Here is a 72089-nt window from a genome sequence, read left to right on the forward strand (position 1 = left end):
GTATGTGTGATATGAGTACAACATCTAAATCAAGATTCTAGAAAAATGGTGAAGAAATTAGGGAAGAAATTCAGGTCACAGATTAAGGTCTAGAACCTAAGTTCATGGATACAGTTGGGGGAGGATAGGAATGCATAAAAATGAAAAATATTTATCATAAATTTAGTAACTTTATGTTTGGAATACTTTTACTCAAATAAAATCAAAATTTGGAAATTAAAAAAAATATATTATTAGCTCTTATTCTTTTGCCACCATGAAATGTGAAAGTCTATTGACTCATTTATTTTTCATGCAAAAGTCACTTGTGCTATTCTGTACTGGGTCAGTCTCAAAGTTGCTTACAAGACAGCTCAGGACATGGCTGTGATGGGAGTAGACTTTAATCAGGTTTCAAGCAAGTGCCCAGCAGGTTTGCCATGACACATCCAGCAGAAAAGCAATGGAGCATGTCGGTGATTGACATGAGAAAATTCTGACATTAAAAGCTTTCTATAGTAATAACATTTTCTACATGCCATCACTTGAATTTATAAAATATAACACTTTATTAAGCTTTGTAAGATTTACATCACAACTAAAATAGTTATAAATAAATAACATGTCATGAGGTTATTTTATACTGAAGAGTATTTTCAGGTGGCATCAGAAGAAGGAAACACAATATAGTTGATGGTGGATATTTTGTAACAGTATCCCTTTATATTGTGGTTATTTCTGGGCTGGGGTCTAGGTTTGATTGCTGGCACAAATTCAAGTTATATTCACACATTCAGTACTTTCATCTGGTTAAAATATTTTAAAAATAAATCTCAAGATCAACTGTGAAGAAGAAAATAAGTAGAAAAGGGTATAACAATGTGTGGAGAATGGAAAGGATAGTCTCTAATTTTCCTTTAATGATAGTAGAGTAGTTTATAAGCTGGGCAAATGTCCTAGAACCTCTTGTGACTTTGCTAGAGCTTTTATAGTTCTTACAAATAAATTTAACATACAAAATCTCACTGAAAATTTGAACCAAACATGAGCAATAGGCACTAATATCCTTCCCACAGTGTTCATGCTTCACACTTCTTTTCTTTTTTTTGAACCAAAGGATGAGCTCTGTAGATTCTCTCCCCTGAGCCCATTTAAACCCTGGCTTCTAGTTGAGTTGAGCCAAGGATATGGATGATCAGGAAATCAGACGGCAGAGGAGGGGGAAGATCTTCCCCAGTTCCCTCACTGTCTTGCAACACAGTTCTTGCAACAGATGTGTCCTTGTGTGACTTCAGCTCCTGTTGGGGTCCCTCTCCTCCATGGCTTCCATTCTCACCAAGCTCCAGGCACAATTTTCCACCCTGCATCTTCAGGTCTTCTCCTGTAACAGCTTCCATGGCATTTAGGTCCTGAATGTGTCCGTGTCTGTTGTTGATTCCCTGAGCCTTAACCACAGTTCTGTACCTAATCCAGGCGTGGCTTCTGTTTCCACTGAGACCCAAAATGATAAATTCCCCCATTTTATTTATGAGGTTTAACATTGTTAAAGAATTTATCAAACAAACAGTGAAAGTTACTAACCCAGTTTAGCTTAGTCTGTAGCTCTTTCCCCTCCATCACGTCGTCTTCATATGTAGGTATACACGTTTCAAACACCTGCTTCTCTCTTCTACATTTGCAATCACCACAGAAACTCAAATTATCAATATTCAAGGTCTAAGAGACTACCAAATTTGTCATATTTTAAAAGGTTTTGATCAGTGTTCATTTTAGAAAAATATCTGAAATGTAAGCTCATTGAAGATTTCTTTCCAATCATTTTCATAAAAAATTTTCTGAGTAACTATGTGACCCACACATGGTTGAAAAGATTAGGGAAGAAAATCATTAATAAGAAGTAAGCAGCTCAGCACAGTATGCATTTTTTTTCTAAGCTGTCGTTCAGAAAACTATGATTAAAAAAATAAGACAGAGCTCCCAAAATAGTCATTGAATTCCTCATTTAGCTCAGTATAGCCCTACAGGTATGTAATACTTAGAAGTATATTTAATTGATTTGTACCATGAAAATAACTCAAGGGAAGTCATCAAGAAGCAGAGATATGTTCCCTATTTCTGTTTTGTTTCTTGCTACTTTGCATTGTCAGTTTAGATTGCACAAATTCATTTATAGAAATAACTGTGAAAATAACTGCAACAACAAACTTTTTTATTTTTATCTTGCTCTTTCTGAAATTGTGCTGAGTTTGGACTATGTAGAATGATACTATTGAAAAATTCTACAATGGTGTAAAATTAAAACTTAGCTTTTGCCTTAGTTATATGAAATTTTTCCTTAGATGATTTTTATGTTTTTATCTGGAGGATAAATTAAGTTTTTAAAGTTCAGCATAAATCAAATTATTTTCATTACAACTCTGTGATTTTTTTTGACTATGGGTTTCTGAGAAGGTAACAGATATTAACCAGTTCTCTAATTGCAGGAACTATCTGGAAATGTAATGAACACTCATTGAGTGTATATTGACTTAATTGTATTATTATTAACACAAACCTACCCTGATAATCCTTTGCCATATTTACACTAAATTCAAAGTGTTTCCCAATGAGTGTAGTGCTTTTTTTTTTTTTTAAATGGAGGTACATGTTCTTTCTTCTAACATTTCTCAAAGATTACATGTCAACCATATCTGTATAGTCACATGTCTATCTTGGAAATCCTTCAACTTTATTCCCAAAATTTACAAAACCAGTGTAAGCAGTAACCAAAGTTCCTCTTAGAGAATGTGTATTCACAAGCAAGTTGTACATGAAATGTTTTGTGCATATATAATGGATGGCACACAAAGAAAAGAAAAGGTATTTATTTGAAACTCTTTTAAAGTAAATACTATCCAACATGGGCACCAGAATCTTGATTTCAATTGTTTAATTGTTGGTGAGGTCTCAAGTTCAAACTTTCCTCCTCAAACACTCCCTCCCCACCCCTTGGGCACATACTCACTTGCTTTCATCCTCTCTCTCTCTCTCTCTCCCTCTTTCTTTGAAACATAATGATTGTCAGCAAGAAAGAAGAGGAAACATAATATTTGACAAAATATTTAAAAAATGTGAACACATCTCTCTTCTTCCTATTTTATACTTTTTCTATTTTTTCTTATTTTTTTTCTCTGAGAATTTGGAAAATATCTTTAGTGTTCATCCAAAAATGTTAAGAGGATATTTAATTCTGCAATGTAAAATTATGCTTCACCCTCCTAAATGTTGAGAGCCACAGCCGAAGGGGCCCCAGCAAACTTCCAGCTGCCAGCTGATGATTGGCTCACAGCGGGCCTCAGCAACTTCTAGCTGCCAACTGATTGGCTCCTGTGTGGTGATGCTCATTGGGCTGTTTCCCTGCCCTTTCAGGCCACAGAGCTGCTCATTGGGGGACTTTTTTGGCTCCGCCCATGTGACCCAGCCAATCGGCCTCAAGAGCAGGAGGAGGGGGGAGGTGGAGAGGCTTGGGAGAGGCTTGGGAGAAGCTGGTGATGGCAGTTGGGCTCTGAAGGTTTTTCCTGAGGAGCTGTTTTGTTTGGCGTGTGTGGTTCTAGAAATAAAGTTTGTTTCTTTTGACAAGTGGCTCCTGAATTGTGCCCAGCCAGACTGCGGCAGCCAAACAATATAATTTAACATTCTAATATTGACTCACCATATTTTAGGTATTCAGAACCTCTGGAAAGAGTATTTATTCCTTATTGACTCTTAAACAAAGGTGTAATCAATCCTGTCTGATTTTACATAGAAAGTATCCTGCTAAACTTCTGATGTGGAGCAGGGCCAATCATTTACTAAATACATGCAGTAAGACACAATATGAAGCACATTTTTTTGCTTTTGAAGTTCAGTTGTTATTTGCTAAAAGTGTTTTCTCTAAGCTTAATGTTTTGAAATAATACCATGGCAAATGCACTATAAATATTAACAAATTTTTGACAAAGAAACTAAGAATTCCCCACAACTTCAAGTAATTCTCAGTCTCTGAACTTTTATTATCTATTTAGGAAAAAACACATAAGTTCAAATAAAGTTTCAAGTAAACTTTCATTATCTAAATTCTCACTGACCCTCATCTAAAACTAGGAATGCAGATAGTTTCAGGTGTCAGAGCATCTGTACATATGTGAACAAACTATCCAACCTTGAGTTATCAGAATCTAGGAACTGCATAAATTTAGAGAGCAAAGGTCTATACAATAACAAGCTCTAATATTAGAAAATTACTTGTTTAGCATAGGAGAGTTAAAGAATATAGACTTGGTGGACATAAAGTTCAGTGGGTGATAGAAAATCAGATAACAAATGAAAAGGCATCACATTTACTTGAACAATAGACAAGAGGAAAGATGCAATTTCCTCAAAAATTAAAATGTAATTTCAAAGAACAACTCCTCATTCATTAAAAACAGTTCTATGATTTCTTCTTATACTGTCCAATATCTCTTCTGTATAGATTAAATATGTTTAAAAGTATCTACTAGTTTGAAAGTTGCTTTAAGTCTAACAGCTTTGGTCTTACATATGTGTATGCTAACCATAGTTTGAAAATGTCACTGATCAAGGAAAATGAGTAGAACTGCACAAAACAATTTGCAAAGCCGTAATTCTCTGAAAACTCTTTCTTCTCCTCTAACCTCCTCAATAACCCTGTGTCAATTGCAAGCAAATTTCTAACTCTCCTTGTTAAGCTGGGAAAGACTCAAATACATTTACACTTTGAAAAAAAAACTCATTTATTTCCATGTTAACTCTCATTTTTCTATTTCTGTGGTAAATTTTTGTCTCTAATTGTAAAATGCAAAGTTCTCTTCTGTTTAAAGAATATCTAGCTTCCACCTGAGCAGCAATAGTCTCCAGATGACTGAGAAAACTTCTAGGAAAGATGATAGTTTGATATTTTCTGTTCCCACTTCCAACTCCAAACACTGGTATTTGCTTCCTTAGAGAATATTAGTTCTTGAAGCCAACCTTTCATTGATAGTTTAAATGTGCTGGACAAGGAAAAGCGTATATCATAAACATGCCTGCCCTGCTATTTTATCCACTCTACCAGTCTGAAAATAAGAGACTCAAAATTATCACTGTATCAATGATACAATTTTCCATTTGTCTATTTGACTTCTTCCAAATTTTTTCTGGCACTCACTCAACTGTTTCTGTTCCTATAGCCCTAATGTGTTCCACTGCCCCTACTCAGCCAAATTCAAGTATTGAACTGAATTATCCCCACTCTTGCTCAAACTCCATTCCTTGGCTCTACAAAACCCCTAAACTGACACACTTCACATAGTTCCCTTGCTGTACCTTTATCTCCAATCATCTTACTAGAGTATAAAGATTTTTCATAATGTTTTGGGGCTATGTACACAATCAATTTAGTCTTTCTCCCTCGCTCTCTTTCTCCCTCTCTGTGGTGCTGGGGAATCAAACCCAGGACCTTGGGCATGCTAGGCAAATTACCACTGAGCTATATTCTTACATCTCACCCTCTATTTAAAGATTTATAGACACTTTCTTTTCCAAACTCCCAAAGTTATCAAATAGGGAAGAATAAAAAGATGAACTATATTTAAAAATAAATATTTAATAGTTGCACATTTCTGGTAAAATGGATTAGTCACACCCAACTACAGAATAAATTTTTAAGTCCTAAAAGTTACTGACATACCCAGGATAGAAGCAATATTCTTTTCTTTTCTTTTTTTTATCTTGTTCTTTATCTTATTAATTTTAAATTTTAGTAGGCAGTAAATAATAACTGCATACATTTATGGGTAGAACATGATATTTCAACATATGTACACCTTGTGGAATAATTAAATCAAGCTAATAAACATATGCTATCAAAAATGGATAAACAAAGGGAAACAATGAAAATTTCAGGATGTTTATTCAAGTGAGTTTAATTTTCCCAAGGTCAGTCAGTCTCAGAAATAGGTAGCTTCCACTGGTGCTAAATATGCAAGCAAGGAGAGTCCTACTGCAGGTTACAGTCTTAAATTCCAAATGAAAGCTCCATCTTGAGACAACTTAGATACATTTGACCCTTTATTAATATAAAATCTTCCTATTTCTATGTATGCCATTATTATTTATTCTCATAAAGGTTCTGTGTAATTACTTTAAAATTAATTTTAAATTATGACATCTGAAATATCAGAAGAGCATTTGGAGGGGGACTTTCAGGGTTATCTTAAGACTGGGCTTGTAATGTGAATGACTTATTAATTTTGAAACATTATTATTTCTGTTTTACTATTAGGAAGAAAATAATATCTTACTCAAACCTTCTAAATAAATTTTTCAAAATATATTCATTTACCTATATAATTATCAAGCTGTTGCAACCATCTCTCTACAAAGAAAAATTTGTAACCTTATTTCTTCAGTTCACTTGGGAAAGTAATGCTGAAAGAAAAGTCATTAAAACAACAGAGCCATTCATTTTATGTTTATACTTCTGCATTCCTGCTAGTCCCTCTAAAGTTTTATCTGCAGCCTTGAGAAGACAGTCAGGCATAATAGAACCATAATAATAAAAACTCTTAGTTCAATACTAAATGTTTAATTACCAGAAAGTCAAAACTGAGTTAGGTTTGACCAAATAATTTAATGTTTTTTCTCATGAATAGAAAACAAAATGTGAAAAATGAGAAAGTACCATCTAGTACATTCATGATTTTTATTTTCACCCTCAGGAAATAAAACAGAATGCTCAATAGTAAAGCAGTGAGACAGATTGCTAATTTCATAATGATGGGCTCCAGGATTAAGCAGCAATCATTCTCTTTGGTTGTATAATTGCTAATTCAAAACCAACCAAAAAGAAAAATCTCTTAACATCAAGTTAATGGGCCTGGGATGCCTGATTGTAACATCTTGCCTAGATTTGTGAGTTCTAATGTATATCACATTGAAAAATAAAGCTATGAATTGGGAATTAATTGCAGGAAAAAAGTTTAGTTCACATTTTTTAATTATAGTTTTTTTCACCATAATATTTAACATCACATTTAAAGAAATATTTTAGTTGTTTCAATCTCTGATCCAGAAGCAGTTTTTAAAATATTATATAATTCATTAGAGTGGTGTGTATATTAATGGCTCCTTGACAATTCTCCAATGGACACCAAGGTCAACCTTTTCTAACTCTTTTCCAAATGCAAAAGGGGTTAGATTCCATTCTACCTGTGGGTTGGTTTATTCTCTTTATAGATTCGACAGTGAAGAAACATAAACTTCACTAGCTGACATATAAAAAATAGTAATTTTAACAAACCATTGGTAAAATCAAAATTTTGTACTTACGAAGCAAATATAACATCATAGTAACGAGCTACCTAGTTTTAAAAGCTGCCTTTGCTATCCTTCTTCATCTTGGTGGTCCAAAGTCATGATGACTTCCATAATATGATCAAGGATAGCAATCAAGTTTCAGTGCTCTACATAGACCAATACCCTTCTAAACAATTTGTGTGTTTCTTTCTTTCTGGCAAGAAGTTTCAGAAGAATAAGTCCTAATTTAATAATTTCTGCAGAATTGGGAATCACCAAAATTATATATGTATAATATATGCATACACATTTAAAAATAATATATATCAAAAATACATTTATATAAAAAGTTAAGACAAATATTTTTGTATGTATCATGAGAAAATAAAATTTACAATTTAAGAGAAATAAATAAAATTATTTAATTCGAGTAAAAATGATAATCAAAATTCCAATTGGAAATGTCATTATGAAATTAACATGTGCTGCACTTTTAATTTTTTTCAAAAAGTTCATTTTCCTTATGCTATCCACTTTAAAAAACCTAGAAAAAAATAATTATTCCAGGAATAATAAGAAGCCCTACTGCCTAAATTATAATAGCAAATAGCTAATGTCTTTCCCCATATACATGAGTGTGTGTGTGTGTGTGTGTGTGTGTGTGTGTGTGTGTGTGAAGGATCTCTTTTTGGTGGGGAAGTACCGAGGATTGAACTCAGGAGCATTAGACCACTAAGCCATATCTCCTGCCTTATTTTGTATTTTATTTAGAGACACAGTCTCAGGCGGTTGCTTAGTGCCTTGCTGTTGCTGAGGCTGGCTTTGAACTCATGATCCTCCTGCTTCAGCCACCTGAGCTTCTGGAATTACTAGCATGAGCCACCACGCCTGGCCTCTGGGATTTCTTATAATAAAAAACAATAAATATGCAAAAACTTCTGTTGCTCCATCAGAGGGACTCAGGAGTCAAATTGAGGAATATTGATTAAAGGTGGAGTTATTTGAACCTCAATAAGAATAAGAACTTCAGTGGATTGAAATAAACTAAATATGAGTTTAGGAGTCTATTGAAACAATACATTTAATGATCTCCTTAGAAGGATGCTAGGAAAGCAACCAATTTCGTTGAAAATGAGTCTACTCAGGGAAATAATTGAGCACTTATCCTATTCTCTACTGATAAAACTTTGGAGTAAACAAATCAAATAGTTGAAGATGAAGTTTCTATTTTCATAGAATTATTTCAGAAAGGAAAAAGAAGACATAAATCTAGAATATCCTTATTTTGCCAACCTGAAGTAATTAATATAAAGAATGATTATCAATGTTTCTAACGTCATGAAATGAAGGACAAGAAGACATTAGGTTCCTTCTAATGAAAGTACATGCCATTGATAGGGCAATTATTTTTTAACTTTATTTTATTTATTTATTTTTATGTGGTGCTGAGGATCAATCCCAGTGCCTCACCCAATAGGCAAGCACTCTACCATTGAGCTACAGCCCCAGGCCCTGATAAGGCAATTTTTGCCAAATAAAATTTTAAAACTCTCACTGTACAGGTCATGCAAAATGCAGAAGAAGAACATGACAAATGGTGCCACAAGGGTGGAAAGTAAATTGAAAAAAAAGAAATGTAGACAATATATGAACATTGACAGGTTTTAAATTATTCTAAGAAATTACTATTTATTTCTAGATGGTTAATGTTATCATAATTGTGCTTATAGAAGAGTTTATCTTTTAAAAGCTTCTTGTGAAATATTTAAACATGAAAAAATGTTATGTCTGAAATAAGCTGCAAAACAATTCCGTGGGCCTGGGTATGTGGACACATAATTGAAACAAGTTTGCACATGGATTGATAATTACTGAAGAGGATGATATGTTCATGAAGGATTTATTGCATTTTTCTTGTGTATGCTTGTGTTCATTTGAAATTTTTCATAATAAAAAATGGTTTTAATAGCAGCATTACAACAGAGTTAAAAGAATGCTTGATATCCTGCCACACATTTCATTTCCCCAACATTCAATATGAAAGTAGCAAATACTCAATAGATTATCCAAATTATATTTAACTGATTAAACCTTAATTTAGAAAAAATTAAGATTTAATTTAACAAATGTATATTTATCCTAATTTTAACTACTTTGACAGTTTGAATAATAGATGGGAAAAATTTATGTGAAAAATATCTGCAATCAATATTTATTTTAAGACAATCTTAGATTAGTTTCTTTGTAGGAACTCTGGAAGAAGAAAATTTTTGAAATACCTTTAAACACCAAGAATCCTGGAGATCTAAGAAATATTTCAGATTTATATAGAGAAACAAATGTCAGAATAGAAACTATCCATTTTTAAAATGGCGCTACTAAACATAAACTTTATCAGATAATTAAAAATAAGTGCTTAGTAAAGCATAAAATAGTGTAACGAGAACAAATAAAGTAAGGTATGAGATGATATGGGTGGTTCTATCTTTAGAAGAGTAATGAAAAGCTGTACAGGGATATGAAGGTTTGGGTTACTTTCTTGTTTGCAGGCATAATAACCATGGAAGCATTAATTGAGCTTACAAAGAGGTAAAGCATAGGAGTTTAAAGAATGAGGGATATTATATAATATTCTACTATGAAAGTAGTTCTTCTGACAGGAATACTTGTATGTCGAAAGGTTCCTAGACATAAATTAGCAGAATGAGAATTCAGATAAATACAAATGCTGTGCATTCCTGAGAGAGAGAACTTTAGCCTACTCATTTGAAATTTTAAGGATCAATAATCCATGAAGATGTTCAGAAGACAAATTTTAGAAATTAAGAGAGTAAGGAAATGTGATATGAATCAACTAAATAGTTTTACTCCCAAAGAAATTCATATTTTCAAGACTGGTTTTCATTAGAAATGTCAAATGTTGATGACTACCCCATAAATGAAAATCAGCATCATGAATTATCGTACATGTTGAATATAGAAGACATATTCATATAACTGAGCAGCAAGGGATATTCTAGGATCCTCAAGATAAAGTGCACATTTATTTTGGAAATCATAGATACAAACAGAGAATCCTGAATAGATGTACATGAAATCATATAGATTTATAAAAGAATAATCTCTACTGATGATAGAGAAATATTCCATGATATTTGATAGCTTATAGGCCTACATTTTTTCATATGAAATTTTAACTATAGGATGACTCATAGATAGCAATAATCCAAAAATTAACCATATAGTAAAACTGGATTACTTTTACTAGAATTCTTTTGTAGTACAGTGCCTGAGGTAGATTTATGTTCTAATAAACTAGTTATTTGATCATGGTATTAACAAGTATGTTGCAGATTCAAAAAAATTATTTGCTAAAAATGTTATGTAAAATTTAAAGACATGAAATTTCAGTATTGAATTTAGTGAATTAAGCACAGAAAAAAGTTAAACAAAGCTAAAATGTATCATTTTAGATTAAAATTTTCATATGACATTAACAACTTTTGAAAATTTATGGATATAAAATAAATTGTAGTATCAGTACACAGACTGATAACACTTAAAATCAAATTTTAACTTAAATATATTTTTTGGGGGGCTGGGGATGTGGCTCAAGCAGTGGCACGCTCACCTGGTATGCGAGCGGCCCGGGTTTGATCCTCAGTGCCACATGCAAGGGGAGATGTTGTGTCTGCCGAGAACTAAAAAATAAATATTAAAAAATTCTCTCTCTCTCTCTCTCTCTCTCTCTCTCTCTTTCTCTCTCTCTCTCTCTCTCTCTCTCTCTCTCTCCTTAAAAAGTATGTTTTTCTGTATATGAAATGTTTACATGTTACAAAAATTAATATTCTTTACATATTCCTTTGATTTTTGTGCCTTATGTATGAAGGAACAATTTTATATATCTTATAAACTATATTAAGAGATAATTCTCCATGGTATCTCATATTTCTATATAACTACAGTCTAATGAGAGTATACAGAGGGAAGGAAAATACATATCATGAGCAGAGAGTCTAGAAGAGGCAGATTCCATCTGAAGGGTCTCTTATTATATCAGGCATCAAGATTAGCATTCCTTTTAAAAATTCACTTGCTCCAAATAACCTCAAGAGCAGTTACTGCATGTCAATTTCTCTATGCCTCAATTTCTTTGTAACAAAAAAAGCAATAACAATAATTCAAAAGATAAATTGCAATTATATTTTGAAAACTAATGATGAAATGTGGTTATGATTTTTTTATATTTTAAAATTACTATTTGATTTCAACACAGTTTCTCCTAATGGTGCTTTTATGTTTTGCTCTAAAGAAAATGCAATTTGTTCCCAATAGGGAAGCATCTTTCCTGTTCGGTATTTGATGGTGTGAGTGCCTCATCTCTAAATTGTATTTTCTCTCACTTCTAACAACTGAAGAATTTTATAAGTAAATGTCTTGACTATTTTTTCAGTAGGCATGGAGTTAACCATCACTAAATTTCAATTTAGATCCCCCTCCAACTTCTTAATAAATCTTACATTAATTATATTAATTTAAGTTCAGCAAGTAAGTGAAAATTACTTAATATTTACAGACATAAGAACCTTACATAATACTTATGCAAAAATAAGTCTTCTTATAATTTTTCTTTTTCTTTTTTGCTTTGGTATAAGTACCATGCAGATAGAAGAATAGTAAAATTAAGAAAAGCTGGGGTTAATGTGATAAATCATAGGTGAATCCCAATCTTATTTTCAGCTAGACTTAAAAATGAAGCCAATCAAGAATCTTTAATGCATAAAAATATGAAAAGTCACCTTCAAGATTTTCTCATTAGCCTTGTTTAGAGTCATTCCTTTTCTACTGAAAACGCTTCCGTGCCCAAATTTCCATTTGAGGGATTTCATTCATATTAGGACTAGATTCATTATACCTTAAACTAGAGATTTATAGGATATATACTTCAGGAAACTGGCCTAAAGAAAAAAAAAAGTCTGGATTAATTTGTTTGCCTCATTTTATCAAACAATTAACTTTTTACTACTCATGGGTTTTTCCCCTGCTATTGTTTTGAAAGTATAATAATAAATTTTCTGCAACTGTCAAAAAACATACTAAATTTAATGTACCATTCAAAAAAAATAACTTCCTCAAGGGCCTGCTCTATTTCTTTTATCTTTCTAAAATAGTTTTTGTTTTTTTCTTGTTTTTTTTCCTTTCTTATCTATTTCTCTATTATAGTACTTCATTAAGTCTGAAAAGCACATTTAACATTTTTCACATTTTAATATGTCTGAAACTAAAATTGGTCTTATCCTCAATGAAATCTTAGATTTTATGAACTGTGGTGTTGAGGTATGTGTAGACCAGGGTGTCTTGCCCTCCGTGCCAGTGACATTTGGGACTGGAGATGTGTTTGTGGTAGGGAGCCATCCTGTGCATTGGAGGGTGTTCAGCCTCACCCCTGGTCTCCCCAGCTTCGGGTGGATAACACCTCATTCCCCAGCTGTGATGAATGAAAACATCTGCAGATAGTTCCATTTCTGGGACCAGAATCACCGTGGTTGGTGCCTTGTTTATTCTTGGGATGCCCCCTCACCACCCATTTCTGACACAGTGAAGTCAAATAATGTGTTCCCTATGCCCCCTGTGAACAGGTATTACAATACCAGAGTTTCTTTACCTAAGACCATATGTTTCCTCTGAATACTGTTCTGTGAAGACAACTTGCTTGCCACACTTGCTCTTCAAATTAAAGGTTGCTAATGTATTTCAGCTATTGTTAGATTCTGTTTTCTTGTAAGTCCCTTATTTCCTTAACTTTCTTATTCCTTTATAATTTGTCCCTGTGTTTTGTTTGCAGGTAAATGGACAGAGTTAGAGAAGATAATGCTAAGGAAAGTTAGCCAATCCCCCAAAACCAAATGTTTTCTTTGATATCAGGAGATTGATTCATTGTGGGATAGGGAGCAGGAGCATGGGATGAATAGACGAACTCTAGATAGGGCAGAGGGGTTGGAGGGGAAAGGAGGGGGCATGGGGTTATTAATGATGGTGGAATGTGATGATCATTATTATCCAAAGTACAGGTATGCAGACACTAATTGGTGTGAATATACTGTGTATATATCCAGAGATATGAAAAATTGAGCTATAATAAGAATTTTAATGCATTCTGCTGTCATATATAAATAAAAAATAAATTAATTTTAAAAATAAAAATAAATATAATACATCTCTAAATAAAATAAAATATTTAATTGATAAAAAATATTGTATACATCTATGGTATACAATGATTTGATATGTGCACACACTGTGTAATGATTATCACAATCAAATTGATTAACACCCCTGTCACCCACCCATGCCACACATTAGATCCCCAGAACTTATTCATCTTATGAAAATTTGCATCATTTGATCAAATTGTTCCTGTATTTAATCCTAGCTACCTCTTTGAGAGTGTCATTTCTTTCCTGATATGCTCCAAACTAATAACGTGTAATTGTTGCCAGAAGTAGCCTGAGAATACAACCATCAAAATGGAATTCTGGGACCAGCAATCTGTGGCACACTTTGGCATCATGATTTCTGACTTTATTGGCTGTAGCATATGGCCACTCTGGTGATAATGAGTTGGCTGTTCTGATTGCTCTTTAGAAAGTACACAAAGAAAAGTTTATATTCAAAATCATGAATTCAAAATTCAAGGCACAAGTATAAAATTTTAAAAACTACATTAGCTTAAAAGGAATATACTAATACCAGTAACAACAAATCATTAATGAATTAGAATCAAATTCAGGTATTAATGAGAAAAGTTACAGAGGTGAGACATTAATTTAAATTGCAATGCTTCTTATGCTAAAGAAATAAATGTGCTTGCTAGTAAAAGCAGCTCTCCTTCCTCATTTGAAGGAAAATCATACACTAGTTTCCCTTAGGGAATTTGTTTCTAAAAGTCTTACAAATTCAGGAGCCTCCTTTACCACTTCAAGCTCCAGGCCCATAAATAGAATTAGAGCCCACCACTGCCTAAAAGTATACTCTTTGAAGACAAAATAAGTAGACCAGATTGGCAAGGTCTCATCAATTTGGAAGTGTATGATTTTGGAGAAATGTAAAGCATTGTATTCTTAAGGTATTAAAATAAGGAGGATAAAATATTAAACTAGACCAAATTTATGAGTACATTCTCCTAGGATTCAGGATTCAATGTGTTGATACAAGTCCCTGAACTAAAGTCAATGATTTACTGAATTGGTTAATTAAAAATTGGACTCAATGGTACCCATAGTCATTTGAGATGCCAGAACTGCCCTGGCCTGAGGGCAAAGTGATTCAGAGAAATACATTATCTATACCTTATGGGTTATTTCCTAAACACAATCCTTGGAGGACACATAGGCTACTAACCACACTAAAACATTTAGAAACGTATTCTAGAGGAACAGAGTAGAGATAATGTTGTTAATGGTAGGGTACACAGAATAATTTTTCTGATTTCAATTAAAATAATAGGATTCCAGCCAGGCACAGTGGCTCATGCCTGTAAACCCAGCAGCTCCAGAGGCTGAGGCGCAAGGATCACAACTTCAAAGTCAACCTCAGCAATGGCGAGGCACTCAGCAACTCAGTGAGACCTTGTCTATAAATAAAAATACAAAGTAGGGCTGGCAATGTGGCTCAGTGGCCAAGTGACCCCGAGTTCAATCCATAGTACCCCACAACAACAACAAAAAAATAGAATTCCATACTTGTAGATACCAGAAAACAGTATTAGCTACCATAAAAACCAGAAGGATTTTGTGCAAGGCCACAGGGGGAATGGTAATCAAAAATAAACAGTAGAATTCTGGTTATTAATCATGGTGTCCTAATAATAGAAGAATAAAGTAAATGGCTAGATGACCTATGCTATTACAGTGTTACCTGACAAAACTTAGTTCAAAAAATTCTAGATTCAGTGGCAGAAATCTAAATTCAGATGCAGTAGTGGGGACACATAGTTTTCACGAGTTCACAAACCTAAAGACCCTCTAATGAAAAAGACATCATGTTTATTTGATGAACAACCCTTCAGTATATATTCTTTGACTCTTCTTATAAGTTTTCTCCAGAGAAAACTATATCTACTTGTCAAGGTGACTAAGAATTATGGAAAGATAAAAATATATATGGAAGGTAAAAATATATATGGGAAGGTAAAAGTTATTTCTAATATCCAGAGAAAACAAAAAGCCATCATGGACCACAGGTTAGAGTTGGGGCTTATACATATTAGGTGTGTTAGGACTAAAGAATTTTCCTGCAGTTACTACACCAAAAATTCACAGTGTGAACACTGTGAGAATACTGTTATTAAATGTGTGTACATTAATGTGTCTACATTGCAATAGTCTGAACCAATTGAGTGATGGCTGTTTTTGTGTAAAGCACCAGAGGGATGTTCAAAATGCTAACCTTAAGCTGCATTATTGGCAATGTAAATGGAAAAAAAATACTACATCCCCACAGATATTGTATAGATTATTTAATTACCAAGGACTCAAAGGAGGTAGAGGTGGCAATTAACATATCTTTTCACCACTAAAATATTGAAATGAAAAATCAATATCATAATTAGGTAATGATGCCAATTGGAGCTATAATTTTTGCTGAGAAAATAAAAAAAGAAGAGTAATAGTCCAAAGCCTCTGTCCCCTTAGGGGCAGTTATTAACCTAGGAAATTCTTTTCTATTCTACTTGGTCAGGGTTCTCAAAAGCATCTCATCTTCTTATGTCTGTGACAGCAATAAACTCAATGTCATATCTCACCTCGATTTTGATTTTCCTGACTCCTATAATTACACAGTCTAATAAATACAAACTTCTTCTTACCCCCATTGAACATCACATTGATATTATCAACCAGAAGTTAGAAAATCCCACAATTCACAATAGCCCTTTCTGAAATAAAGTGTTACTCATATCTCAAAACAATTGGAAGTAAATGTCTTTGATCATTTTACTAGGTAATCTGTAGACTTCTACCTTTAAAGAAAAACAAGGAAAAGAATATTCTGATGCTTATGATACTATTTGGTCTAGCTTCCCTAGCTTCTGGGCTTAGTGATCCAACAGATCTAATGACATGGACAGTGTGGATGGAATCTCTGAAAAGGCCTAATTATAGGTTTAGAATGAGGTTATTCTGTATTTGGGCCACAATTTTTCTGCATTTGTAAATCACCTTGTGATGGCAACTTAATATTTAATCATGACTCAAATAGCTGTGTTATTCAACACTCCATCTGGACCAGGTGTTACTAATGTATCAAATCATGGCATTTAATGTGCAGCATAGCATCCTGTCATATGATATCTGACTCTCACTGCTCTAGAAAGCAATAGTGAACTTTATTAGTCCTTATGACTACATGGGGAGTTTTCTCAGAAACAGAAATAAAAATACAGGGAAAACACGGGGAGTTCCCTAGAACACAGTAAATAACCAGAAATACAGATGGCATGTGGTGATGTGGAGCCAGCAATAAATTAATAGTTGGGATATTAGCTTCATAGAGTAGTCATGAAATACAACAGTAAAAGAATATGTTCCCAATTGAAAGGTTTTTATGGAGGATACTTTGTTATTTTTTTACAGGAAAGATGAACTGAAGTATTAATTTATCCTTATTCAAAGGCAGTGTCTAAACAATTGGTCAATGATTTATATTGAAGAATATTTGAAGATGAGTGTGATGGCATGTTTTAGTCAGCTTTTTTGATTCTGTGACAAAAGACGCAACAAAAACAATTAGAGGAAGAAAAGTTTATTTGGTGGCTTCTGGTTTCAGAGGTCTCAATCCATAAATGGACAACTCCATTCCTTGGGGCTTGATGTGAGGCAGAATATCATGGCAAAAGACTGTGGTGGAGAAAAGTGGCTCAGGACGTGGACACCAGGAAGGTGGGGTAGGGGGACACTCCCCTCACCACAGACACAATATAAAACACAAAAGCATGCCCCCAATGACTCACCTCCTCCAGCAACACCCTAGTGTGCTTGTTTTTAAGGATGTAAGACCATTCACAGAGATCTAACTCTTGATCTCTTTTATTCTTTTCTCCTTGTTTTTTTCTTTCTTATGTTATTTCCTTTTGCTCTAGCTCTTGTTCTGGCCCTTATTACCCTTCCACTATCTCCAGATAACACAACTGAAATAATAGGCCACAGTTCTTTTTTATTTTGCATAAAATATATAAAAGGAAAGTGAGGACACTATTCACATGTAACGTGTGTAATACAATGAATAAGGTAAGGGTTACAGGACAATCTCCACAGTGTCTCAATCCTTATTTTACCATCATGAAGCAAGGTCACTTGAATTCCAGTGCTTGTCCAGAAAATCACCAAATAAGTGCTGACATTTCCAAACTCATCAGATGAGATCTGTATTACCCGGACAACAAAATGAGACAAGGATATTATAAGACATGGATACTATAGACAAATTTCCCTTAAGAATATAGACTCAAAAAGATTAGCATGTAAAATCCAACAATATATAAAAATATATATAAAAATAATAATATGTCACAACCCAAGAGGGATATATCCCAAGGATATACTGGTATAATATTTAAAAACTAACAATCTAAACTTCTGTATTAATAATCTAAAAAGGCAATTAGGTCAATTGAGGCAGCAAAGGTTTTTGGAAAAATTTAATGTCCAATCATGATGAAAATTTTCAGCAGAAAAAAATGTTATTGGTATCCACCTATAATAGTGAACGAATAATTTGTTCCCCTTAAGTTTGGAGCAAGGCAAGAATGTCCTCCTGTATATCCCTACTCAATATTATACTGGAATTCCTAGATAATATAATAAGGCAAGAAGAGAAAATACAGTAACAAAGTTAGAAAATTAGTGTTCTTTATTCTCACTCCTATAACTAATGAGTGATTTATTGAAGTTGCAGGGAATAAGACCAATATACAAAATTCAATTAGCTTTATGTACACTGCCAATGAAATCTGATACATTTTTAAATTTCCATTTAAAATAAAATACTCAGATAAAAATTCAACAAAATATGTAAATAAATTATATGCTGAATCTATAAAATACTATTAGAAGAAATCAACAGAAATACAAATAATTAATAAATCTATCTTATATATGAAGATTTATAATTTTAAATTGTCAGTTATCCCCGTTGACCTATAAATTCAATCCAATCTCATTCCAAACTCTTAAAGGATATTTTTGTAAATATTTTCAAACTGGTTATAGCAATTATATGGAAACTCCAATTATCTAGAATAAAATCAATTTTGAAAAAATGAGAGGACTCCATTATCTGATTTCAAGACATAGTTTAAAGCTGAAGAAAACAAAATAATTTAATAATGATATCAAGATAGAGAAATTGATCAATATGACAGAATAAAATGCCAATATGGTCATTATTTTTACATAACATTTTATTGAGATGTAATTCACACACCATGAAATTCAATTATTTTGAATATATAAATCAATGGCTTTTAGTAAATATACAGAAAATGGAACCATAATTACAATTAATTTTAGATTTTATTTTTTTTGTTTTGGTGCCAAGGATTGAACCCAAGGGCACTTAACCACTGAGTAATAATCCCAGCCCTTTTTGAAAATTATTTGAGACAGGTTCTCAATAAATTGTTTAGGGCCTCACTAAATTGCTAAGGCTGTGTTTGAACCTGCAATCCTCCTGCCTCAGTCTCCCTGACACTGGAAATATAGGCATATGCCACCACAGGCATCTGGCATTTTATTGTCCTTTTAAAAAAGTATGTACTCTTTAATAAAAAATCTCCACTTCTCCCCAACCCTCTGAACATTAAGAAACCACTAATTTGTTCTGTCTCTATAGATTTTCTTATTTTGTGCCTTTCACATAAATGAGAAGTTGCAGTATGTTGTCTTTTGTGACTGACTTCTTTCACTTAACAAAATGTTTTCAAGGCTCATCCATTATGTGACATATATCAGAACTTTATAGTACCAAATTAATATTCTACCTTTGGATATATCACATTATATTTGTCCTTTGAGCACCTGATGGACCTATGGTTTACACTTTTTGGCCATTTATAAATAATGCTGCTACGAACATACATTTACAAATCTGTGATGCTAACATCAAATTTGTTTTCATTTCTCCTGGGTATATATTTAATCATGAAATTGCTGCATCATATGGTAAATCTGCATTTAATTTTGGAGGAATTGTCAAACTGTTTTCCAAAGAAATGAGACTATTTTACATTCCTAAACAGAAAAATTTCTCCACATCTTCACCAAAACTTATTGGTCTTTTTATAGCTAACCCAGTAGGATGAAAGTGCAACTTATTATTGGGGGCAATTGATTTTTGACAAAGATGTTGAAGGTAATTCAATGAAAAATAATGCTACACATTTATATACATCATCGCATTAACATGAGGATTAAATTCACCAATGTACATAAAACATTTATCACAGCCTGTGCTGGTACATATGGAACAAATGGTAGGTTTAATTATTGTACACATTTTGCCTGAAAATAGCTATAGTTAAACAGAAAAGAACCAAAGAATGACATAACTGAAACTCAGAACTCATCATCAGGATAAATGAAGCAGAGAAAATAGAACTGAAAACAGATATGTACAAGTCACCTGAACATTTTGACCACTTGGGGTGAAGGTGTAATGTCCTCTCTGTCAGGACTGTGCTGAAACAGAAGCAAAGCAGAAAGGAAGCTTCCCTACTTTCTTAACAATAAGGAAAAATAAAATACACTTAAGACTGTGTGAAGTTACGGGATCGTTATTATCAGTCAGGTCATCTCAAAATGCCACTACAATCTATAGGTATATAATCATATAATTTCTGTCATTCTTTTCAATCAACTCTGACTAAAATTGGGAAGATAAATTTTAATTTTAAAGAATCCTGTAATAATCCAGGACAAGATAGCCTTAAACAATTCATTCTCACTGTCAGGAAAAAGAATAAAAACAAAATAAACCTTTTCAAGCAGCTGATCGGATCATAGTTTCCACTCATTTTTTTTTCTGTATGTATATTAGTCCCCGTCTCCATCATTATTTTCACAAACCCTAGCACTTGTATTTTTATATTTATTATATATCATTTTTAGTTATTTGTTAACCTAATTTATCTCCCCAAATTTGACTTAAGGGTGGCAACTTTATCTTTTATATCTGCAGTTTAATCATATAGCATAATGCCTGTCATATAACAGTGAATATTCATACTTTAATGAGTTACAGTGTCTGCATTAATATTTCCCATCTCTGATAATAATAATTATAGTGATAGTTCTTCAATATAAATACTGAGTGCTGACCAAAAATCAGACACTCTTCTTTTAACTCATTAAATCCTCACAATTGCTAGATTGATACAATTGTCTTTTTTCCAACCAAAGAGTACCTGCAAATGTCTAAACTAATGGCCATTTATATTTACCTGCTCACTGACAGGGCAGGAAAAGTTTGCTTTTTTTTTCTTTTCTTTTCCTTGATAAGTGTTTTATTATGTTCTGGCTGTGTAATAGTCAGCATTCTCTAAAAGATGAAAACTAACAAATATACATATGCTTGATGCTACAAGGGGATTTATTAGATTGACTTACATGATCAGGAGTTGGATTGTCCCACATGGCTGTCTACACAATGAAGAGCCAGAGGAACGAGTATCTGCTGGGCCCAAGAAGCCAGAGACTCAGAACAAGTGGAACTAATTATGTAACCCCAGTCTGAGACTGAAGGCCTCGAAACTTCCTGGAGAAACACTGGTGAGAGTTTATGTTGGAAGACTGAAGAAACTGGAGTCCAATGACCATAGGTGATGACAACAGCATTAGACACACACACATTCAGGAAGAGTGGAGCTTGCATCTACCTTGGCTTCCTCTTTTTTTTTTTTGCTTTTGTTCCATCTGGGCCTCAACCTATTGGTTTGTGCTGCTCACATTCACACAGGTCTCCCCTTTTTCAGAGTTATGTGTCCCATATGCCTATGGTCTCTGGAAACACCCTCATAGACACATGTATAAGTCTCCCTGGGCATTTCCTAGGCATCTCTTGATTCAATCAAACCAACAACCTATATTAACATTACATATTTCTATGACAAAATATCATAGACTTGGTGGTTTAAATTTAAAAAAAAAATACTTTTTACAGATCTGGAGTTTGAGAAGTCCAAAATCAAGGCAACGGCAGATTTGTGTCTGGGGAATGCTTGTTTTCTGGTTCACAGACAGCTGTCTCCAACCTGTGTCCTCATATGTTAGAATAGAAAAAAAAAGAGTTCTCTATCATCTCTTTCATAAGGGAATGGGAAGAAAGGGGTTCTCTGGCATTTCTTATAAGGGCAGTAGTTCCATTTTCAAGGGCTCCATCCTTAAGACCTAATCATCTCCCAAAGACTGTACCTGCAAATAAATCCCACAGGGGATTAGAATCTCAATAGATGAAATTTGAGGTGGGAAAAAAAAACACTACAGAACAGAATTCCTGAAGGGGAAAAAGTTTGGACTTGATCCTCCTGTGGTACCACTTAACTTCCCCCTTTGTCTCTGCTCTGAAGCAAGAGGTACTAGCAGACCCACAGTCCTAAGCCAAGCATCATCTCATCAGTAATCATTTATGTAAGAGCTTTCTCCAGGACACCAATTGTAGTATTGTGGCACAATAAGTGGATTGGTTTTTGAATTTATCTAGAGTTCAGATACATCCATAGGAGTGCCAGAGTGAGGTTTAAAAAAATTTAATTGCCTGAATAGGTCCAAATCATCTATCACAATACTAAAAGATATAGTTTACATTCAATTAGCTGCCCTCTTTTCTCTCACCACAGGGATTTATGTCAGAGTTGTGGTTTTGCTTTTGGTCCATTTCTCATGATAGCATGCTCCTTTTCTTACAACACCTTTGGTTCTTGTTGCAACTGCTTTGGTGCTTTCTGCATCCAGATGCCATCTCAATATTAAAATTTGGTGTGAGGCTGTTCTACATTTAACTATTATAACCTCTGCTGCATTCATCTCTCACACTTATGTGTTTTTTACACTTTCTCTTAGTAATTGCACAGTCTGTCTGATGCCAACACCTCATTAACTACTAAAAAGAAAAAAATATTCTGGTCTGCAGAGATTTGGGGGCTGTTTGTTTTCATCTTGACTAATATAGACTTTATCTAGAGAAGATGATTGTAAATGGATCAGAAAAATATCACTTAGAATCATTCTAAACTGATTTTCTTATCCATTGTAAAATCTGCTCTGATCACTTCTCCAAACAACATATCTTCAGGATTTCTCTTGAATCTAACAAAGCATTTGATAAAATGACATGAAAATTTGCTTTAACCTATTTTGTTAAAATACTGAAATAGATGAAACAGGATCCAAAATCTTAAATTGTTAAATTTGAGTATGGTTATTAGGTTAACTTCTAAATATACTTGAGTTTTTATAAAAGAAAATTGGAGGTGAACTCTCAAAAATACATTTCTAAATATAACCAATATGAAGGAAACCAACAATATACATATTTTGATTGGCATGATATAATAATAGTCATGGTGATAAATTTTTAGAGTATTAAAATAGGATTTTCCAGGGTTATTTTACTGCTGTTGGACACATATACTATACAACAAACATAATTCTTTTTTCTTTTATTGACCTAGATAAAATATACCTCAACATCATTTCTGAACTGATTTTATAATTATTAATTTGGCATTTTGATATTGTGATTAGGTAGCTATTCTGGTGACATGAAAAATTTACTTCCTTTTTTATTTTTTTGTTTTTCTTTCTTTTAAAATATGCTCTAATTAGTTATACATGACAATAGAATGCATTTTGACACATTGCACACAATTATTTTCTTTTTAAAATCAATATATTGATACAGTATCATTGTCAAAACCCAACCGTGAATAAAGATTGGCATATCAGCAAATATTAAGACTTTAAATGTAAAACATTAGAGGTATAGCTTACAAAACTCTAAGCAACTAGAGAGACCCTGTAGTAAAAGTAAAAAAATAAAAAGGGCTGGGAATGTAGTTCAGTGCTTAAGGGCACTGAATTCAATTCCTGTTACAAAAAAAAAAAAAGACAAAAGTATACATATGTTGAATTATAAAAAGTGCTCTATAAATAAGTACAAGTATTTTATATCAATAAAAATCATTTTTAAAAAATATTTTAAAGTGTTGATGGACCTTTATTTTATTTATTTGTATGTAGTGCTGACAATTGAACCCAGTGCCTCATGCATTCTAGGCAAGTGCGCTACCACTGAACCACAACCCTAGCCCCTCAAATTTATTTTTTAAAAAGGAGAATTAATATCCCAATGGTTTGCTTCCAGTATGTTGCCACTAACAAATTCTATATCTTTTGGGAAATAAACTAATTTCTTTGAGGTTCTCTTTCTTATCTAAAAATGGAGGTTAGTACTGTCTACTTTATACAAATCTAGAAATTAAATATGATATAGTAGGAAGTATCTAACAGAGAGTCTAGAACATACCAAAACAATTTTTCCTTTCTGATTTATAGATAATTCTCTTGTAATGATTTTGAATCTTACTACTTGATGTTGAATTGATGAAGAAAAATCTCTAGTCCAATAAAGTTTGGAAATGTTTGATTTTTTTTTAATTTACATTCTTGTTATTTCATCCAGTTAAATGAGTGAAACTATAAACTTTCTGATAACTCAAGTACCATATTATATAGATATATTTTACATTCAATTAGCTGCCCTCTTTTCTCTCACCACAGGGATTTATGTCAGAGTTGTGGTTTTGCTTTTGGTCCATTTCTCATGATAGCATGCTACATTTCCTGAAAGTTCTCTTTTGGAAAATTATAAGAATGTTTTCCTTTCTTTTGTTTGAAATTGTTAAATAATTTACTTGGTATTTGGATACACCTAATTGCCTTTCTTTAAACATTTGTTTTTGTTATAATATTCTGAATAAACTTACCACAAAAATTTTTCATATAAGCAGTATCAAAAATATGGCTAAAACTAAAATAATAACTAAGAAAAAATTCCCTTAAATGTTGTCAAATATGTGAATATTTGCATGTTTGCAATTTTTTTGTTTTCAGACCTAGTCTTGTTAATTAACCTCAAATAAATCTCATTTTAAGTAAATTAATTCTAAGATATTTCTAGATTTCCATGAAAATGATATTATATTTTCTTTATCAAAACAAGGCAATCATCTCTATTTTACAAAATAACCTTCTAATATTGCTAAATATATTAACCTGAGTTGTATCTCTATTGTCTTCTGTAAATATAGCATATTTAAATTTGTTATTCACTAAATATAAAATAAAAGAATAAATGTACCCTTCAACCACAGCCCCAATCTTTAGAATTAGAGTTTCAGCAATACTGTTATGTTAGCACAAACATTTAAGATATTCATTGTAGCGTAAATAATTATTCTGAAAAAATAGAAACAACCTAATATCCACCAATAGTTTAGGTGTTAAACTATGATATATTCATGCTATGAAATTCTGAACCCTTTTTTTCACCAAAGTCTATATGTATGTGTTTGCTTTGCTTCTTTAAGTTTTGTTGAAGTATAATTGATGTACAAAAATTATACCTATTCAATATGTGCATTTTTTTAAAAAGGAAGGATTTTTTAATACCTTTATTCTATTTATTCATTTGTATGTGGTGCTGAGGATCTAACCCAGGGCCTCATATGTGCTAGGTAAGCACTCTACCACAGAGCTATCATCACCCCAGCCCTTCATTGTGTGCATTTTGATGAGTTTGGACATGCACACATCTGTAATACCATCACCACTATTTAGGTACTAAACATAAGCCTCAATTCCAAAAATCAGACTTTCTGTGGTTTTATTTGTTTGTGGTAAAAACACGTAAGATCTCTTGTCCTATATTTTAAAATAAATTATATTACACTGTTTAAATATGTTTAAAATAAGCCATACTACATTGTTATCTATGTTGTACAGAAAATGTCTACAACTTTTTCATCTTGAAAAATGAAACTTTACATCCATTGAACAAAAGTTCCCAACTTATCCCTCTTCCCAGTCCCTGGTAGCCACCATTCTATTCTCTGCTTCTGAGTTTGATATTTTAGATAACTTGTGCAATGTTTGCCCTTCTGTGATTGATTTTCTTCACTTAGCGCACTGCCCTCTTGGTTCATCTCCATTGTCACAAGTGGTGTAGTTTTCTCTCTTTGTAAGGTTGAATAATATTCCATTTATGTGTACTACTTTTACTTTTTTCTATTTTTCATTTCCATATCTCAACTATTGTGAATAATGTTACAAAGAATATGGAGAAGGGTGTAACTATCACTTTGAGATCCTGACATCAATTCTTTTGGATGTATATTGCTATGCTTTGGATGTTAAATGTCACTTAAAGGCCCATGTATTAAAGGCTTAGTCCCCATGGTGGTGCTATTAGGAGATGGTAGAATTTCTGAGAGTTGAGCCTTATGGGAGTTCCCTGGGTCATTGATTTTGTCTCCTTGGAGAATCATCACTATTACAGTAGTTTACTAAAACTACTATACATGAAAACAAGATCAATTCATTAAAAATGAAAGTTAATTTTTCAAAAGGATAAATTGTTTTTGGAAAATAATATTTTTTTGTAGAAGAGAGATAATGTAAAGGATTAAAATTACATATAATAAACATGCCTCGAAACATTTTCAGTTTTACCATTATTAAATAAAGTGAAACTCTAAGTAATAAAGTCTTCTCATCAAATATTCAAGTTTTTAAAAAATAAAAGATGATTTAAATGGCAGTTTGTTGTGAATCATTTTGTCTAGCAATACTGAGTGTTCACTGATCAAGGCCCTGTTTTTTCTGCTACACTGGATTATATCATTTAATATCAGAGCACTCACAATAAATCAATTCTACTTCTAAATTTTACTTTGTAACCTTTTAAAAACCCTCTTTAAAGAAGGCAATCGGCAATATCCATTGAAATATTTAAAATGGCATTCATCTATTGGCCGTAAATCCTGCTCCTGGAGTTTTATCCTATAAATATATACACCCATATATTATATAAAGTATGCTTGGATTAAAGTTATATAAAGTATGCCATATTGTTTGTAATAGCAAATTCTTAGAAATAACTTCTGTCTCTATCAATAGAAAAATGGCAAAATAAACCATAAATCTACTGCAACTTAATAGCATTTTAACAACTTATATCAAAACTGAATAACTTGAAACAATGTTGTTGTTTTTTTTAATAAATCTGCAGTTTGGGCATGTCTCTGCAAAGACAGGTCACATAACAGTTGAAGTCACTCAACTAGGTGCTAAAGTAGCACTTTCAATTTAACTTATTCAAACCTCTGACAAGTGGGTGCTCCCTGTCAGCTGGACACTAGATAGAAATGTGGTTCATAGACTATGACTCCTCTATCTCAATTGTGTGGACTTCCTCACCATGGTAATTGAGTTAAAGAGCAGCATCTCACAAGAACCAGAGGAAAATCACAACTCTTTTTATGGACTAACCTCTAAAGTCTGTAATATAACTTCTACCTTAGTCACAAACCTGTCCATATTGAAAAGAAGATACAATCTGTCACATTTCCTAAGACCAAGTAAATAAAATTTGAAATTTTGACATCTACACAATTGACTTGTTAACTTTAGTATAAGATAGAAAAAATAATAATAATAATAAGCATTTGCACTTTAATTGACTCTAGGAAGTCCAAAATATTACAGAAATGGGCATGATTTATGAAATGAAAAGACACAATTGAGGGTATTGGTAAAGGCAATTTTTTATATTTTATACCTTTTTTATATCGTTTTGAGTTTTAAATTGTGTGACTATATGGTCCATTCAAAATGTTATGTGTGTGTGTATGTGTGTATGTACCTGTGTGTGCAGCCACAGACACTTACAGAAGTTAAAAAATCCACATATGCTCACCCAGATTGTAAATTGCTTATTTTGGAAATTAAAACTGGCATATCTAACTTTGAAACCTAAGCTTTTCATCACATTGTTTTATTGCCCCCTGTCTGAGATCAAACCCATTCCCTGCATCAAAATAGTGTGACTCTCTGACCTTCTGGACTCAGCTCTCTTTTCCCACAGCGAATGACGATAAGCTCTCGGCTTATTCCCGATTGCCATGTATCTGCCTGATGCATGGTCTTCTTCAAACTGAATATAATAGATTGCTTTTTGATAATGTGACATTTTTATTATTAAAAGAAGAGAGATAAAAATGATACCTAAGAAACATTCTTAGGTATCCAGAGTTTTCAATAGCTAAATAAGATCTTCTCCTAAGATCATATATAAAGGAAACAACAATGTCTACATTCATATCTCATCTGAATTGTCTGGAAAATTCCATAATGCACAGTAAGCTTATTGACAGCAATCTTTATTTTTCAGAGATAGAAAAAAAAATCATCTCAGTATATTTAAAAACATCAAAAATATAAACCAGTCTCATAATTGATTAATACAAATGCTTAGAATGCTAGGTATTTTCTCCCAAACTGCCATCTTGACCAAGTACTAACTGGTGTTCTTATAGCACAGAAAAAACCTGGAGAGAATAGCTCACATTCAGTGTTGTACAAGTCACAGAACCATCATGGACCTGCAATCTTAGAAGATGACATAGACCATAGTAACAAATAAAGTAAGATAAGAGGCAAAATGACTGCTATCTTTCTTCTAACAGGATTTCCACCCTTCTAGAGATTGTTTAAACCATAAAGAGCTCTCTGAACAGGTTTGTGTAGTGGAAAGTCTTGGAATTTTATTTGTACTTTGATGGATGGTGTCAAGCCACATATTACTGTGTGTGTGTGTGTGTGTGTGTGTGTGTGTGTGTGTGTGTGTGTGTGTGTGTTGGGGAATAGGCAAGAGGAATTCATTGAATTTAGTCTGAAATTATTGGTTAAGTCTTTATTTGAACACTGAAAATAATAATACCTACTTGGTTAATTACACTAGGTAGATGTGAAATAAGAAAATACTTTGTAAACTGAATGACAATAGGGCTTTGTTATTAAACTAAGGAAGACAAGTTGAGTGGTAGCTGACTTTCAAGAGTTTTTCAGAATGAATAAAGAAAACCAATGTTTTTTTTGTTTGACAAAGGGAAAAAGAAAAATCAATTTTCATGGTGCTTGCAGCTTAGGTAACAAATTTTGCAGTAAAGACTACTCTAAAATGGAATCAAACCAGAGGAAGATGTTTATTGTGGCCATAAAGTCTATATAGGCAAGCCTTGCTGTTGTTGTTGTTGGCATGTTTTCTTCAAAAGGCCAGTTGTTGAAACAATGAAAACAAAACAAAACAAAAAAATAGACAGGCAACCATATTGTGTTTTGTTTTGTTAAGTTACTTTGTTTCCTCCTATACATAGGGACAGCACTTTTCTGAAAGTCTGCCCTGTTAAGATTAGAAAGAGCCATGGTTGTGAGTAAATAATAGCTTTTTAAGTGGGTTAGGTGAAGAACCCTTACTACATAAGCAAAACTGTTCCACCCTAAGTTCCCAGTTTTTCCTAAAAAATTACCCAGAGACAGCAAAAATATCATAATTAATTCCTAATATTCGAACCACCCTAACATGGAAAAAGGATGGCTTTGAACAGTCATTTTTTATGGAAAGGCTAAGCTAGCATTCATGCTTTCTGTTGGAGATGCAGGTCTTTTGGATAATATTAGAATCTAAGTTGAGTTAATTATTTCTTCTTACAAAGAAAAAAACACAAAACTGTTTATGACAGAGTTTTACTGAATTGATAAGATTAATTCAGGGTACCTTAGGTACCACATACATGAAGAGGCACCCCCTCTCTCCACAGAAAAAGTCTTAACTGGGCTTCTCCAGGAATTCTCACCATGGCTGATTTTGGGTCTGTCAGCCAAAGAGTCTCTGAGAAAAAGTTCAATATGGATAAATTTCCTATTTTCCTGTTGCCCTGTTTAGCTTGGCCACTGGCCAGGAAGATACCAGCACTCCAGGTGCGGGGCACCCCCTTAATAATTTTTCACAAATGTATACAGTATAGTAGTTTGTAAAAATGTGCTAACAAGGCTTCTGGCCTTGAGCTGGGCTTCACAGAGATGTCTATATTTTTTTTTATTTATTTTTTCATTTTATTTATTTATTTATTTTATATAATTTTATTTTTTTATTGGTTGTTCACAACATTACAAAGCTCTTGACATATCATATTTCATACATTAGATTGAAGTGGGTTATGAACTCCCAATTTTACCCCAAATGCAGATTTCAGAATCACATTGGTTACACATCCACAATTTTACATAATGCCCTATTAGTAACTGTTGTATTCTGCTACCTTTCCTATCCCCTACTATCCCCCCTCCCCTCCCTTCCCATCTTCTCTCTCTACCCCATATATTGTAATTCATTTCTCTCCTTGTTTATTTTCCCATTCCCCTCACAACCTCTTATATGTAATTTTGTATAGCAATGAGTGTTTCCCTTCATTTCCATGCAATTTCCCTTTTCTCTCCCTTTCCCTCCCATCTCATGTCTCTGTTTAATGTTAATCTTTTCTTCCTGCTCTTCCTCCCTGCTCTGTTCATAGTTGCTCTCATTATATCAAAGAAGACATTTGGTATTTGTTTTTTAGGAATTGTCTAGCTTCACTAAGCATAATCTGCTCTAATGCCGTACATTTCCCTGCAAATTCTATGATTTTGTCATTTTTTATTGCTACATAGTACTCCATTGTGTATAGATGCCTCATTTTTTTTATCCATTCATCTATTGAAGGGCATCTGGGTTGGTTCCACATTCTAGCTATTGTGAATTGTGTTGCTATGAACATCAATGTGGCAGTATCACTGTAGCATGCTCTTTTAAGGTCTTCAGGGAATAGTCTGAGAAGGGCAATAGCAGGGTCAAATGGTGGTTCCATTCCCAGATTTCCCAGGAATCTCCAAACTGCTTTCCAAATTGGCCGCACCAATTTGCGGTCCCACCAGCAATGTACAAATGTACCCTTTTCTCCACATCCTTGCTAGCACTTGTTGTTGTTTGACTTCATAGTGGCTGCCAATCTTACTGGAGTGAGATGGTATCTAAGGATGGTTTTGATTTGCATTTCTCTGACTGCTAGAGATGGTGAGCATTTTTTCATGTACTTGTTGATTGATTGTATATTCTCCTCTGAGAAGTGTCTGTTCAGGTCCTTGGTGAAAGATTTATACAATGAAAACTACAGAACCTTAAAGAGACAAGTAGAAGAACATCTTAGAAGATGGAAAAATATACCCTGTTCATGGATAGGCAGAACTAACATTATCAAAATGGCGATATTACCAAAAGTTCTCTATAGGTTTAATGCAATGCCAATCAAAATCCCAACGGCATTTCTTGTAGAAATAGATAAAGCAATCATGAAATTCATATGGAAAAATAAAAGACCCAGAATAGCAAAAGCAATTCTAAGCAGGAAGTGTGAATCAGGCAGTATAGCGATACCAGATTTCAAACTATATTACAGAGCAATAGTGACAAAAACAGCATGGTACTGGTACCAAAACAGGTGGGTGGACCAATGGTATAGAATAGAGGACACAGAGACTAATCCACAAAGTTACAATTATCTTATATTTGATAAAGGGGCTAAAAGCATGCAATGGAGGAAGGATAGCATCTTCAACAAATGGTGTTGGGAAAACTGGAAATCCATATGCAACAAAATGAAACTGAATCCCTTTCTCTCGCCATGCACAAAAGTTAACTCAAAATGGATCAAGGAGCTTGATATCAAATCAGAGACTCTGCTTCCGATAGAAGAAAAAGTTGGCTTTGATCTACATATTGTGGGGTCGGGCTCCAAATTCCTTAATAGGACATCCATAGCACAAGAGTTAATAACAAGAATCAACAAATGAGACTTACTTAAACTAAAAAGTTTTTTTCTCAGCAAGAGAAACAATAAGAGAGGTAAATAGGGAGCCTACATCCTGGGAACAAATTTTTACTCCTCACACTTCAGATAGAGCCCTAATATCCAGAGTATACAAAGAACTCAAAAAATTAGACAATAAGATGTCTACATTTTTTAAGATAAGAAGAAGATACCAATTGGGCTCCATGGTAACAACTGGCAGGGGAAAAATGAAAGGGGAAAAGAAGCTCTCCCTTTCTCAGGTGTTGTCTTTGAAATATTAACTTGCCTAAAAGTGTGAAGGAAAAAGCTGCTTTTGTGTGAACTTCTGCAGACTGTGAACTTCTGAGCCCCTCCCCTTACATGCTGGGTATAAAAACTCTGAAATTACCTGTATTTGCGGTTCAGGGGATTGATTGATTACAGCAAAGGCTGTACCCTCTGAACTTGGCTGCAGCCAAATAAACTGTTTCCTGCTATCTTCGGTGCCTTGCCTCATTTGTCCCTACAACATACTCACAATTAATAGGCCAACATTTTAACTTGAAACTATACTAGTAAATGCATGTCAACAGGAAGAAACTCTTCTCACTTTGAAAGAAATAAAGTAAAAATTAAGATTATGTGATTTAACACATAGATACTCAAATTATCAGAAAATTGTTGGTTTTCCAGCTTATTCTGTTTAACACAAATTTCCCTCATCTTCATTACTATTTTCAATATAGTCTTTTTGACCAAATTCATGAATGACTTGCCATTGCTTACATGCTAATCATAACTTTTCAACTATTTTTTAATAGAATACCTCAAAAAACACAGCAGCATGAGTGCATGAACTTCTTCTTTTAGAAGCAAACAGGATTTATGATTTCACTTCCTTGGATTACTTCAGTTGAAAGGATCAGGGGAGAAAACTGCAGATTAGCAGTAAGAGGTTTAGGAAAAAATAAAACATGAAAGTAACGTTAAGTGTGAGCAGAAACCTTGAGAGTCACATTTTCTTGAAAATGCCTTTGTAGTATTTTGTATTTCTAACTTTTCTTTAGTAATCTTTCACATAATTTGTGGGGTGTTTGCTAGAATAACAGGTCCCAATAAAACACTGACAGCTCTGCTGGTGAGATTGCCCCGTGTTACCTGTTGAATTTCATAGGTAGGACCAAACCCATAGAGATGGCATAGGACTCTACAAAATGAGCCTTTTAGAAAGTATTTATAGAAAAATTAAGTGGGGGAAAGAAGAAAATTGTGAGACTCAAACTCCTTTTGCATATCCATCTTTACTAGTTCTAGTTTTGATTTTATACTGCTACCCTTTAGAATTAACCCATTTTCCTCTTTTAAAGGCATAGATTCTATTTTCAGAAAAAGAAAAGTGCTTACTAAATTTAGTATAAAAATCCCTGAAAGCAAATAAAAAAGAATACAAAGAGAAAAAGAAATGGAGACATACCTCAACATATCAGTAATGCTTTATTAAGCAGCAGAGAAGCACATTTTCAAAAGGAAACTGGCCACCAACTGCAACAAGTGTTCGAGTTTTATAGGATCATATCATGGGAGGAGTTTGTCAGATACTTTAGGTAGGCAGTAGAACTTTGGCAGATAAGAGAAATTGAGAAAGGCCAGAGTCCTCATTTTCCCCCTAAGGAGTTGTAAGTTTCCACCTCCTTCAATCCCTACATATATAATATGCACTTGGAAAAATATTAGACCACATGCATTCCCCTTTAATATGTATTATATGTTTAATGATATAATTTCATGCTTAAAGGAATTTCTTAAAGCATGTTGATTTTATATCCTGCTACTTTGCTGAATTCATTTACTAGTTTTAGAAGTTTCCTGGTGGAATTTTTGGGGTCTTCTAGGTATAGAATCATATCATAGGCAAATCGTGCTAATTTGAGTTTTTCTTTTCCTATCCATATCCCTTTAATTTCTTTCTTCTAATTGCTCTGGACAGTGTTTTAAGAACTATGTTAAATAGAAGTGGTGAAAGAGAGCATCCCTGTCTTGTTCCAGTTTTTAGAGAAAAGAATTTCAATTTTTCTCTATGTAGAACGACATTGGCCTGGGGCTTAGCATAGATAGCTTTTACAATGATGAGCTATGTTCCTGTTATTCCTAGTTTTTATAGTGTTTTGAACATGAAGGGGTGCTGTATTTTGTCAAATGCTTTCTCTGCATCTGTTGAGAGGATCATATGATTCTTACATTTAAGTCTATTGATGTGATGAATTACATTTATTGATTTCCAAATGTTGCACCAACTTTGCATCCCTGGGATGAACTGCACTTGATCATGGTGCACTATGAATTTTATTGAGAATTTTTGCATCTATGTTCATTAAACAAACTCTAGATAGGGCAAAGGGATAGGAGGGGGGAATGGGGGTAAAAAAGATGTTGGAATGAGATGAATATCATTACCTAAGTGCATGTATGAAGATACAAATAGTGTGAATATAATTTGTATACAACCAGAGATATGAAAAATTGTTCTCTATATGTGTAATATGAATTGTAATGCATTCTGCTGTCATATATAACAAATTAGAATAAAAAATTAAGAAAAACAGTAAATACTAAAATTTTTTAAAGAGAAATATTGTTCAGTATTTAAAAGATACACTTGCTCTTAAAATTATTTCAAAGTGTCTTATAAACATGCCCTCTTTCATAAAAATAACATATTTGTAATTGAGATATGAATGGCAATTTTATTTGGCTATTATACAGACAGCAGTGATCAGCCCCTTGATGGAGGGGTATTTTTTCACCTACACAACTTATTTCCTTAAAACATTTTGTGCTATGTTGTACTATGCTCCAAATGTCTTCAAACTGTGATTTTTAAAAGACAAAGACTGAAAATGAGGTTTTTTGTGTGTGTATGAAGTCCTTTTTACAGACATGTTGAATGCCATTATAAAGTTCCTAAGAACTCAAAAGCTTTCAGAAAGTATATTACTGATATTTTTCAACTGAAGTACTTAAAGAATCCTTCCTAAGTAGATGGACTATGACAAGCAGAAAAATAACTTACATTTGAAACAGCAGGCCATATTGTGTATGTCAGGAGGGTTCAATAGACTGAATTAATGTATGATGTTTTTCTCTCTTCTCTCTTTAACACCTGCTGTGATGAGTTTGAAACCTGAGTATTTCTAGCTTTCAATATTAGAAGATGGTAAGTTTAAATAATAAATACTTGCCTCTCAGAGCATGTCTGCACATTTTGTTGATGCTCTATCCATGGTCTCTGTCAGTAGGAAGCAGAGAAACCCAACCAGCCATAGCAAGTGGGAAATTTAAACTACTGTCTTGATAGAAAGAAAAAATTATGTTTATGAAGGGCAAAATTATTTACTGAGATTTGCCATCTGCCTAGTATTGAAGTAGTAAATTATATGTATTCCCTCCAGATATTATGAATTCAAAGCATCTTTGAAAATAACCATTTGACATTTTCCTGTACATATAAATATATAAACTAGTGAAACCATGAGAAGAAACTCCTCCCAAATCTGATTTGTTTTCAAACACAATCGGCTTCACAATTTTGAATTTTTCAACTAATTGGTTAAATGTTTATAGTAAATGTGAATGAGATTTTATTTTTTAAAATTCAGTCTTTTAAACCATCCACTGGATACCCAGCCTTGTGTGACCCAAAGTACATGTTGAATTCTCTCTTTTTCCTTTATATACCAGTACTTGGCAATGGCATTCCAGCATTAATATTCTGGGAGTCTTAGAAACTTGACTCTTGAATGGCAAGACAATGTCAGTTGCAGAAGGTTTGATTCATTTATGATATAAATGGTGCAAGCATTCAACATTTTAATTAAAAATACTTTATTATAGACTACCTCTCCATTACACCCGCTCCCTCTTTTAACAAAGTTTTAACATTAGAACTTTTCTCTTGGGGAAAATACTTCAGGGCTTGAATTTTGTACAAATTTTAACTGTAAAACACAGATTTATCTTGTATCTGTTCATGAAAACATAAATCAAGGCTGCTAATTCTTTTTATTTTAATGAGATATGTCAATCATGTTTTCAACTCAATTTCTGTCATTTAAATTATTGGCAAAATAAATTATTACTAGACATATTGTAAAACCAATAAATTGGTTATATAATAAAATATCAATTCACTGGTAGGTAGTCTGAATCAATTATTTCAAGTGTAATTTATTAACACAAGTATCAGTGGGTCCAATGTAAAATTTTGTATTACTAAATGTCAAACATAACTAAATTTTGTTGTATATCTTAATTGTTGTATATCTTTATGATAATCAGTGTTCTCAAGCTGTAAACAAAATATATGTACTTAAAAACTATAAATTTTCTAATAAAATTTTACATGATATAACATGATTTTTACATGAATGATATTTGTTTAAACTATTGAATGTCTGTATTTTACTACAATTTTATTATAAAAAGGACATTATCACTAAATGAACTTTGATTTAAAAAATCAAATGAGCTTCAGTTGTATTTTTTTTTACAAATATAGACTTGCATAAAAATGTCAGTTTTTTATAACCAAAGTATCCATAATTAGATAGAATTATGAGTAAAGATATTGAATAGCATCATGGTGAAAAAAATTCAGTGGAAATGAACAAGATTCTAAATACAGGAATTTATTAATTGATGCCAATTTCAATAGCTGGGTTTTTTTCCAGTGATATTACCAAGTCAGTGAGTCTCTATCCATAAGACTTCTGTGCTCACCACATCAGTGTCACTACTCTTTTCATTGTCACCAATTACTTGCATGTTGCTCACATGGTGACCACTGCTCTATCTACATCTCAGTGCACCACTCCACCACATATAGCATAGATAATCATTCCTTCTCATCTTCTCCAACTTCATATCTGCAGGTTTTCTTACTACCTCATCAGTTATTCCTTTCCAGGAGTCCCATGTGGTTTCTCCTCTATTCAATCACCATCTATTAGCCTAACCTGTTAACTATACATTTTTTCTAAGCAGGCCCTTGCAATGGGTTTAATGCCTGTTTATAGGATTACTACTCCCTAAGTTGCATCATTATCAGTTTAGTCATAAATTCACCTGCCAATCTGACTTCTCTACTCAACTTCTTACACACGTCTAAAAAAGAACTTTTTTTTTCCTACCTAAATATCTTCTGCAACCAATCCACCTTGGCAACACCATTCATAAGTACCTCATTCCAAACTCCAAAGATCTTACTTTGAGTTTTTCCTTAGCCTTTACTTTCATTCATTAGCAATTTCTAGTGAATCAAACTTCAAATTTTCACTTAAATCCACCCATTTGTGTCCATTTTCACTGTTTCAACCCTTCTTCAGGACATCATCACATCTCCAACCTCTGCAACACTTTTCTTATCATATCCTTTAAAAACCATGCCAGGCAAATCACTAGGATGACCTGTGCCCAGTAAGTCAGATCATGTTATTCGCTTGCTTAAAAAAGAAAAGAAAAATAAATCAATGCTTTTTTACTTTGGCTTAAGAAGCCATATATGAATTAGGTCCTGCTTATCTCTCCAAAATCATGCCATGCAATGCTATCACTTTATATTTTGTCCTAACCCACCTGCCCTTTATTTCTCAAGTGTTCTACGCTTTTTTCCAAAAGAAAAACTTTATACCAGCTATGTTCTTGGTTTGAAAAGGTTTATGCTCAGATCTTTGCAGATTGTTTTATTATTCTCATGCACACCTAGGATTAAATTCGTTCTGATTAAAAAAAATCTATTTATAATGGACCCCTCTCTTCACACCACTCAGTATGATACCATCATGTTTTACAACATTTCTCACCAACTAATACATTTATTTACTTTAGTATTTCTCAACTAGGAGACAAATTTCAAACAGACAGGATTCTAGATCATTGAGTTAGTTGTCAAGAGCCAGTATTTGAAAAAGGGCTTGAAACATAATATGCACTCAACAAATGTTGTTAAATAACATGGAAGTTAGAATGCCGGGAGTATCCAAAAGACATTCAATCAAGGAAAGCTGTGGTCATCTTGGGAAGTTGTTTCTATATATGAAATGACCTTTCTCTTTGTTAATCTCCTCTCTTTTCATCACTTAGTTGCTATGCCTACAGCCTTGGGCAAATGTTTATTCTCTCTAAATGAGTTTCTTTAAATAAAAAGTATAGATTTATATTAGTTCCTTTCATAAGTAAAGGATTATACACCTACTACATGCCAGATATGGTCCTTAGCACTCCGGATACAATAGTAAACTATGTAGATGAGAATCCCTTCCTTCATGGATTTATATTCTATTGGAAGACAGACCACAATTCAGAAAAATAAGCCTTGTATACAGTATGAAGTTGGTGGTAGATGTTAAACATAAAATTAAAGCAAAAAAAAAAGGAGTATAGGGATTCCCAACTTTGTGTTTAAAAGAAGTGATTTTAGTGGAATTGCCAATAAAGGTGGCATTTGAGTGAAGCTATAAATGAGTGAATGGAACAATGTCACCTGAGGAAGAGCAGGAGGCCAGTGTGACTGGAATGGAGTGAGCGCTAGAAACAAAGCTGCAGGAAAGAGGCTTGAAAGGGAGTGGGAGGAGCAGATCACAGGAAGTCTTGCTAGGTGTTTCCCCACTGAGATGGGGCAGGAATGGGGGACATATGAATGGAGGATGGCCATGATCTGACTTCCCCTTTAACAAACATCTCTGTGGCTGCTGTCTTGAGAACAGCTGGTAGAAAAAAGAGCCAGGGTGAAAGCATGGAGAACAGTTAGGGGTTACAACACCTCTACCTTATAGGTTTTAGTGACAGTATGTGAAAGGTAATATGTGCCACTAGATTTTGACAGGTTCCTTGTCCCTTGTGAATGTTTAGGTTAGACAGCATTAGAGTGATGGCATGTGCATCTAATGCTAGAACTCCCCAATCAATAGGCAGCCAGAGAACTCATTCTTCCATAAGGAGAGAAAAAAGGAAAAAAAAAAAGGAAAAGAGAGAAGGGGAGGAAGACAGAGAGAAAGAAAATTCAATATATTAATAGTATAGGCCCAAATGCAATACTCAAATGACCATATCTGAAAATGAAAAAGAAATGTAACTCCCAATTTTTGGTAGAAAAAGAACTTATATAACTTTTATAACTATATAGAAACACATAAAACATTTTCACATATACTGAATACATATAACTTAAAAGAGTACTGCAAAATAGATTCTAGCAACACAAACACTGCTCCATTGTATTTTCTTTATCTGAATGATATCATAACTCTGACATATATATTTATATGCAATAAATATATATGACATATAGAAAGTTACAATAAATTTTCATTAAGTAAACCTAGACTTTTGCAACTTCCCACAAAGAAGAAAAGCAAAATCTTTTAATCAAAATAAGCTCTCTTTCTTAGAAAAGGTATTGAAATGAGATTGCACACAGGTCACTGAGCTTTTGTTTTTATTTATCAAGTGGGCACTGGTGTGTTCCATTGCAGATAATAAGTAAAGGCAACGTTGATGAAGGGAGAAAAGGGTCATTCTTTGTAATCCAATTATCTCAACAGCTTTCAAGGTAGAGGAAACTGAAACAAATATGCAAAAACAATGCAATGAGAAAATGTTTATCCATATATTAATTTTTTATAAAATATTTTGACATTTGCCATAAAAGCAAGCAACTATTATTGAATATTCACATAATAAGCATACTTTAGATTTTTAGAGTCACATTTTTCAGAATACATTTTATACAGAAACCTCTTAGCCAAAGAAGGTCATTATATATTCACTGTCTTAAAAGCTTAGTGGAACTATTCTAAACACATTTTTGGAACCAAAACCAATTTAATAACTATGTGTAGTAAGAATTATCAAGACTCTCATTTGAGGACTGATTATTGTTGTTCTGAGGAATGGGTGGGTGTGATGTAATGTAGCTGCTAGACTAGCTGGAGGATTAGAGACCTTCCTCTGTGCAGACTGTTAGTAGTTTGCCTGTGCTGTGCATTGAATTCTGTTTTAAAGCTTATTCACCAAAGGGTTGGTGTTTTGTTTTTGTTTTTTTTTTCCTACCCACCTTCAAGGAGAGTATTTCTGGGTTTGGAGGATATTCTGTTTTTAATTGTATTTTCTTAACAACATCAATAATACAAACTGATTTTCAGAGCATGTTTTACTTTGCCTGGGTATAATACACTTTTATACAAAGGTGGAGGCTGGCAATGTGATTTAAATGCCATTGTGCTTACTCACCATTTGGTATCCATTGAAGGGAGATGTGACTTGTTATCTAATCAGGAAGGTGGTAAACTATCATCTTTCTGTCTCCAAAATAAGGCATAATCATTAAAGATGTAATTTGAGAATAAAATGTTCATTTAAGAATTAGATGAATTAAACAATTTCCTTTGATCCAACAATCAAATAGTCCTCCTTATATCTGGAAGGCTACACTTGTTATATATTTTTAACAATCAAAATGCAGAATTACAAATTCCTATGTGAAGCAGAGTGTGAAGTATAGACCTTTCCTCTATCTACGTATCTGACCTACCTGCTGTGCCACTTTATCCTTAATCACTCAATGGTTTGGTACTGACTTTGCACTGGGCCATTCCATTTTCATCTTTCCTTGTTCCTTTTCCATCTGAAGATGTTCATTCACCTAAAATAAATTTTATTCTTCACTTTTCAAATTCCCATATTTCTAGCTCAAGTAGGACACTACTTCTTTTCCCTATAAAGTTTACCTAACTAATGTTATCCTTCTATTTTTAACTTCAGAATTCTTTGTATATGTTATTTGGAAACAATGTCCCTGATGTTTTATCTATTTGTCCTAATTCTGAGTTAGAGTTATTTCCTTTATCACAATAGCTTCATATCTACTAATTTATTAGAGCCATTTTAGTTATTCAAATTCTTAGATTATTCTAAAACATACACATTTTATTTCTTTCCTACTATCTTATAATCCATCAGCATGACTCAAGTACTTAAACTGAGGCTCTTTGTCTTCTAAACTGCCGCTTAAACCAGGAAAATCATAAAAATCTTTTATCAGGCCGGAGATATTTATTTGTAGTTTAGAAAATTCAACTGCTACTCATGATGGGCTAAAGATCCACCTTTCAGCACTGGTAGTGATGTCTAAGGTAGGCTAAGCTAAACTTTTCTTTTTTTTACTTATAATATTTTCAATTTATGATGGTTTATCAGGATATAAAACCATTCACTGTAAGTTGAAGAGCATCTATATTTTACACACAGAATTGAAACTAAGTTGTATAGTGACAGGGAGCGATATGAATGTTATAAACCTTGTCAAATTGAAAACAAACACAAAAGCTATAGTTAAAAATTGGAAGATATAAGTATGAGGTAACAATGTTATTTGTATCCACCATTATATCAGAATCAATGGTTCTGTATGGTTAAAATGAGTCAAATCCCTTTTTTTTTCTTAACTTTGGGAATAAGTTTAAGAAATAATATCATTTGGGGGCTGGGGTTGTGGCTCAGCAGTAGAGCACTCACCTAGCATGTGTGAGGCACTAGGTTCTATTATCAGCACCACATAAAGATAAATAAATAAAGGTATTGTGTCCATCTACAACTAAAAAAATTTTTAAAAATGTATCACTTTATTTTTTATCATCTTGTTAATTTACTGTTTGTTTTAAATGTGCTTGCAAAATCCTTGAATGCTTCTTTGAAGCTGCAATATAGTTCTACAGTTTTTTTTTACAAAAATAACAAAAAATAAATTGTGTCAAAGAGATTTTAGTTGCATTCATCACTAAGAAATTTGAACATTCTCTGAAAGAGCCACAGATAATTACCTAGGCTTATTTATTAAAAAATCTTCTATGACAAACTTATTTTTCCTAACCATAGTTTTATCTCTGCTCCATGGATTATTATTGCTCAGATTCAGATTTTTTAAGTGACCTGATGAAAATATCTCTACTCTTTCTCCAACTTTGTCATCTACTGAGCAAGGCAAGATTTAAAAAAAAAAATCCATATAGAAAGTAAGCATTCTGAAAGTTTTCAAAACAAAAAATAATTCTGCTCAATTCAACACAGCTTATGTGATTATATACTATATATGTACATATATATCACATGTATTATTCATAAAAGAGCAATAATTCTTAATTTATTAAATGTTATTTTCTTAGTCAAATCAATTATTGTCTTAATTAGGGTTTTTTTCATAAGCAAAACATAACATGTAGTACTTTCTTGTTGGCCATGTTTGAAATCTGCATAAATGTTCACTATAGTATCAAATTTGCTACAATTCCTACCAAATTGTGACATTCCCATAATTATGCTCATAAAGTTGCTCAACTGAACCAATAATGTTAGATGTTGCATCACTGAAAACTGAACCAGGCATTCAACTGCCACATGGCATGATATTTTCTCATTTGCATATAATCTCTGTTCTGCAACACTGGTACTTATATATTTTTAATTCAACTTATAAATATGTAATTTTATTATTTAATAGGCATTTTGCTCTTCCAGTATGCCTGAAATACACAAGCAAAATCTAACATCCTTGTATATATTTCTCCTCTATCTCCAAATAGTTTGAAAGATAGACAATACAGAATATTTTGAAATAGAACAAAGTAACCTGATTTTAGTAATTTCTTTTGTCATTTGAAATATTCAAATAATATTCATTTCCAAAATTCATATAGTTGGGAAAATTAGAATTTCTTATTTGATATTGATAAATTTCAAAAAGTAATTTAATAGTCAAATTGCATAAACATATACTTAGATTTTCAAAAATTATTTTCAGTTTAATGGATTATTTAAGCTTTTTTTGTTTTTAACTTTTTGGAGAAATCTATTATCTATGGTTGATATTTCTGTGATATGTATTATTAAAAGTAAAACATTTCATTTTTGCCTGGTATTCTATGTTTTTCTTCCAAATGTTTTGGTATGATACAAAAATTTCCCTTTATTTTTTTCTAATGTCTTTTCATATTATATTGTTGGTATTTTGATAAAGTACTGACTGTAGTACTTTATTTTTAAAAAATTCTTAAAGTTTCTATTATTTAAAGTAATATGCAAGAAAATTTCATTAAATTTAACAGCAGTCAGTATATGTACCAGTAAAAGCATTATTAAATACAAAAAATGCAATGATACAATTAATAGATACTAACATATTACTTATTAATTTATTTCATGTAATATCTACCTGTGGATTAGTGTACAAAAATTATTAGTTATTAATGGTATTTTATGAGTACCATTTATGATAATAAATACCAATTAGGAACTAATTTCAGTAGTCTTTTTTTTTTTTTTTTGTACCAGGGATTGAACTCAGGTGCACTGGACCACTGAGGCACATCCCCAGCCCTATTTTGTATTTTATTTAGAGACAGTGTCTCACTGAGTTGCTTAGCAATTTACCCTTGTTGAGGCTGACTTTGAACTTGAGGGTCCTCCTTTCTCTGGAGTTGTTGGGATTACAGGCAAGCGCCACCCTGCTGAGCTTCAGTAGTCTTAACAATCATTCGTAATATAATCTTCACTGATAGGATTTGAGTAAACTTTTCACTTTACAGTGTTCCCTACATTATAAACCATTTTCATATATTAACTTTCAGTATTCTAGACATATTAATATTTGCACAAATTTAAAAATTATTGAACATTCATCTAACCAACGTTTATTGAGCACCTAAGTGGGTCAGGACATATTACCACATGACACATTCTAGATGTTCTAGGGGATTAAATTAGAGTCATAAATATAAAGATTATTCTTTTAATTTAAAATAATATTAATTAAGAAAATCATATAGAACATAAAAATTAAGTAATTTAAATTTTGTTACTTTGGATTTTTTTCTATTTATATTTCTATAAAAGTTATAAACCCTAGATATCAAGACTATTGCTGTCAACTTTTCAATATTGTACATCCAGTCTGACATAATCTTATAAAATTATACAAATACCTCACCCATCTTCCTCTCCACTAGACATATGAATGATTTCCAGATTCTTGCTACTGTAAAAGATGTTGACTATGAAAATATTTGTATAGGTTTCCTTTTGTATATTGGCAAGATTTTTTTTCTCAAATATATGCCTATAGATTCTTTTGTGTCATAGTGTGAGTATTCAACTTTACAAGATAAAGCAGTCCCATTTTTAGTGTTTAACTTCTCATAGTTTCAATTATCCATGGTAAACCACAGTCTGAAAATATTAAATGGAAAATTCCAGAAATAAATAATTTGTGTAGTCATCCTAATTATTGTACCTATCATGGTAGCATGATACTAATGTTCAAGTAACCCTTACTTCACTTGCTGGCCCCAATATACATTTTAAGTATAGTTAGGCTGGAAATGTGGCTATGACAAGGAGAAAATATGAAGTAATTCTTTAAGATGAAAAGATGAAAGTTCCTCATTTAATAAAAAAAGGAAAAAAAATTCATGGAGCTTACTAAGATCTACAGTAAGAACCATCTGTGAAATTGTGAAGGAAAGAAAGGATCAATGGCAATATGTTACACCAGAAAGCATTGAGACTAAAAGAATCTTTGGTAGGGAAAACCCTGAAATGAAGGGCGCTGAACCATTTACTGCAAGTATGTACTGGGAAAAATTTAATATAACTATTTTACAGTGGTGTTCACATTTGGGGGGACCTTTGGAGGGGGGTTGGGATGAATCCCTTGAAGAGATATATAGGGCAACTACTATAACACCAAACTGTTTGCAAAATTTCTCATGCCATTTAAGCTTCCCACCAATAAAGTTTAAGAAAGCTGATATGTGCAAATCTTTTGATCAAGAATACTCCTTTTTGTGGTTGTTGTTGATGTTGTTGTTTGCAGAGATGATGGGGACTGATCTTAGGACCTCAGGCATGCCTTGCAAGTGCTCTACTATTCAGCTTCATCTTTAGTCCATTGATTTTTTTTTTTTTTTGCCTATCAACAGAGTGTAAAAATTAACCTCAATGTAATCTTGTTTTGCATTTCTCTCATCACTAAAGATATTGAGAAACTCTTCTTTCATTTATTGGTTATTTGTATTTCCTCTTCTATGAAATGTTTTTGCATGTCTTTTATCCATTCTTCTATGAAGTTTTTTTTTAATTGACAAGAGTTTAATTATTTTTGACAATTATATATTGTTGCTTGTGTGTAGAAAGAATATTTTTCTCTAGTTTATATGACATTTTCACTTTTACAAGTTATCTCCTAGTCAAAATTCTTCCTTTTAACATTGAAAGATTTATCAATACTTCATTTTAGAAGAATATTTTGTATTTTGTTTATAAAATTTTCCTACTAAAATCTAAGAGACATTTTACCTTTAATTTTAAGCTTTGTTTTTGACATTTAATGGTTTAATTACCTAAAATTGAGTTTTGTATTTAGTTGAAGGTAGGAATCCAATTTAATACCTAGCTATTTTTCTATTCTATTCTTATTTTGCCTATGACTTAAAATATTACTTGTATGACATAAAGTTTCATAAATTCATGGGTATATTTCTTTGACTAATTATATTTTTTCTTTTGAATCTCTGTATTAGTGCCACAGTATTTTAATCATAATAATTTTGTAAGTCTCAAGAATTAGTAGGATAGATGCCTTCTCAATACAGATATTAGAAGTGTTCTGGCTACTCTTGGCTATTTAATCTTTGATAGAATTTTCAGAATCATTTGATAAAGTTCCTTGTAAAACCCTGTAGTTTTCATTAATATACTTTTTATAACACTTTAGTTGAGATTACAGAGTCCATATATCAATCAGAGAGAACTAACAACTTTACAGTATTTAATTCTGCTTATTCTGATCATGGCATAAATTCTGATTTACTTAAACATCATTTACTCTCCCATAATAGAATTTCACACTCTTCTGTGTAGAATACTTGCAAACCATCTGTCAGCTCATTTCTAGATATTTAATATCATTTATTAATACTTTAAATGATGTCACAGACTATGTAATTTTTGTTTGCTTTTCATATTTGAAAATAAGCTTTGTATTAGATTGAACCACAACATATAAAATTTTATGCCAAAATTATCAAATACTGCAAATTTAATATGATTTGCCCTTGAATATAAATTTCATCTTATTTTCAGTCACTTTGACAAAGTCTCATTATATTTAATAATTTATTTGTAGAATCTTTAAGATCGTCTATGTAAATGATTATGGCATAGGTACCCATAATATCTCCAATTCCAACAACTATTTGTAATTTTTTTCTTCATGTTCTGCCTACAACACCCACTATTATAATAGGGTATAAGTGATGACTATATAATTCATTGCACAATTCAAGGTTTTCAAAATAAATCTTCCACTGTTTAACAATTAGAATAATAATTGTACTTTTAAAGAACAGAATCAATTTGTCAGGTAAACAAACCCAAATTCTAATATCAATTTCATAATTATTTTTGTGTATTAAGTTTGAATTTTACCAAATTTTTCTGAATGAATTGAAATAATAATATGATTTTTTTAATTTGTGAGAACATTTGGAATTACACTTATCAGTTTCCTAAAAGTTAAACTATTCCTTCAGACATGAAAGGAGCCTAACATTATGGAGGTGCTTCTTTTCACAGATTTTCTTTAATCATATTACCTTCGTAATTTTGCTTTCATGTGTCTGATTGAAAGGGATATGTGGATTTTGTTTTTGTTTTTGCTTTTATTAAATGAGTTAGAGAATTAGAGGTGAAGACTTTTTCTCCTTTTTTTTCCTATTGTCTAGAAAATTTGATCAAAAATGGGGATGAAGTACTGATTGAATCAGCATAGTTCAGAAGCCTATGGCCAGTCAAAAATAAAGAGAAAAAAATGTGAAAATGTTACTGTGACCAGAAAGCTCTCAAAAATTGAAAGGAAGTATAGAATATACCTAAGACTACCCCTCCCAGAAAGGAGTGAGAGGAGTGGAAGATTTTCCCAGTGTCCTGGTTCACTGCCTATAGGGCTGGTTTCCATCTTATCTTATCTTGAGTATTGATGCAACTACCACAGTTGGGTGGAGGTAGGAAAATGAGTGGGTAGGAAAATGACCATGCTTATTTATATCTTCCCCAACATAGCTCAGGGAAATCAGGAAAGGCACACAACACAAAGCTTCTCTGTGGGGAAGGAAGGAGAAAGATGGAGAATGCCCCCAATATCCTAGCCCATGGTTTACATAACTGCAGAAAAGAAACTTGAAGAAAAATCTCGTGAAATTTTCCAATCAAAATAACAGTTGTTTTTACATTAAAAAAGAATGAAGAAAGCCTAGGGCATTTATGGAACATCATTTGACAAATTAAGATAGCATTTAATAAGAGTAGAAAGCGTATTTAATTAATGAGTAACAGCTGAAAACATACTAAAATTGGGGATCAAGGAGAAAGGAAATGGCTAGTTGCTATTCAGTGAGTATGAAGTTTCAGTTATGCAAGAGATTTTTTTAAAAAAATAACAACAAAGGAGATTAAAATAGTTTTTTTTCCCTTTCTTATTTGATGTAACTTTTAAAATCATCCTGGCTGATATTTCCTTTGAATAATAACTTCTTAACAACTGCTTCAATGGCTTTAAACAGTCTTAGAACTATTATATTTTCATTTTGTTATGTGCCAGTTATCATTGTTTTAGGCATTAATTGTTTCTAATTTTTCAAAATTCTTCACATATAATTGTTTAGACTGTTTTACTGTTTTTATAATTATATTTTTGCTTTCTTTATTGACCATGCTTATTTATGTCTTCTTAATTTTCTCTTTTGATCAATTATAACAGAGGTTTGTTTCTTCTAATAGTTTTTCACAAAAATATCAAACTGTTGGCTTTATTGAACATCCTTTATTTCTATTTTAATGATCTCTGCTCTAATTTTCTTCATATCTTTAATTCTTAAGACTATTTCTATGTATTGTTAGTGCTTTATTCTGTATCTATTAAATAAAACTAAAGATAGGCTTACATGGAGATTTCTGTGATCTTCCATCTCTGTCCTTACTCTCTTTGCAATAATTAAGACTTTTCCAGTTTGTAATCCACAACTTCCCATGCATAACAACAGAAATTGATTCTAGTCTCCAAATATTTCAACTATAAAATTTTGTTGTAACTTTTCTTGTGTGATTTTTTAGGTTAATTTGTGCTAGTGAAATATTTGAAACTAGAAAGTATTGAGTAAATATTTGTGAAATAAATAAATCATTTGAAAAGGTAAAGCTGAGAGTAGAGCTCAGTGATAAAAAGCATATTTAGCATTCATTAGACCCTGGGTTGGATCCACAGCTCTTCAAAATAAAAAAGATGCAATTTAACTATATATGTATAAATTACTACCAATGAAAAGCATTTTTTCCTTAGAAAAACCTTGTATTTCCTTACTTTTCTCTGTTTTTTAACATTTTAAAAAATATTTATTTAGTTGTAGATTAACACAATATTCTTATTTTTTTATTATTATGTGGTGCTGAGGATTTAACCTAGTGCCTCACATGTGCAAGGCAAGCGCTCTTCCACAGAACTACAGCCCAGCTCCTGTTTTTTTAACATTTTAACATCTAAGTGGTTGTCTCTTTCCTACACTTCCAAATTGCAATCAACCTTTTTTTTTTTAATTTAAGACCTTGACAAGTGGCAAGTGCTGTTTAACCTGTGAGTTATAATATCTAATATTGTATAATATGTAATATATAATTGATGTACTAACAAACAAACTAAAATTTAAGAATGTGTTTATAAAACTGAAATGGTAATATGAATGCAAATTCTGGCTTTAATTTAATGCAACTATGTCACTAATATGTGTTTTAAAGTTTTGGCAATGTAAAAAATGAGAATAACTCATCTACATTTTCAGGTTAATATTTTGGGCCAATGAGATGTCCTTTATTCAGACTCCTGCAGGGTTTCCATTCAAAAAGAAATAAGCCAGTAAACTATTGAAACAAAAAAAATGTAACATTTGTTTGCTTGTAGTTTACTTGTAGATAATATTGGCTGAAAGGAAAACAGCATTACACTATAAAGTAGCACGGGAGACTCTCATGCCTTATTTTTTGAAATGTTTGGCCAACATCAATTAAGTTATAAATGCAGTTGTAGTACAGTAGTGATACAAGATTCCATACAACCAGGAACAGCTTGCAGGTCATATTGCTGATCCATGATAGAGAAATGATAGTTATTTAATTTCAAATTAGACATACATTTCCACAAGGACAGTACTATATTTGCTAAGATATTTTAGAACAGACATTTAAAATAATTCAGAAGGATTTGGGGTAGATAGAATGTGATAGCATTCCTTTTCAAATCTTTTAAATAAGGTAAGAACAGTCTAACCAGTTTTCAGTCTCTTGGAAGCACTTTTGGAGAATTATTTTGAATACCAAACAAATTGACATGAAATAAGAGCCTTATTAAGAGTAGCTGGAAAGAATAATGTTTATCATTGATGCTACAGATAGCAATTGCTTACTCACGGGTAATAGGTGTCATGGCTTGCAGGTCTTCTCTTCTATTCATTTTCCCCAAATTGAAAAATTGTGAGATTATTGGATGAGAAAAAATATTTGATGAGTAGGAAAAGCAGAGAAAGTTCACAAGCAAAAACACGCATGTCATTAATTCATTCTGAATTCAGTGACAATTACATCTATCTTTTTACTTCTTTTAAACAATAATATTCACTATTATACAATAATTAATAAAGTCAGATTCTTTACAGAGAATATCCCATTTAATTCTCAAAATTTGGGGGGTATATGTACACTTAGCTCTTTCTATTCCATTTCTATCTCACTATCCATTTATTATAATAACTTGAAAAATTTTACCAGAAATCACTGCTAAAATAAAAGGTCCCTAAATAAAACTGCATGCACATATCATAAAAGACATCTATATTGAACACTTGTTCTCTTATAAGAGAACTTTGACCATTTCACAGTTCTATCTCTGCTGTTCTTTTGACGTGATTATGACTTGAAGTTTTTGAATCTATTGTATTTTATTACTATGGTCTTCTCTGCCTTTTAGTTAGAGGTTTTGCTATCATTTGTCCTGCTTACTTGTGTCAATACCTGAGGGCATTACCAACAAGTTTCAATTTAGCTAGATTCTTTTCATATATACAATGTCATTTCATCATTTCTTTTCATCGGAGCACGAACTCCATGTGGTAGAAAGGAAAATTCATAGTAATATTGTACATTGTGCAAAATATATCAATGACTTCATTTTTTATTAAATAATTAGGTCATTTGTATTTTGAATGCTTTATGTTATCAAGAGATCATTTATGGATGGTTATTTTTATATTTAAGAATGTTTTCATAACATTTGGAACCCCTCATTTCTCCCATTAAAGATAATGGAATATAGGCTCCTGCTATCTGGAAATTTGCTATCAAATGACTTCTTTAATAATGCAAAAGATATTACCAATAAGAGCAGCCTTTACTTTCATTATTAAATATTTAAAAAGAAACAGACTCCCAAGTAAGTTTATTGGTTAAACAAATGTTAAAGAGTTTTCATTATTAAATATTCCTAAGCAAGGTACTATACCAAAAATCAAGTATTATTCTCTGATAAGTTTTGTAAATGGTACTTGTGGATATGACTTTTAGAGGGAGAATAAGATTCAAGTAAGGAGTTAATCTTTGATAAGGACAGGAATTGAAACAGAATGAACACACATGAGTAGAATAAAGCAGTCATTAAAAACAAAAATGCACATAAACATTTAGCAGGCAATATGATAAATCTACAACATCTTGGACCACATAGATCCTGAACTGAGTTATTATATTTGGAAGCCAAACTGTGCCAAAAAGTAAATCTTCAGATTAAAAGAGCACTATTAATTTTAGCAATTGTTATTGCTCCACTAATGACAAGTGTTTCTCCTGACTACATTTTTTCCTCTGTCATGGTCATCATGTTTTTTAAAATGAATAATAATGCACAGTCCTATTGCAGTTTTCTCAGGAACCTTTCCTCAGCAGATTCTCTAGAGAATCATTCAGTGGCAATCACAAAACCACATTTGGCCTTTGAACTGATCTGGCAGGTTTTTCTTTGACTCTTTTTGACATCATGGAGATATCTTGCCAATACAGGTTGAGAAGCCATGACAACTCAGACACAGTGTGAAGGTTAGATTGAAAACATCCTCCCTATATACTGCAAATCTTACTCTCTAAACTTGTGTTGGATTTCTTCTTTCTCGTTTTAATTAAGAACTGACAGAAATTGACCCCCTCTCTTCAATCTTGCCTGCTTTGAATTTCTATCCTTTTTACTTTCTGGAAAATTTTCATACTGAAAATTCCAACTTTGTGAACAATCATCATTATAGATGTATATGAGTAGAAAAATTATAGGAAATGTTTAATAACTGACAAAATAGCTCCTGATATTTCCACACTGTGTTGCCACCTTCTCTATATATAACCTACTTTCAGGGGTAACAAAATAATTTACATTAGAGACCTTGAAATATTAAACATGATCCAAAATTTGTAATGGCTGAAGACAAGCTTATGTTTATAAGCAAAGAATAATAGTTCATTAATGTAGAGGACAAAGTGTAAATTAGTAGACTCTGTATTAGCTGTCCTGAATCCAAATTTCTATTATTTTCTAGCTATGAGACAATATGTGAGTCACTTAGCATCTGCTCTTCTCTTGTGTCCGGTGAAAAATATGTATATATCCTCTTCCACCTGACTTAATCTCATGAGATAAGTCCTGTCAGGTTTGAACAAAACTGTACTTTGAATATAGTATTATGAATACCCATTTTTGTAGGCTAAAAAAATGGTCAAATATCAGCAATTTCATAAAGTTTGAGCCAATAAAAACCCATTTAGTATTTCTCTTCACTTTAAAAGAAAATTTTACAGAGCTTTCTTGAAAAGCAAAGTAACTTTTAATAAGTGACATTTCATAGTTGAAGAGAAATTAACAATACGTATAAATACAAAAAGAAGCCAGACCTCCACTGACAGGAAATGCAGATTGGGCAAATGTCACACATATCCAAGGTCAAGCTAGCATTTACTAGATAATTCTAAATAAACCAGGAAAAATAAACACATGATGATCACTGAAATTGTAAATTAAGACAAAACTTTATGACTAAACACAGTGGTAGGCAGTCTTTGCTTCTGGAAAATAGTCATGAATCCTGAGTCAGCACTAAGTAATACTAATTCACATTAGTGTTGTAAATGGCATTAGTAATGGTGACACTGCAACTTTTCTACTAAAAGAAATATAGTTCAAGGGATGCACATCTCCCCACTCAGATCCTAAACTCACTCTCTTGCTGGGTCATCCAGGAGAAATTCATATAAAAGTTTATTTTGCCCTTGGGCTTTATATTTAAAAATGGACAAAAAGTGGTATAAGTATCATGATAAGTTATAAGTTGCAGGATATTAGCTCATTTTAACCAGATAAAAATAAGCCAGGGATATTATGATTTGTAATTTCAAATTAAACATAAATTTGAGAAAATATAGCTATTTATGGCAATAAACATTACTCCCAGAATTTAGAGGTTTGTATTAATATTCTCTCTTAGAATTCTATGGGATGACTCTAATAAGCTGGGTTTTCTCCTCTGGCAATTTATGCTATTTTAGACCCACAGAGGTTGAAGCTGAGGTCTGCAGAGGACTTCATTGTACAGTTGTCCAAGATGACTTTACTCACACACCTGATAACCCCTACTCCTTCAGGTAGCCTCTCTCTCCAGCCTGAGTTTTTACATGGCCATTCAGAGTTTCAGGAGATAAAAGGCAGAAGCTACTAGCCCTTTAAATGATTAAAGCTGCAGCAGCTTTGTTTCTGCTGTATTCTCTTAATAGGCATAGATCGGTGAGGTAGAGGAACAGATTCTACCTCTGGATGGGATGTTATTGATAGTAGCCATCTGTAGAGATAAGCTGACACAAAAATATCAGCAGAGAAGAGCTCAAAGTCCCAGTAGTAAGACTTGAGAAAGAATGAGAAAATCAGACCTTCCCTGTTGACATTTTATGTATCTCTTTTCAAGTCCTAACTCTGCCACTTCTTGGTTGAGAAATATTGGCCAATTCAGCTATCTCTTGAGCCTCTAAAACACAGTAAATTATCATTAACTTAGAGGCTTGTGAGAATTCAAAGTGTAATGTGCTTAAAGTGATTAACACACTTCTTGGTACAGCAAATATTCGCTATTACTAGATTTTTATTTGGGACTTAAATTACATTAAAAGTATAAAAATGAGTTCATAAGAAATGTATGTATTTTAGAGAAATATGAAAAGTGTTTTCATGGTGTGTTTCATTCATTAATTCAAAATATTCCTTAAGCTGAGAATAATTGCCAGAGTACATGCTGAGTCCTAGTATAGCACAGACGACCATGGCATTTTCTCATACTTTGTTCCCACACCATTGGGGGACAAAAGAATTTGAACTAATAAGTTAGGATAAGGTATTGTAAATTCTGTATGAAGTAATAAAAATGAGGGTTTGGCAAGTACTTGGAAATTAGGAGAAGAATCAGAGAAAAAGACACATTTGAAAGAACTATTAAAAATGAGTAGGAAAATTATAGAAAGTCAATTCAAAATAGCTCCTAGTAAAATGGGATAAGAAACAGAACTATGTCATGAAATCATCAATAAATTAGGAATTGGGAAAAATGGATGAGGGGTGAGGATTTATGAACAATGGCAGTTATTTTCCTTTGATTAGCTCCTCCAACTCCTCCAACTCTCAAATCCACAGCTTGACCTAAGTCAGCAGTCCTTTGAGCCACTCTCAGGTTCTATTTAAGGCATAGAATATTGTTTAACATCTTCAGTTCTACTCATCACAAATAGCAAGGGCATAGAGAGGGGAGCTGCTCCCCCATGGAAGCAAAAAAGCAGAGAGATGGAGGGGACACAGGAAGAAAACAATCCTTTCAGTCCATGTAACCTACATCCTTCAGTCATGCCCCATATGCCTACAGTTACCACCCAGTCAGTCTATTTAAATGAGGATGGACAAATTGGGTTACAACTCTCACAATCTAATACCTTTACCTCTGAATATTTCTGTATTTATATGAGCTTTTGAGAGACCTCATATGCAAACCATTATAAGAGCCTTCTCCAGTCTTTTGACATTCAAACATTTTTACAAGATCATACATTTCCACAAACTGGAAATGTAAATGATTAAAATAAAAATAGAAAATTAGAAGGTATAATGTTTAACTAATCCTATATATTTCAGGGTTCACCACTCCCTACCTACTTCAGTGACCAGATATATGGATATCATGTCATCCTGCTAGAATATTTTAGTGTTTTATCTCTACCAGCAAGTCCATTTACAGATTTACAGCACTATAAACAGTCTACTCTAGAAAGAAAGAGAGAGAGAGAGAAAACCATCATGTTTCCTACTTAAAATCTTTTAATAATTTATTCTTTCAAGGAAAAAAAAACTATCCTAGAGCACTGCCTTTGGCTTTTTGGTCTGTTATCTCCCCCAGCTCATATCTTTGATTCTTTCCTTTCCTTCATTGTCTCAAATCTTACAAGGAAGACCTTCCTACACCCTGCCCCTAAATTCCCTGAGCTTATTCTTATTTACTGTTGAATATTTAGCTCAGAATTCATATCCCCCTCTGGAAAAAAAAAAAACTTCCTAGAGAGGCACAGGTGGTTCTACTCTGTGCTTCCAAGTTATCCTGAGCTTTTCTTGTATAACTCATTTGCTTACAAATGTATTCATCTCTCTGAGCCTGTCCCTGATACCTCTCAAGACCATAGACTATTTGCTTCTGTATTTTTGCATCATGCAAATTACCTATCACAAAATATGTACTCACAAATTGAGTCTTTTGAACTAGTGGATATTGTGAACTTTGAATTTCAATTTAACTTTTTGTTCTTTTTGAAGAGAGAGAGAGAGATGTAGCAGGAAGATTAAGAGATCAAACTTCAGAATCATGCAGACAAATCTCAAATTCTGCTAAAATTCTGACTTTGACATTTCTTGTTTATGTGAGCTGGAAAGGTGAACTGCTTCAAAATATGTAGATACCAAAGGAAAGCATGGAACTCCTCTTACCTAACATGCTTATGATCAGATGACTTACACTTACAAATGTCTTAAATTCAGGTGAGACACAGAAAACTATCAATTAGAATTCCATGGCTCTTTATCTTTCTCAAATGTACATACCATTTAATTTTTATTCTCTTAATTTCTTGCTTCATAACTTTCCATCTATATATAAATTCACCCAAATATGCTCTTGCTAGTGTTTCCTGTCAGTAGGAATCTATTTTTTAAGTGGAAGGATGATAGTGACTTTTTCACATAACCACAGAATCTGAGATTTCACAAAACAGAAACCTTAAACCTCAAGAAGAACAACCTGCCTACCTTCAGGGTTCGTGAAAAGCAATCAGATGTGTTCTTCAAGTTACTATATTTTGGCTGATAATGCTGTTCTTCAATAAAATGGAATAGAGCTCCTGAGTAATAGTGGTTTAAATGTCCCTGTTCCAGGAAAAAGCAAAATGAGTATGGGATTTTTTTTAAAGACTTTATTCTTTTAGAGTTGTTTTAGGTTCACAGCAATATTGAGAGGAATGGGACTAGGAATGTAGCTTAGCAGTACAGCAATTGCCTAGCATGTACAAGGCCCTAGGTTGAACTCCAGCAACACACACACACACACACACACACACACACACACCACAATTGAGAGTGGAGAAGAGGGCACAGAAATATACAATAAACTCCCTGACTCCACACATGCATAGTTTCCCCCATTATGCACATCCCCTACCACAGTAGTACATTTGTTAAATTTGATGAACCTGTGCTGACATATCATTATGCCCCAAATCTATAGTTTACAATAGAGATCATTCTTAGTGGTATTCTTTGTGTTTGTATGAAAGTAGAATGTCATGTGTCCATATCATAGTATCATAGAGAACATGTTTGCTGGACTAAAAATCCTCTCTGTTCTGCCTATTCAGCACTCTCCCCATAATAACAGGCATTGACAGCCACTGATGATTTTGTTATTTATATTTTTGTCTTTTCCAGTTGTCATGCAATTGGAATTATATGATATATAGCCTTTTCAGATTTATTTCTGTCACTTAATAACATACATTTATGTTTCCTCAATTACCTTCATGGACTATTGGCTCGTTTCTCTTTAGTGCTGAATAATATTCCACTGTTTGCATATATGATAGCTTATTCATCCATTCATCTACCAGTGGATCATGGCTTCCAAGTTTGGGCAATTATGAATAAAGATTCTATTAATGTACATGTGTAGGCTTTTACAAGTACTTTATTTCCTCTAGTTAGGATCTGGGATATATTTTTTTATAAAAGAATGCTTCCAGAGGACTCTGTAGTGTAAACAATAATAACAATGATAGCTGACAGAAAGGGTAATCTAGAACTAAAACTAGTGGTCAACTTAAAAAGAAGAGTTGAACAACAATGTCAAAAAGTTGATATTGATTCTTACAGGGGTAAGTTACAAAAATTTTGCTTAGAAAGTAATTGCATGCAAATGTATTTCTCATTGTCTTTTATAAAGCTTTATATTGAACAGCTAAAATACTACAAATATGATACTTAAAGTTTAGTCATTTGCAAGATGATAAAATGCAAACACAGACTTGTTTTGACAGGGAGATATAATACAGGAAGCAATGTAAAATGAAAGTAAGTGCTTAATAAAAATTACTCAACTTAGAAATTTTAGTGATCAGCATGGAAATGAGAGAAAGTCATATATCCTGTACATTTGTGGTAACCTCCTAGATGCCTCTTAATGTTTCTTGCCCCCGGGTAATCACATCCTATGTTGTTCTCTTATGCTGAATAGGACTGACTGGGTAAAAGTTGTGTTTTCTGATGCCAGGTTCTAAAGACACTGTAGCTTCTGTCTTGTTCTGCATGTACTCTAGAAAAACTGAGCAGCCACATAAAGAATTCAAATCACTCTTTAAAGAGAAATACTTACCAAGGGTCTGAAGCTTCTTGCAAAGAGATGACAATAATTTGCAGGGAATATGGATAAGTCCTCAGGCCTCAGTCAAGCTTTTGCTGACTTGTTGCCTGGAACACAAAAGAGATTCCACAGTGAGAACTACCTAGGAAATAGGAAATAGTTCCCTAGGAAATAGTTCCCTCATTCCTGTTCCATAGAAACAGGGTAAGGTAATACACAGGCATTGTACTAACATGCTAATTATAGGTGAATATGTTATGTAACAACAAGTAAATTAATCTGTATCAGTGGAAAAAAAATTGTCCAGAAGAAATTTTAAGGAAGCACAAAATTTGATAAGTCTTTGAAAATGGAAAATTAGGTAGAATAAAGAAATTATATAATGTTTCGAAAAGACACATGTCCTTCACAGAATAAAAGAAGCAGCAAGTCAAAGCAAGTTAAAGGGAGAAAGGAAAGAGTAAAAAAGAGAAAAATCAAAAGATAAGTAACAAAAGTCCATTTAAAAAAGGGGAAGAAGTCAAGAATGACATCATTTTTAAAAGAAATTAAAAATAGTAACCTAACAAAATCTAGGAACATAGCAGAAATAAATTGTCTAGCTCTTTATATTATAATTACAATACAATGCAAAGAATCAGATATACTGGCTTAATGTGATTTTAAGTGGGGCAGCTTTAAGAGATATATTGGACACTAATTAGGGTAATTAAAGAAAGCTAAAGAGGAAGGATTATTTTAATTGCCTTGTATGTATAAAAAATACATGAATCCAAACCCAATATTTAAGAGTATCATGAGTACCATAGCAAGGTATACTTGTTGACCTTAATGTTGCCCATACAAGTAATAAATTATTTATTCTTGTGCTACTCCAGCCGGTTGGCTCTGCTAGAGAGAAGAGTGAAACCTTAGTTTTGATTTCCATCCACTGATATGTTTCTTCAGCACATGAATGCAGAAACATTTGCTATGCAATCAAGCACTGGGTTGTATATTCTGTCTTTTTCTCAATTCCAAATAAAATTCAAGCAGACATATGTATCAATAATTTCAATATTAGGTAAAAATTATTTCCCTTTTTCAAATATGTCATCTAATCCAGTGATTTCAATTGGTATTTTCTACAAAAATCAATTGAGAAAGGCAGAGATGTTTGAGGTCAAATAAAATTTTATGTAGCAATATTACTGTAGTTTATTTCCTTTCTATGCAATTTTAATGCTAGTGAGTTTCTTTTGAAGTAAAGCAAAAGACTATTTGTCCATTTCAGAGTATAATAAAAAAATAGCTTAGGTAAATAAATGACAGAATTGTCAATTTTGATGTTTTGTTTGGTTTGGTTTGTATCATTCAAAGAGTTGCTTGATAAAGTATGATCACTGATTTGGAGTAAGTCTGCAAAACTTCATTGTAGAAATCTCTCTAACTCTTTGCATGTATTCCCAGAATCATTAGCTTTATTGAAGAATCAATCAAATCAGAGCACTTTGAATATTTCAGATTTATCTCCTTTATATTTTATAAAGAATAATACTTTATAACACAAAGTTATAAATTCTAAATACAATTTAATGCAAACTGATAGCTATTTGGTATATATTCTAATGATATTCCAATTTGTTCCTAATAACAACACAAATTGTTTTGTAGAAGAAATGTTCTATGCAAAAGAAAGTCGAACTTTTCAACATCACAAACAAGTCAACACACAGACTCATTCACAGTCCTCTGCTATTTTATTATGGATTTCCACGTCTTCATTCTGTAAGGCTTGGAGAGCCAAGCCACTGTCTAACCTTGATTTTGAATCAGAGTACTTAGAATCCCAGAGTGTAATAATCATGTTGGCTGCATTATAGCCTCAACATTTTTCTCTCTACATCCTTAGGGTGTTTTGTTCAATATTATACAAATGTACTTAATTTTCCTTATTTCTTAATGAAAAAGACTTCTACTTTAAAACAAAAAGAAAAAAGAAAAAAAGCAGCCCTACACCTTAATGCAACTTGTTGGTCTCTATTTCAGTAGTGCACAGACTGAAGTTTTAATTTTCCTCCTCTTTTTCTGGACCTGGATTTACTTACCTAAACTAGATTTAGAAACGTATTCTAAAATGTTAACTCAAAGTTCATCCTAAGCAAATAAAATCAGGATTCTAAAGTTTAATCCTTAAGCAGTATGCAAATTTCATCTGGTCATTCAAGTACCATGGTTTTCTAAGGCATGGCAACAGGGCAGTCACTAATGCTAATCCTTACACAAGTCACTGAGAGCATCTGTGAGGACAAAAATTCCTACATGAATATGTTTGAGTATTTTTATTAAGGCATATATTTGAAATAAAGTCTGATATAACCATTTATATAAAAATATATCTACTGACCAATGAGTTGCTAATATTTCTATAAACTTTTCAGTATTTATTCACACTGTATCTCTTGTTGAAATTAATGAACTGTGTGAATGTTAACAAATGGTACAACTGCAACGCAGATAAAACACAACTCTTCAAAATTCTTATCTTCAATACCTTCTTGCTGTGCCTTAGGCTTTCAAATTCTGCTTTTCTACATCCTTTTCAAGTACAAGTTTTAGAACATTGATTCTATAGTCAACATTTTGTATTAGATAGACATAACCAGAAGTATTTCAATAATAAGCTATGTCATATAATTGCTAAATATATTATTTAAATAACTTTGAATATTTAAAGTTTTTTTGAGAAATGGGCAATAGCAATATTTTTTTAACTTTGCTTTTTTAAAAATTCTAATTTGTTATGTATGACAGCAGAATGCATCACAATTCATATTACACATATAGAGCATGATTTTTCATCTCTCTGATGTCCATCGCATTCCAACATCTTTCCTACCCCCATACCAACTACCTTCCTCTCCCTTCCCTTTGTCCTATCTAGAGTTTGTCTATTCTTCCCATGCTCTGCCTCCCAACTACATTATCAATCAGCATCCTTATATCAGAGAAAACATTCAGCATTTGTTTTTTTGGGGGGATTGGCCAACTTCACTTAGCATTATATTCTCCAACTTCATCCATTTACCTGAAAATGCCATGATTATTCTCTTTTAATTCTGAATAGTGTGTATATATTATTGTTATCCATTCATCAACTGAAGGGCATCTAGTTTGGTTCCACAGTTTAGCTATTGTGAACTGTGCTGCTATATAAACGTTGATGTGGCTGTGGGCCTGTAGTGTGCTGTTTTTAAGTCCTTTGGGTATAGAGTGAGGACTGGTGTAGCTGGGTTAAATGGTGCCATTCCTAGTTTTCCAAGGAATCTCCATACTGCTTTCCATATTGGCTGCACCCATTTGCAGTCCCACCAGCAATGTATGAGGGTGCCTTTTTACTCCCAACACAGTGTTTTATTGTATTGATGATTGGTTGTTTAACCTAAAAGAGAGGTAGACATAATGAATAATATTGACTTGAACTATGCCATACCAAATGTGTACTCCTCTTTACCCAGTATTGTTTGATATAAATACTGGCACCAGTAATTATATCATTATTTTTAAAGTAATTATTCCTTAAAAATTGGAGAGTAGTAGACAACATGACTCTATATTTAGAAGATCCAAAAACCTCCATTAGAAAATTTCTAGAACTAATAAATGAATTCTCCAAAGTAACAGGATATAAAATCAACACCCATAAATCAAAAATGTTCCTATACATCAATGATGAATCCACTGAAAGATAAATTAGGAAAACTACCCTGTTCACAATAGCCTCAAAAAATTAAAACAATATACTTGGGAATCAATCTAACAAACAAAGTGAAAGACCTTTACAGTGAAAAGTGCAGAACACTAAAGAAAAAAAATTTAAAAAGACCTTAGAAGGTAGAAAGATCATCCATGCTCTTGGATAGGCAAAATTAATATTGTCAAAATGGCCATAGTATAAAAAGCATTATACAGATTTAATCCAATTCCTATTAAAAGACATTCTTCATAGAAATTTTTAAAAAACATGAAATTTATTTGGAAAAATAAGAGACCCAGAATAGCCAAAACAATCCTTAGCAAGAAAAGTGAAGCAGGAGGCATTACAATACCAGACTTGAAACTATACTACAGAGCCATAGTAACAAAAGGGACATGGTATTGGCACCAAAACAGACATATAGACCAATGGTACAGAATAGAAGACACAGAGAAAAACCCACATAAATACAGTTATCTCATACTAGACAAAAGTGCCAAAAACATTCATTGGAGAAAAGATAACCTTTTTTTCAAAAAATAGTGGTGGGAAAACTGTAAATCCATATGTAACAAATGAAACTAAATCACTATCTCTTACCCTGCACAAAAATCAACTCAAAGTAAGTCAAAGACTTAGGGATTCGAACAGAGATCCTGTTCCTAATGGAAGAAAAAGTAGCCCCAAATCTTCACCAGGTCGGCTTAGGAACTGTCTTCCTTAACAAGACTCCTAAAGTGCAAGAAGGAACATCAAAAATCAATAAATGGGATGGATTCAAACTAAAAAGCTTCTTCTCAGCGAAGAAAACAATAATGTGAAAAGAGAGCCTACGGAATGAATGGGAGAATATCTTTATCACACACACATCAGAGAGAGCATTAAACCCCAGGATATATAAAGAACTCAAAAAACTCAACACACACACACACACACACAAAAAAAAACAAATAGCCCAATCAATAAATGGGTTAAGGACCTGCACAGATATTTTACAGAAGAAGAAATATGATCAATCACAAATATACAAAAATTGTTCAATATTTCTAGCAAATAGAGAAATGTAAACAAAACTACTCTAAGATTTCATCTCACTCTAGACAGAATGGCAATTTTCAAGAATACAAACAATTAATGTTGGTGAGGATGGGGGAAATACATATATTGCTGGTGGCACTGCAAATTTGTGTAACCAATCTGGAAAACAGTATGGAGATTTCTTGGAAAACTTGGAATGAAAGCACCATTTGACCCAGCTATCTCTACTCCTCTGTCTACACACAAAGGACTTAAAATCAGCATACTACAGTGATGGCAGCTACATCAGTTTACAGAATCTCAATTCACAACAGCCAATCTATGGAACCAAACTGGATGCCCTCTAACAAATGAATAGATAAAGAAAACGTGGTATATATACACAATAGACTATTACTCAGCCTTAAAGAAGAATGAAATGATGACATTTGCAGATAAATGGATTGAGCTGGAGAATATGATGCTAAGCAAAATAAACCAATCCCCAAAACCACAGGCTGAATGCTTTCTCTGATATGTGGATACTAATTTATAATAAGGGGCTAGGAGCTAGGGAAAAATAGAAATAATTTGGATTATGCAGAGGAGATTGAAAGCAGGGGATGGGGTATGGGGAAAGGAAAGATAATAGAATGAATTAGACATTGTAACTCTATTTATATACATGATTGCACAACTGGTGTGATTCTACATAATATAAAAACAGAAAAATGAGAGTATTCTGTTTTTGTATGATGTGTCAAAATGCATTCTACTGTCATGCATAACTAATTAGAACAAATTAAAAATCAATTAATAAATGAATAAATAAAAATATGAAAGTACCAATAATCATTCATTTTATTATTTCAATGGGTTTAATATGACTTTTGTTTAACTTAGAGGAAAAAATCCTACCTTACAATTTTCTTTAGAATTTCTTTATAAATATTTATCAGGATTCCAGTTGTCACTGTCAGTGATCTATGAAGTTTCTAAAACGTTAGCAATTATATTTCATGTGTTTCTGTGTCCCAATGTCTCTAATTATATTTCTTGAAAAATTCTTTGTATCTAGAGCTAGGGATGTGGCTCAGTGAGGTGTGCTTGACTAGCATGTGCAAAGCCCTGAGTGTGATCTCCAGTAAAAAAAAAAAAAAAGAAGAAGAAGAAGAAGAAGAAGAAGAAAACTTAGTTCTTTATTTATTTATTTTGCTTTATGCTTTTTTCTTTTTTTCTTTTTGGGTTCTGAAAGTTTATTGTTTACATAACAAAGGTTTTTAATACAATAATTAACTCTTGGTATTTTAAATGTATATGGATGGTACTCTAACACTTAAGTATAAAAACTGAATTGTAATATACATTTATTAGTTATATTAAAAAATTTGTATTGCCTGAAATTTTACTGAACCTAGATACTACACTTTATTAGACTAACACACACACACACACACACACACATCTATAAGCCCTCTAATTTACTGTTTCCTGAAGACCCCACATTTCAGTGACTAACTAATCAGCTTACATATGGCCTGCACCTTATGAGCTCTAGGCTTTGTGTTCATTATTTAATTTTATGTTATGTGTATTTCCCCTAGAGTGTGACATTGCAATTCTGTCTGACTTTTAAAGGCTACTTCAGCAGATGTTTCACACATAGCTGGAGAGGAGTTGCCTGGTAGTTCGGTTTCTATAATTTTAATCAAATGTTCAGTCATGAAAAGCCAGAGGGAGTTTTTGTTTGAGTTACTATAAATTTCACACAGAGCTACTGTGTGGTGCAGGGAATCTAAAACAATGTTTTCTAAAAGTTTAGAAAGTCAGTTAAAACACAGCTGAATACAAATAAAACTATGCAAGAGGAAGTGGCCTAACTCCCTTTCATGCTTTGTCTGAACCTCAAAGCCAGGCTTCCTCATCTGTAGGCTGTAAAGTTTTCCACCACAGGGTATGATTTGAGAAGTTCTAAAAAGTGTTTCTTGTTCTCTGAAACATAAAATTTGCTTGTTCCTAAAACCTTGCCCATCTGGCCTCTGAATTTTTTGCAAAGGATACACAGGCATGTATTCCCCAGAAAGGGAAAACTTGGGACTTCAGTTTGTGCAAAGGTGTAAATTACTGGCTTTAGACATAAGAGTTAAATCTGTGAAGTGTTGACAGAAAACAGGGCAAAGGATAAATAAATGAGTCAGAGATAGCAGAAGTCAAACTTTCTCTAATTTACAACTTCCCTTAAGATAAGCTCTTCCCTTTCCATGCAATTTCCCTTCTCTCTCCCTTTCCCTCCCACCTCTTGTCCCAGTTTAATGTTAATAATCTTCTCATGCTCTTCCTCCCTACTCTGTTCTTAGTTGCTCTCCTTATATCAAAGAAGACATTTGGCATTTGTTTTTAGGGACTGGCTAGCTTCACTTAGCATAATCTGTTCTAATGCCATCCATTTCCCTGAAAATTCCATGATTTTGTTATTTTTTAATGCATAGTAATACTCCATTGTGTATAAATGCCACTTTTTTTTTTTTTATCCATTCATCTATTGAAGGGCATCTAGGTTGGTTCCACAGTCTAGCTATTGTGAATTGTGCTGCTATGAACATCCATGTAGCAGTGTCCCTGTAGTATGCTCTTTTTAGGTCTTTAGGGAATAGATCGAGGAGGGGAATAGCTGGGTCAAATGGTGGTTCCATTCCCTTTATACAAAATTACATACAAGAGGAAGTGAGGGGAAAGGGAAAAAAAAACAAGGGGGAGAAATGAATTACAGTAGATGGGGTAGAGAGAGAAGATGGGAGGGGAAGGGAGGGCAGAGGGGATAGTAGAGGATAGGAAAGGCAGCAGAATACAACAGACACTAGTATGGCAATATGTAGAACAGTGGATGTGTAACCGATGTGATTGTGCAATCTGTATACGGGGTAAAAATGGGAGTTCATAACCCACTTGAATCAAAGTGTGAAATATGATATGTCAGAACTATGTAATGTTTGGAACAACCAACAATAAAATTTTTTTAAAAAGACAAGCTCTTTCCTGAATTTTAGATAACAGACTGCAAGAAAAAAATTGAAAATGAAAAATTGAAATTAAAAAACAGGAAAAACTGAAGTGATTAAAGTCAGTCTCGTATACTAATTTTATAGTTCTTAGGGCAGCAGTGGTATCATTATATTGTTCTGCTTTATAGCCATGCACAGATATCAATTTAATGAGAAAAACTTAAAACTTCAAAATGGTAGAAAATATATTTCAAATTTACACAGATTTACCCTAAATTTTATGGTCTGATGATATGATATACAGTTTAAGCTAATATAATAGTTTTAAGACAATAATAGGGTGTCAAACTCTTTTTTTTTTTCGAGTGCCTATATACACTTTTGTCTGAACACTTGGCATTTTAAATAACTTTAATTGCTATTTTCACTAATGCTTTAAAATCAAAATTTTTGTGAAAATACAATTTGTATTAGACAAGTAGACCTTGCAATGTACATGGTAAATTTTAAAGTAAAAAAAAAAAATAAAGTGAGTTTCCATCACAACACACACACACACACACACACACACACACACTCAAAGATTTAACAAAATTTGTTTCCTGTGATTATTAAATGATAGTGTTCTGTAATTTTTAAGAAGAAGAAAAAAGAAAAATAATATTCTTTTAGAAATTAAATTGTAGACCCATAAACATCAGCTACATCCAGTAAAGCAGTCACATTCAGTGAAGAATCAACTCTTAAGTGTAAAGTCAGGACAGGCTATTGTACTGGGATAATAAAGAACTTTAAAATTTTCAGTACACTAAGGCTCCACGTGCAATGCTTGAGAAAGAGTGAAGTGAGTGGCCAATCACTGTCACCTAAAGGCTTCTGCTCAGCATTTTGTTGATCAAGGCAAGTTAGATGACAATGCTTCATTATGTAATTATGCAATTATGAAATGACCTGATGACCACCATAAGAGAGAATGTAGACAATAAAATAAAGAAATTAGGGCATGTGTTAAGCTTAGGCAAAGCACAGGCTTGAGCAGAGATAGTCAAAATGCAGGTGAGTATGCAAAGTAAATTTTGTTTCATGAGAAAAGTGATTTGAACTTTTCTCATGATATAAAAATGACTTTTAAGGCCACAATAATAGCTGTACCTTAAGGACCTTGATGCCACTAATTCTCACTGACAAGAGAAGTTAACTTTGATATATAAATAGAACATGAGAGCTCAAAACACATGTTCAAATGACCTGAATATATTAATGTCAACTACATTAGTAGATATTTATTGGTTGCACATGGATTTCATTTTCTTTTTCTTTGTTCTATAATGAAAAATCACATTATTTTATTATTGGCATATTTTTTATTTTCTTGAAAATGGACTATTTAACACATTGTAGGCTTGAAACCTTATTCAGCCTGAACATAATCTCCACTAATTTTGGTTTCCTTGGCAGTGCTTATCAGCCTTACTGCTGCACACCAAGAAACAGATGCAAAGACTAGAAAAATGTTCTTGTCCCTACCTCTGAACACTAATGGAAATGCATGAATATCAATTTTTACTCATCTCTCTATGAATCTACATAAAGTTATTTTATAATTTTCATATACGTCTAACATATAGCTTGTTTCATCGTAGAAAAGAACTGTCTAATATATCCTATTAGAGTGAAGTTGAACAGAGAGCAAAAGAATGATAGCAGTTTCTTCTCTATGAGCTTAAAATATAAAAAGAAAAAATAAACTGACCATACCATTACTAGAGCTCCTGGCTGTGTATACATCTGTCTTTCATATATGTCACTGTATATCTAAATTTTCCTAATCCTTCTCTTTATTACTTCAAATCACCCTAAGGTTCAGAACTTTGTCAATAGATATTGAATTTCACTGAATTTTTGGCTTACAAGATATACTGGAGCCAATAGAATGTGGCCTTACTTATAAACATCTCCTAGACCTCACAAGTGTTAGTAAAATTTTAACCCCTTCCATTTTATCACTGATGGTTACATAAAGACTTGAAATAGACTTTGATAAGATTCTCTTTCTTCAATCAAAGGTATGTGCTAATTAAATTTGAGGGCAAATATGAGTTGCACTGAATTCTATATCAGGGAATCACATCCTGGCATGATATTTTGGGTTAGTAATATGGTAATTACAATGTATTTATCTTGTAACTATACTGCTCAACCCTCAATAAATTTGTTATAAAAATTTAAATTGTAATAAAAAAAGTTTAAATTGTATATGCTCCAAGTTCCCTTTTTCTTTTGGAATGCTTATCAAATTTTTCACAAAATGTATAACTCCCTGTTAATATGAAGAATGTAATAGAAAAAAAGTATTATCAAATATTATGTTTATTCATAGTAATCTTTAATGTAATGATTTTACTATATTCCCCAATTTTTAATCTATCTTTCTATGGAAAAAACACACTTATAGAGATTTTTAAAAAATCAAAGGAGAACATTGTTTTCTTGGATTTTTTACATTCTTTTCTTTGTATTCTTGAAAAGAACACAAAAAACTCACTTCTACTCTTGAGTGAAAATTAAGAACAAAAAGCACATTTGATTTCTTCCTTCTATGATAAATCTATTTGCTTTCACAATCTCTAAATGTAAGTAGCTTAGGGGTATTTTCTTTTAAAATAAATAATATTGCCCACAAGCATTCAGCTAACTTTAGAGCAATAAACTATGTTAGTGAAAGTTAAAGCTCAATGTTAAACAAAATAACAGTAGATTTAAAATTGAGAGTATGGTTTATCAAATTCACTGTCTTATCTAAAACAACGATGAAATTTTAAAATACCTTTATTTTGAATATAAATTCCAATTTATCTTTCCCACTATCAGTGGTAGAATATTAATTAGTTCATTGTAGGGTTCCTGTTATCTTTAATAAGATAAAAAACTGAATATGGGGGCTGGGGTTGTGGCTCAGCGATAGAGCGCTTGCCTTGCACGTGTGAGGCCCTGGGTTCGATCCTCAGCACCACAAAAATAAACAAGTGAAATAAAGGTGTTGTGTCTAACTACAACTAAAAAATAAATATTTTTTTAAAAACTGAATATTGTCCTATCAAAAGTTTGGAAAAGGTCCCTGGTCTATCCATGATGATATAATTACCTCTTAGCACACTTCAACCCTGAGATCTACAATACTGATATCAACAAAGGACTATAATACTGACTTTATTTGAGTAAAAGCAAACATGAAAGGGGCAAGTTGGGTACCTGCAATGTAAGAAGCATCTCAACACAAATAACTAGTATTGCAATGCAGGTAATGACTCACACCAGAAATCTCAAATGATCCCTCAATTCTCTTTTACCTCACATTCTGCCCCAATCCAGTTAATCATTGAGATAAAGCCTACATTTAATTAATCTTTAAGTTCCACTTGAGTACCATTTGAATCTACTCACATCTCTCTACTTGCACTGTAACTAGTTTATTCCAAGCTTTGTTTTTCACCATTTATTCTTCACGAATATCTATTTAGTGAATTAATATTTGGCCACTAATTTCATCTAAATTATATTATTCTCCTCTCCCCAAATCTATCCTGAATCAGATTGTGTTGTGAGTGCTCATTTTATTGCTCATGCCTGGAATGCCTTCTTCACGTGGAGCCTATTAAGACAAGTAGTTTATCAAGGCCCTGTTCAGAGAGCTGCCTCAATTATTCTTCCTTCTCCCAAAGGGGAAGCAATCTGCTTTCACATTTAATGTGATGCTTTACCTTTTTTATGGCACTGTTATTGCAACTTTCTTTCAATACATTAAGTCCTTTAAGAACAGAATCTAGAAAAAAATGAATGTTTTATATGTTTGCAAGAGCTTACAATAGTTTCCTCTCCATAACTGAAGCACAATACACATTTGTCTTACGATTAATGATATTTTTGCCTGTTGCAGTACGTACCAAACTAGTTGCAAATTATTGGAAGAAACGTTTTTAGTTTGCATATTTCCAGACCTTATCCTAGCCTAAGAAACTCAAAATCCTGGAAGTGTGCTATGGAAAGAAACCTCCAGGTGAATCTGGTCCATTCTTTATGTGGATCCTTGAGCTGAAACACTCACATGCCCATTATGTAATGCCAACAATGTTATATGCTCATTGAGAGTCAGAAAACATTGTATCTGTTCTCTCCAAGTCCTCTTTTTTAAACTACAAAACCTACTACTGTTTTTTCTTTGATTAATTAAGATAAAAGATTTAAACAGAATAAAAAAAAAACCCACATCACATTTTCATTTCATTTTAAAGTTCCTAATGCCAGTTAATAAAAAATATGAATATTTTATAATCTGTCTCCTTAACATGTATTTACTAATAATGCATTTTCTATCATTTCCATTGTTTTACCTTCTTTTCATTTTATTTTCACTTTGTTCATAATCATTAGAAATGTTTTCATAATTCAGTATTATCACTGATTCTTTAAGAACCATTCTCAGTTAACATTTTTTTACCTGCTTTTTCAACTTTTGAAGTTATTTTCTAGTATTCAATCTCATATTTATTCTTAAATTTTGTAGTTTATTTTCCAGGCAAATCATCTATTCTCTCTGCCAAATAATGACTTGACATTCTTTGACAAACACAAGGCTACTTAGGGACTCATTCTATTCTTAGTTTGAAATGATGAATACAAATTTACCTGGTGAGAAATATCCATAGTTTTCTGTGTTTTCCCCTTTGGAAAATTATGTATTTTAGCACATTCTGATGTAATTCAATCCAAAGGAGTCAAATGAAAACCATGAATTAATCATGAAAGTACTATTAAATCAAAACTACTTCATATCAAAATTCATTCTAAAAAACAAAAAAGTATGCATCTGTGTGTATATATGTATATATATTATATATAATATATACACACACATAATGTATAATGATTTCTTCTTCTCAGTATTGGGATATTGTATTTAAAGTTTCCCAAACCCCCTATAGCACTGAAAGTATAAAATGCTAATGCAAAAATCTGTCACTATTTCATCTGTGCTTTCCTATGAGGTAAAGAGCCATTATCATCTCACTGCAATTCTGACTTTCTTTGACTTTCTAATTCACATAACTTCTAACTCTTATTTATTTTCTAAGAATTCTTTAATCTATTAATGGAATCACTAGTTAACAGAAAATGGAAATTTTGCTCAGTACAGCATTAACATATGGTATGTTTCATTTGCACATTTAGACAATTCAAGACCTAATTTTTCATGTGTGCCAATTAATAATGTGTTCTCTTGATGCTTTTGTGAAAACAATGATCTAGATAGCAGTGCATTAAACTGCCTTCTGTTAGTTAATTAAGTAAAATATTTCTAATGAAAAAGTGAAAAAACAAACTCTCCCGTTATAAAAATGGACATTTGATTTCCTTCAGTTAATACAATATTTGAAACATTGGCCCATAAATCTGTTAATGTATTTCATGGATTTCTATCTGAAGCTGGAGTGATATGCTTTCAATGAAGGGTTTAATTAGGTGGGTTTAAATATGAATTTGAATTCTATGTAATGAGTTGGGGGCATTATGTAGGGATGTTTTTAAACTAACTTTTGGAATTATCCTCTAAAATCATTGATGAAATAGGAATTTATCAATAGTGATTTTACATATTTGGATATGACAACATCATGGATGAAAAGAATTCAGGACTTAAATGGTTTAAGGTTTGAATTTCGGTTCTATTTTTCGTTAAGTATATGAACAAATTACAGAACTTCTTTGGATTTTAGTATCTCCTTCTGAAACTAAAAGTAGAAAGCACCTACATTTTTGATAGCATAGTCCTTCAAACAATCTATGGAACTACAAAGTCTTAATTTCAACATATCATTTGAAATTATGTCCCCCCTGCACTAGGAAGAATAACTTATTATGTCAACTAATTCTGTTGTTTAGTAAAGAAAAATTAAGATGTGTGTGTGTGTGTGTGTGTGTGTGTGTGTGTGTGTGTGTGGACTTTAGTAAGAGAAGTGTCATTATTCTTATAATAGGAGTCTAAAATAAGAAAAAAATATGAAAAAATTAGAATATTTAAAAATATGAGGCTACAATTGGCTGGGATTATAGCTCAGTTTCTTTAGAATTTGTGACGCCCTGGCTTCAGTCCCCAGCACTGAAAACAAACAAAATATAATAAGACTACAAATTTCCCAGAATTAAAAAGCAATAAATGAGGTCAGAATGAAAGTTAAACAAGTATCAGACAAATAGAGTCCCACATCTAGAAGCACAGAAAAAGAGCCTGAATCTTTTAACAAAGGGAGAAAAATCAAATTGACAACTGCTACTCAAAATTAACATTTTAAGAGAAAAAAAGTCAGTGTTTTCATATGTACAAGAAGTTATTTATAGCAAAACTAGAAAGTATGAAGGGGGTAAAATGAAGTATTCTCAGGCAAAAATACCTTATGTTTTATCACACAAATTTTTCTCTAAAATATCCTGGAAATAGACAAATAAGTCAAGAAAATACAATAAATCAAGAAACTGCTAAATTGCATAATGAAAAAATGCTGGAATAAATAACTTGGAACATTTTATCATTGCCTAAAAAGGAATACACAAAATCCACCAAGAAGAAGAAAAAATAACAAATGAAACCACAATGGCAAGGGTAAAAGATAGGGAGCAATTAAAAATCTAGAGAGTAGAAAGGGGAGGGTGCTGAGGACATTACCTAAAAGCATAAGATACTGATATGTTCCAGAACAGTATACAGAAAGGTAAACTGAAGTATGATTCTTAATAAATAAGAGATTGCCTCCAGAATATTAATAGACATTTTTAAAAATCTAAGATTAAAGTTAAATATAAAACAAATAGAACAAAAAAGCAAAACTTAAATACAAAATAACCATAAATATAAAACATAAATATAAAATAAAATGATAGAATAAGACGAAATATTGTCCCATTTACATAATATATCAAATATAAATATTAAATATACTAATAATAGAAATATATATGTATGAAATGAATTAATTAAAAAATAGGACCCTCAGCCTTGATACAAAAAGAGAAAAGAAATATTTTATCTATAAGAGACAAATTCACAGCAAATGAATGTCAAAGATTGAACTTAAGTCAAGGAAAAAATGTATAAGAAAATTTTTAAAAATGAAAGGAAGCCAGGTAAGAATTTTAGGAACAGACAAGATAGTAACACATTATTTATATTAACTTCTGATAGGTTATTTTTATTTTAAGGGAACCAATAACAGTTTTTAAATTTTCTATTATAGTTTTTAATACAAAAGATATCACCACACATAAATGAAAGCTTATTGATAATTTTGACCTCAATAATTTGGGGATCAACATGTATAATTACAATTAGTAAAAAATCAATAAAGGAAAAGAGAAAAAATAGTTTAGAAAGGAGTTATTATTTTTTAAGATTATAAGGGGATCCTGAGATCAAAAAGTTTGACTGCTGGTATATACGGGCAACTTGAAAATATCGATAATAAAAATCTATAGCAAAAATAACTAACTAGATAGAACGACAGATATAAGCCACTATTCACAATCTCATCAAACCCCAAGAATTACCTAGATGTTAACATATGAAAAATTGCTTAAGACTCTTTATAGAGAAAAATGTTAAACTAACTATGGAATATTAAAAAAAGATGTAATTAAACAGACAAATAAATCATATACACATATGAGACAACTAAAGGGAAGCAATTCAGACACTAAATATATTAAATACACAAGCTTTCTCCAAAATGCATCAGAAAATACAATGAAATCAAAATTTGAAAGAAAAAAAAAACCTCTGCGAATAACCAGTAAATTTTTATAAAAGAAATAGGGAACAAATCCAAAAAGATTTTTAAGACATATTAAATCCTGATAATAGAAACAGAGATGGAAATAGTTGAGCAATA

At 32.4% G+C, this 72089-nt stretch overlaps 1 long non-coding RNA gene across 1 annotated transcript; it reads right to left on the reverse strand.

Moving 5' to 3' along the window:
• Positions 1-38745: 38745 nt before the first annotated feature.
• Positions 38746-56497, reverse strand: LOC120889284 (uncharacterized). Its single transcript, XR_013424609.1, has 5 exons — positions 56407-56497; positions 54792-54908; positions 48836-48870; positions 39858-39968; positions 38746-38886 (listed from the first exon to the last, which is right to left on the reverse strand). It is a non-coding gene; the product is annotated as an uncharacterized LOC120889284 (long non-coding RNA).
• Between the last annotated feature and the right edge of the window lie 15592 nt (positions 56498-72089).

The sequence above is a fragment of the Ictidomys tridecemlineatus genome, chromosome 8 (genome assembly GCF_052094955.1).
Source record: "Ictidomys tridecemlineatus isolate mIctTri1 chromosome 8, mIctTri1.hap1, whole genome shotgun sequence".
Taxonomy (NCBI): Eukaryota; Metazoa; Chordata; class Mammalia; order Rodentia; family Sciuridae; genus Ictidomys; species Ictidomys tridecemlineatus.